Genomic DNA, 72,089 nt, shown 5'->3' on the forward strand with positions numbered 1-72,089 from the left:
CCTCTCAATAAAAAAACAAATGAGGATATTTATTGTGAATCCTCTAATCTCAACAAAAGCCAATGCATGAACCATGCACCTTTCCTTGCAACAAATAGATCAAAAGGTAGTTTAGTATGTCATACTTCCCTATCATGAGAAGTAAGTTAATGCTTTCGATAAATCAAATGACAAAAGATGTAGATGTTAAATTATGGGCATTGTTCTTGTAGCCTAATCTTGGTTCTTTGCCAGTGTAGTTCATACTAGAGGTTTGTAATGCTTGACCTTATATATAAAGATTTGCCTATTGAATTCGTTCCATGGATTGTGCACATTCGTTCTTGGAAAGTAAGGTATATACACTATTTTGCATATCCTTATAAATTTCTAAATAGCTTTCAAGAAGAGTGTACATTGAATAGGAGGAAAAGTACCCCCCACTCAAAAGGAAAGCTTTGTATATTTTTCAAGTTCCTTACCAGCTAGATAGTATTACCTAAGGATGGAGAGTAACAAAAAATTCTTGGAGATTTTTGAAAGAAAAATTTATGCCTACAAAGAAGAGCATGGCTATAAGTCGTTGTTCCTTGTACAACAAATTCTTTGAGATTTTTGAAAGAAGAATTTATGCCTATAGAGAAGAACAGGACTATAAGCAATTGTTCATTGTACATTAAACAAAAAAAGATTAATTGTTTTTAATAGCAACCCTTAATTGTGCAAAATTTATGCCTATATAGAACAGCATGACTATAAGTAATTGTTCCTTGTACATTAAACAAAAAAAGGTTATTTGTTTTTAATAGCAACCCTTAATTGCGCAATTCACATCATATTATAACAAAGATGACTATGTATGGTTTGTAGGAGCCAAAGCAACCAATATTCTTCTTGAGAGACATGTGGATATTGCTTCTAATAACTGATTGTGGTGCCTTTGTAAACACTATCGGATGCTGTGGAATAGCTGGAGCAGTTATTCCTGGGGCACTTTACCATGTGTCGACTTCCTTCACATGATCAGCATAATTCAGTGAGGATGATGACGACAACATGTGCAGAGAACTCGTCGGTATATTGTGAATCTATGATGAGATGACAAGGACGATTGAGGATTATGGGACCGCAGTGGCCTCAGAAGCAAGGCCTCATTTATTGCCTCTTTGTCAAATTTCTCTTCTTCAGCAGCTCCAGACTTCAATCACCCAATCATCAGGATCAGCAGCTCTGAGTTCACGCACCAATTCCTGTACACCACAAAAACAACATGTCTCCACCACCTAACCTTGAGAAGCAAAAGGGAACTTAAAGATAGGAAAGGTCCCAATGGACACCAAGCGAAAGAGGTCTAGAGGAGCTAAGAGATTGCAAAGGGCACAGAGAAGAAAAGGAAAAAGAAAAATCAAGAGAAAACATCCAATAGAGAAAAAGGGTCACAAAAAAGAAAAAGAAAAATGGAGAAGACATCCAGGGTGATGCAACTATAGAGCAAAAGGGTCGGGGAAGAATAGAAGTAAAAATTCATGAAAACCCTAGGAAAGACTTCAAGGAGACCTCAAATAAGACTCTCAAAAGGAGAGACAGAACCAAACATCTCTAAGAAGGAAACTCCATGAGGACACAAGGCAAGAAGGCATAGGGTGGGATATCCCCTAAAAGCTTGAGCAAAGGTTTTTTGAAAATTTTGTTGGAAAACTATGTTATATTTATATATAAATGATTTTTTGTATAGTTTAATACATTATCAATTGTGTTTTCAATGTTTTACGTTTGAACATCCTTACTCTATACAAAAAATCATTTATACTTTTACATATAAATGATTTTTTGTATAGTACAAACCCAAATCAATACATTATCAATTGATTTTTTCAACACTTTATGTGTGAGCATCCTTATGAGTATTGTGAAGTCATATTGTGCAATATTTCGACTTTCTATATGCATTGAATGAAGACCCATGGATACAACTACTGAAGTTGGTTTTCCTTTCACACTCATGATAGGTGTTTGATAATGAGTGGTGTTTGCTTATGGTCTATTCTCACATGAAGGGACCCCTTTTTTAGTGGCCGAAGGTAAGAAATCTATAATCATCACATGCTTTCTACAAAGCTAGTTCGTGATAGGCATCATGATGAAACTATTTCTACTCTCTGTGCTCAAGGATTGGTATGATTAGCATAGACATCATTGTCTTTTTTAGGTTTGTGTGTGGTGTCTTCATCACCCATTGCTTGGGTACCCATAGTCCTATCTAATTGTCATTGTTGTGTGTATGATGGCAGTGCATGTTTCTATCATATCATCGGTATGCTATGGGACATGATGATGGTTCCTAGGCTTGTTGTTTCCCCATCATTGTATATTTCATTATACATATTAGTCATGATCTAAGAGAGTGAGTTTGTTTGTACATTTCATGGGTTATCTAGGCTTGTATTGGGCATTTATTACGGTGTCTTTCAAAGGCAATTGACTAGATATTTCATCACCAATGAAATTTGGTTTTCTAATCGACTATTGGACATTCTTGGTTGCGTATAGCTAGTTGACCTATGATAGGGTGGCATGCCACATTTTTCTACATAAATGTGGACATCACCAATTGAGCATCACAATTACATGACTATATCTTGTGGGGAGATGATGAAATGAGGCACTCCAATCATAAGTCATTTATCCCAATTGTTTATAGTGATCTTCTCGTGCTTTGATATAAAGATTCCATGGCATATTTCTCCATTCATTGAGTTCATGTGTTCTTGCTTCTTTTCTTCATTGCATTTAGTTTTCATGAATTGTTTTCTATTACTTCCATTTTGTATCTCATTCTCACACTATGAGCACCCTTACATAAAGCTCCAATTCGAACCAATGCCCTTTTTTTAAGATTCTATCTAAGATTAAGAGGGTACATTTTTGCCTTGGAGCATTACATATTGCTACAAGCAGGGAAAGTGTGAGAGAGAAACAAAAGGTTAGAGGGGGATAAAGCAAGGAGAGAGAGAGAGAGAGAGAGAGAGAGAGAGAGAGAGAGAGAGAGAGAGAGAGAGAGAGAGAGAGAGAGAGAGAGGAGAACAAGAATCATAGCAATGTCTATCAGATGCCAAAATGACTTTGAGACCATAGTACAATGGCAATTGATTCATATGATGTCTCACCATAAATAAACAAAAGGAGAATAGGACCTAGTATAGAACCAATATGATGATGCAATCCAAGTGTTGTGGCTTTCCAACCATGAACAAATAAATCCATCATGGGTCAACATTGAAGGGATATCAACTCCTTTAGGGTAGAGTCTGATGAAGTGAAATTGCTCGAGAATGTCTAGTGGTGGTGAAATATGATAGAGTTAGATGAAATGAAACTGAGAACGAGGCCTTTTAACTCAACATAACTATGTGGGTCTATTTATAATAGCCCTAGAGAGTCCTCTATTTAATAACAACCCTAGAGTCCTCTATTTTATAACAACCCTAGAGAGTCCTCTTGGTAGATGAAGTCAATCATGGTAGGCCCACCTATACTTACGATGTGACCTTAAAGAAGTTTATAAGTACGCATTGTCACATATCATACATACCACTACCACTACTTGGTGCATCTTGGTGTTCATGAATTTCCAAAAGGAGAAGTCCTATACATCTCTAGCCACAAAATATCATAAATTCACATCATAGGCCAAATCGCTCCTAAAACAGGAAGTGGTAGCAACCTCAGACCTCATGATAAACAAGAAATTTGAATATAACACACTCCTTTGTCTCCACCTCTTGCAACTAGGATTGATGTCATGTTTTGTGTTCACGTGCCTCTAGAACATCTCATTGTCTCAACTTGGTTTAACCTATGGCACACCTCTTTCTAAAATAGGCATGCATACTCATGTACAATTTTTAAATATGAAGCCACATGCTAGAAGAAGTAACTTCTTATCAATGTATGTTGCCACTAGTTTCAACAAAAATACACCATACCTACAAAACTTACTATGAAGATTCACTAGTCACATCAGGGGTTTCCATGAATGCATTAGGACTCATGCTTTTGTTGAGAACTCTCTAACTTATTTTCGAAAGGGAAAAGTACAATTACTAGAGTTAACCTATAGGATGAGAGAGATGTACTTTTGCTGTTCATTTTTTAAAAAGTATTTTAGAGCTAATCCTTTATTATCCCTATGCATTAAGCTTAGGAATATGTTCATTTTTCAATATGATGGCACATTCTTTGAAAATTTTGCATTAAGATTAATGGTTCAAAGTGAGTTTGTGCATGTGCATACAATTGGGAGGCTTCAAACATAGAGAGAGAATTGATTGAATCACACTATTGAGCCAACTGAATTTTGTTGCTTAATCCAATATTTGGTTGAACAAGACGTGCACTTGATGCATAAAACATGGTTTCAACCATGTCTTTTGAGGATCATTAGTTGTGCAAATGAAAACAATGTAGTTTCCATTATTTTTAAATAAATTGGAAGGCAAAAGTTCTATGTGTTTATAAACTAAGTGATGGTAGAAAACTTTAACAACAATATAGAAGTTCCTTTGTTGATTTCTGACATGGTTTTTCATAAACACTACAAACCCCCCCCCCCCCCCAACACACAGACACACACATTCTCTCTCTCTCTCTCTCTCTCTCTCTCTCTCTCTCTCTCTCTCTAGATAGATAGACAAACCTACTAGTATTGGTATTTGACAACAATACATAGCAACAAGTTTTTGTTTTGTTCACTGTCAAAATACTCTATGTCATACTAATAGAATCTTTAAGAACTACTACACATATACAACATAAAAGGTATTAAAAGGTCAAAACATGAGGAAATTGTATTTAAATTGTCTTCTACAAGGACAATTATCAAGTTATACATTCTATGAAATAACACTATTGCTAAATTGCAAACATGTAATAGTCAAACAATGCCTTCTCTTAGAGGGAGGGATGTTTCATTGATTTTAAAAATCAACCCTTTTACCTAAGAAAATGAACCCTATTAGAAAACACCTTAGTGCTAATTACCACCAAGAAACTATGGATACAAGATTACTCTACTAACATTCATGTGAAAAGACGTAGAGAAATGCTACGACTTTGCTCTCTACTAAAGGGAACATATCAACAAGGCTACTCTAGCATATCTATCCTATTTACAATTACACAACATGGCAAATCCTTAGGTGAAAGAAGTTGCTAGTTATAAAGTAATTATAGCTGCCTCTAAATTACTCATGAGATTGAAATCACCTCTCATCTCTCTCTCCAAGAATGGATTATCTCCAATCTCTAAAGGAGCAACACATGGCCATTCTACACATTGTTGTCCAAATGTATCAAACTCTAGTATCTACAATGAACTCCCATATGGGTGACAATGATCACGATCCACTCTATCTAAGAGAAGTGCCATGTTAGGTAAGTTGAGGAGGGATCACCCTCTAGTTGGGGTGATCATGCCAATAGTGTACCAAGACCAAACACTCCACTACTCTCCTACTTCCAAGTTTATGCCCATTGTAACTCTTAACATGTTCATGGGCCAGCTAGTACAAGTTCCACACTTGCCACTCTCTCCTAAAGCACTTACTTTGACCCTCAAATCACTTCTTGCCTAGGGGGTTAGGTGTGTATGAAGCTACATGCGTCTTGGTCAACCAACCGTCCAAGTCTTCATCATCACCTTCTAAAGCTTCCACACACCTTAGACAACAAACAAGAATGTTAGAAGTCAAACAACAATGGCCAATCCTTGTTGCATATAAAGAGGATTAGTTACTTCAACTCAAGTATGAAACCCGCCCCAAGTGATAGACACTTTGCTCCTTAATTGACATAGCCACATCCAACAAGCCATGTAAAACTCATCCTTGTAGTTGACAAGGAAAAAGAATCCCTTAATATTGACACAATGCCGACTGGATGAGCTCATTGGCCAATGCTTGGGAAGTACAAAGAGCAATTGATGGCATCCTCAAGAATGGTGATATGATATACATAACATTGCAAGCACACTACAAGAGAGGGGATTGAAAAGCCTCAAGTGATTTAAGGTTGGTAATACTACCCAAGAAATTGGCACTATAAATGGATCTGCATTACCCACCATAATAAAGTTTTTATGGAGGCTTTGCATCCCATGAAAAGGCAGGCCTCAAGCCTCTTGGCTTATCATGAAGGGCTTGCACAAACCTGGCAAGAAGATCACTAGGAAGCTCTTACTAGAGAAATGAATTGCAACATTCAAATATGGCACACCTTTGGTTGATTGCAAGTAAAAGCCTCCAAATGAACACTATCCAAAAGTGTCTAAAGGTTTTTAAACAGTAAAATAAGTCACAAGATTGAAGATTTTTGCTTACTACTAACATAAAGAGTGACTCATCAATTGCCAAGAACTACTGCATTGATTTAAGAGAGAGCAACGAGGCTCAATTGAGGAGTTGCACAAAGATAGGCATGATGCTTTCAAGATGCTCTTCCCTATCTCAAACCATTGATATAGGCCCCAGAAAGAAAAGCACTTGGAGATTCAATAAATTAGAGAACGCCATAAGGCAATTGACTGTGTCATAGGATCTGACTTCACTCTTGATTCACAGCAGACTTTGCTCGGCTCAAATCATCAAGGAGTTATGGCAGTTACCAGAACTGTCAGAGACTATAACAACCCAAGTGTGCGACCTAGTGATTCTCTCATAAGGTAGATTAGAGGTAGTATGTGTCATCAATGAAGTCCCCATTGTAACAAACTGCACCAACTTTCCTCACAATCCAGTCACCTGTAGACACAGGGCCGCTAGGAAAGCAAGATCAAAGTGAGTACATTAGTTACCAGCATTGTCACTAGGCAAATGGAGTGTAAGAACATTCATTCTCTCGAAAGGGAAATAGGACCAGTAAACACAACCACCTTCACCACTGGATAGCATGGTTTCTTCTAACTTAGAGAGGAAACACCCCTCCTAAAGTAGGACTACGTCCTAGCCCATTCAGTGTATAAACGGAAAACTTTATCAATGGATCAGCATGTTTTCTTCTAGCTTAGAGAGGGAACTGTTGCTATACCTATCTTTGCCCACTATTTACAATTGGATCAATCTTTTCTTTGAAAATAGATAGTATTTGGTTGAGGTCTGATCTGCAAAGGTTCAGTAATGATCCCCATACATGAAAAGGACAATCGTATACTTAAGCACTGAAAATAAACATTAAGTGAAATTGCATGACCCCATGAAAGAGGCTGACAAGCTGTACAGAAGTCACTATTCAGTTGCCTGACCAGTAGCTGTGCCTTTAGCACTTGTAATTGCTGCAGCTACAGCTTTGGAGGTCCTAGAAATAATCTGTACAGTAGGGGATGAGATGAGGGAGTCAGAAGTTTTAAAGAGCATTTATGCCTTGCGGCATTTGACATTTGCAAGCACTTGACAGTCCCCAACACTATATTGGTGACAATTATAGGTAAAAGAGATCAGGGATCTGCATGTCCTGCTGTTTCCTCTTCACTTGACATGTACTCCTCTTCACTGACTTCATCATCCCCGCTGCTTTCTTCAGGTTTCTTTCCAAGGTGCTCTTCCTTGGCATACGTTTCACAATATTCTGATCAACAATCCATCATATAAACCTTTAAGGTCAGTGTTCCATCCACGTAACAATACATGTTCCATCACACACTTTATGTGTTGAGGTAGAAACAGTACCTTTGACCTTCTTTTCATATTGTTCATGATCTCTCATCATAAGAGCTGCTGCTTCCCCGTTCAATGGATCTGTTGGATTTGGGTACAACAGAAGCTGTGGGAGAAACACTTCAAACACATTTACAAGGTCTGGTGAAAAGAAACACTTCATCAGAATGTATTCAACTATTCAACTACAAAGATAAATGTAGAAATAGATTCAAACCAGAAAGGATAAAATGGATTGCAACCAGAACGGATAAAAACTGAAACAAATTTACTAATACCAACAGCAAATCTGCAAACATTAACTGCACGAGCCCACATCATGACAACATATAGATAGAGACAAGATGATAAATATAGAAATGGATTAAAACCAAAACTGATAGATACTGAAACAAATCCAGTAATATCAACAGAGCAAATCTGCAAACATGAACTGCATGAGCCCACCTCATACATTCCAGGTGTTGGGAGGATTAAGTTTTCTGCTTACATAAGTGGACACATAGCAAGTCCAGTTGACTGGTCATGCTTTATGGGCACCCATGGATTTTGCAGAAGAGGTAACCAAGTAAAAATCAAATTTGCTTGATAGGTTGCAAGAAGCAACGTCTGTTCCAAAGCTTCACACATGTCAGGTGTTGCAGAATCCCAGGATTATGATATTTATGTGAGTGCACAAAACGGGAGCAAGAACATGAACAAAGGGGATTTTATTTATTTTTTGTTGGGAATAAAGGCCTCATGCCTTTTAAATGTGCTCGGGTTTGAACACAACCTTAGCACTTGTACTTACACATATAAATCTATCTAAAAACCTAAAGGTACACCCTTGTCATTGTACCACAAAACGTGCTCGCCCTCTACTCTCCTCTCTCTCACTCTCTCTATCTCTCACTGCGCGTAGCGGCAGTCTGTCTAGATCTCCATGCCTAGCCGGTCCCTACAAACTGGTACCAGAGCTGCGGTTGAGGCGTTTGTGCCTCCCAGAGTTCGAATAGGACAGGCGAGCAAGTCGTGAGCTGCAGATCCAGCGTGGACCACGGCAACAGCAGGCGTGTGACAGGCTGGGCGAGTAGGCAACGGCCTGATACAGGCGACTCCAGCAGACGTGACGTGTGGGTAGCAGGAGCAGCAGTCACCAGGCCACGCAGCAGTTGACGGGCCACGCAGCAGACGTGACGGGCAGCAGTCGCAACCGGGCGCCAGAAGGCGCACGCAACTAGGAGACAACCACGCAATTGCAGGTGACCAGCAGGGCTCACAGCGCACAACTGGCGGGGCTCACGGCACCCGACTGGCAAGGCTCACAGTGCATGTCTGACGGGTCCATCCATTTTTTTTTTCTCCTCTTCTTCAAAATTTGTTGAAAATCCTCTTCCTCTAACCAAGGTTCGCACGCGCAAGCACAAAATCTCAGATCTGTGCAAAATTGAGCAAGAAATTTGGGGCTTTTCCCAAATTTTGGGATCTCAACACAATTGGACAATCTGACTTAGAAATTGCAAAGTCGTTGCACATTTGACCAGGAGTTTTGGGGCTTTTCACATTTTAGAGAAATTATTTCAATTTCAGTGAAATTAGTGCATGCAGGACTTGGAAATTTTGGGGATTTGTCTAGATTTGGTGCGAGCAAAATGCAACAGTGATATCTGTCTCGGAAATTGCAGGAATTTGTGACATTTTGTCCCCGACATTTGGGGCTTTTAATGTACATGCGCAAATTGGGCTGAAACTTACCCAATTTCTCGACATTGATGCACATTGGACCCCATGCAATTTGGGGCTTTTGCAGTTTGGGTAAAATTTGTGCAGCATTTAGTCATTTTATGTACATACACTTGAATTCCACGCAATTTGGACATCAACACTTGGTAAAATTTGGGAGTTTTGCTGAAATTGCTCTATTTTGGCAAAATTGGACTGTTCCATCAATGACAGAGAAAATGCAAATGTGTGTTTGATGCTTTGAGCACAAAATTTTGGGGCTTTTGACCATTCGTGTCAAATTTTATGCCCGTGGGTACATGTATAACAGAAATTGCAGCTGAAATTTTGAGATTTCTCATGTAATGTGATGCATATGCCCTTGGAACAGCTGTAATCAGTTGGATAATGTTGTAGCACATGGTTTGGTGCTTCTGAAAATTTAATTACAGATCTGAAATCTGTGCTTCTACATAGTCATTTATTGCTTATTGGTACTTGTTTGTACCTTGGTCACTTGGGTGACATTTTGGGCCTGCATTTGCTAGTTTTTTTATCACATTTGGGCTGAAAATCATGGCTGGCAGCAATGACAGCAGTAATTTGATGCACATAAAGAAGCTTGAATGCGCACATAATTTTGAAGTGTGGCAAAAGCAGTGCTACAATATCCTGTTACAGAAGAAGCAAGCAAAGCTGATCAAAACCAAAGGGGCAAAGCCCACAGACATGGATCAGGACGATCGGGATGAGTTAAATGAGCTTGCACGCTCAACCATAGAGCTATCGATTTCTGATGCCTTGCTCTTCAACATTGAAGGTTTGGATTCTACATATGCTATATGGACTAGACCGGAAGAACTGTGTGTACAAAAGAGTGCTGCAAGTAGAGTGTATTGGCTGAAAAAGCTTATGGATTTGCGTATGAAAGAGGGTACAGCAATGTCTACTCACTTGAATGAGTTTAACTCAATTTTCAGCCAGCTAGTTGCCTTGAAGTTCATGATTGATGAGGAATTTAAGGCTACTTTCTTGCTTTGCACTCTACCAAAGAGTTGGGATACATTCAAGACTGCTATGAACAACTTTAATGTGATCCTTTTGTATGCTGATGTAGAGAGTGCTCTACTTATGGAAGAGATGAATAGGCAGAACAATGCATCCATTAAGTCTTCCAGTGCTTTGCATACTAGGGGCAGATCACAGCAAAAGGGAAAATATGATGGCAAGGGACGTAGTAAATCACGTGGCAAAGATATTGAATGCCATCATTGTGGCAAAAAGGGTCACTTTAAACGTGATTGCTACAAATGGAACAAAGAGAGAAAAAAAAAAGCAAGAAGACAGATGATAGCAAGGAAGAGAAGAAGGATAGTCAGCCTAAAAAGAGCAGTGTATAAATTGAAAAGGTGAATGTAGTCACTCACGGCAGTGACAGTGGGAGTGACGTACTCTTCGTCTCTTCACACTTTGGTGCACATGCTTTACTTGCAAATACAGATGATGACATGCATACCTGGATTCTTGATTCAGGTGCTTCCTTTCATGTCACCCCTCATCGTGAGTGATTCTCCGCCTATACAGGGGGTCGACATGGCGTTGTTCATCTTGGGGACAACTATGCATGTGAGATTACAGGTATTGGCAGTGTGTAATTGCAGTTTCAACATGGCTTTATCTTTACAATTCAGCATGTACGGCATGTACCTCGACTCAAGAAGAGCTTGATCAGCACAGGGCAGCTAGATGATAATGGTTTTCATACCACCTTTGGTGATGGAAAATGGAAGATCTGTAAGGGATCAAGAGTAATTGCCAAAGGTTGCAAGAGTGATACTTTGTATCCACTTCATGTATCTAGTGTGCGTGACCATGTTGTCATGACCGAGCAGCCAAGTGTTTCTTTGTGGCATAGCCAGTTGAAATACATGAGTCATGTTGGAATGAAAGCGCTTTCTCGTTTGGGTTACTTACCTTATCTTCATTATGCTGATTTTGAGCATTGTGATCATTGTATTTATGGCAAACATGCACAAACGTCTCACAAAAAGTCTCTTTCTTTGAAATCTTCTCCTCTAGAGTTAGTACATTTGGATGTATGTCAAATACCAAGATTTTCTTTAGGGGGAAAGAAATATTTTTTCACCTTTGTCGATGATGCTACACGGAAAGTATGGGTTTACCCTATTCGTAGCAAGGATGAAGTGCTTGACAAGTTTCAAAATTCTTGGCATTAACTGAAAATCAGACAGATAAGACACTTAAGTGTCTTCGCTCTGACAATGGCGGGGAATATGTATCCAAGGCCTTTCAAGCATTTTGTGACAGCAAAGGGATATAAAGGGAGCTCACTGTCCCTCATAATCCGCCCCAAAATGGAGTTACAGAGCGTATGAATCAGACCATACAGGATAAGGTCCGTACAATGCTGTCTCATGCTGCATTACCCCATGGTTTTTGGATAGATGCTATTATGGCAGCCATTCACTTGATTAATCAGTCACCAAACAAGTCTTTGGGGAGGGGAGTTTCCCAAGAAGTATGGACGGGCAAGCCACCTTCATATGCTCATCTGAAAGTATTTGGCTGTGAGGCTTTTGTGCACATTCGTGAAGAAAAACGCGGCAAACTTGAGCCAAAGTCCTGTAAATGCATTTTCCTAGGATATGGTGATGAGGGTGAAATGGGTTGTAGATTGTGGGATCCCGAGAAAAGGAAAGTAGTACGTAGCAATGACGTTATCTTCCGGGAAGATCAGATGCACAAACAGCCCGAAAAGACTGAGGAGATCCGTAGGGTTGTATTCCGGGCAGAAATACCTTTTGGACAACAAAATGTGCCTGCTGTATAGCACCAATTACCTGCTGTAAATGAACCTGTAAATGCAAGAAATGATGCTGGAAATTATCAGGCAGCTATTGCCCATGAAAATGAGCCATCACATGTGTAGAAACAGCCAGGACCGCAAACTATTAATGCTGATTTGCAGGCTGAAATGCCAGAACATGCTGAAAATGGAAATTTGCAGGAACAGCCAGCAAACAATGACCATTGGGTTAGAAGATCATCTAGGGCTACTAGACAACCTGACATATTTGTTATTCGTGCAATTAATGTGGCTAATTCTGTCATGTTGAGAGATTGTGGTGAACCGTCTTGCTTCAAGAAAGCAATGGACAAACAGGACAGCAAGAAATTGTATAAAGCCATGATGTTAGAGATAGAATCTCTTGAAAAAAATGGCACTTGGGACTTGGCGTAGTTGCCTAAAGGATAGAAAACCCTTCCATGCAAATGGGTTTACAATATGGTCACTTCTGGTTCCTCACCAAAGTATAAAGCAATATTGGTTGCAAAGGGGTACAAGCAAAAGCATGGAATTGACTTTGATGAGATTTTCTCTCCTGTGCTCAAGATGACTACATTGAGAACCATTTTGGGCTTGGATGCAGTTGAGGATATGGAGCTCATACAGATGGATGTAAAGACTGTGTTTTTACATGGTGATCTATACGAAGACATATATATGCAACAGCTTGAAGGAAAGGGAAGGAAAAAATAATATGTAAACTCAAAAGGAGTTTGTATGGGCTGAAACAAGCACCAAGAGAATGGTATCATAAGTTTGATACATTCATGCAGTCCCAAGGTTTTCATAGAAGTTAAGTGGATCACTGCTTATACACCAAGAAGGCAATAGATGGCAGCCTGATTATCTCGGTTTTGTATGTTGATGACGTGCCGATTGCTGGTAGGGATACTCATGCCTTGGATTCATTGAAGCAAAGTCTTTATGGCAGCTTTGACATGAAGGATCTTGGTGACGCAAATCACATTCTTGGCATACGAATACTGAGAGATAGATCAAAAGGCTTACTCTATCTATCTCAATAGGAGTATATCTCCAAAGTTTTGCAGTGTTTCAATATGGAGGGGGGGAAACAATTGGGGCTCCATTGCCTTCATATGTGAAACTTAGTGCAGAGGACAGCCCTACATATGATGATGAGAAGGCTAAAATGGCCAAGATACCATATGCTTCAGTTGTTGGCAGTTTGATGTATGCTATGGTTGCTACACATCCTGACATTGCCCTTGCACTGGGAGTGGCTAGCAGATACATGGCAACCCCTGCCAAGAAGCATTGGGATGCAGTGAATGGTATTATGAGATACCTCAAAGCTACAGAGGAGTTGTGTATCTGCTTTGGAAAGCAGAAGGCATCTGTTGTTGGCTTTACGAATGCAGACTATGTTGGTCATGCGGACTGTAGGAAGTTCACTTCTGGGTATGTGTTTACTTTCACAGGAGGTGCAGTCTCTTGAATCTCCAAAGGGTACAAAAGTGTGTTGCATTGCGTACTACAAAGACAGATTATGTGGCTGCCACTGAGGCATGCAAGGAGGGTTTATGGCTTTCACGTCTAGTGGGAGAGCTTGACATCACAGAGTTACCTATTCTCCATTGTGATAGTCAGAGTGCTATCATGCTAGCACAGAATCCTGTCTTTCATGTAAAGACAAAGCACATATAGGTGAAGTACCACTTCATTAGAGATGTACTTGACAACAAGAGCATTGAGCTTATCAAAGTGCATATACATGATAACCCTACAGACCTTCTAACAAAGGGTCTTCCAACAGAGCGGTTTGCTCATTGCCGACAGATGATGGGAGTTGGATAGATATATGTATTTCAGCTTTGTACATACCTAGACATACCTAGACTAAGCTAATTCTTTTCTCCTCTTAAGGCACATTGCCTTTAGATGGAAGGTTGTTGGGAATAAAAGCCTCATGCCTTTTAAATGTGCTAGAGTGTGAACACACCCTTAGCACTTGTACTTACACATATATATCTATCTAAAAACCTAAAGGTACACTCTCGTCATTGTACCAAAAAACGTGCTCACTCTCTACTCTGCTCTCTCTCACTCTCTCTATCTCTCACTGCGCGTAGCAACAATCTGTCTCGACCTCCATGCCTAACCGGCCTCTACTTTTTCTTTTTCTTTTTTTTTTTGGGGGGGGTGGTGTGTGCACGCAAGTTGGAGAGTGTGTTGGAGACAACCCAGAGAAAATGAAGGAACAAACTGATCTGATCAATAAGGACCACATACAAGGAAAGCCCCTGCACATATGGACAGCAGCCATGTCAGTGAGAGCACCAGGCACAGCAGGAGAAAGAAGATGTCCAAACTGAGGAGAGAGAAGACTGCAACAGCAGCTCAATGAGATGATTACAAAGAGCAGAGAGGGAGGCTGAAAAGGCAATGGCCAGCAACCACCTGGCAGAAATACGGCCAATCTGCAGTGAAAGAGGTGCCACATGGGAGAAATGCTGCCAAAAATATATAAAGGTCTAACCTGCTGTCCACCCATTCAGTAAGTGGCCACAGGAAGCAGACCTGGAAAAGCAGTGGGCAGATCTGAGTCACCCTAACGTCTCCATCTGAAGTCCCTAGGGTGAAGACTGCTGACATATGCAAAGGACTGACCAACATAGACAGTAGCAGAGCTCCAAACATCCTCACCAAACACTCATGGAAGCTCACAATCAAGAGATGGACACAGAGAAAGATGCATACAGACATGTCTGCTGGCACCACCTCTGAGATGCTGGGTGTGGCTGAGGGCCAAAGGAACAAAGAAGATGGAACACCATAGGGGAACAGCTCGCAGAAGAGGGTCAAACACTGTGAACCAGCTTTGAAGAAAGCTCCAAGGGCCTGCAATGGATCCAAGGGTAGTAGAAGATCTGATGGAAGATTAGCAAATGATGATATCGATGTTTCTGCTCAGGATAAAATCCAGCCAATAAATATGATCCCCCCTCCCAAAGGAAAACCTGAAGAATCAGGTGGCCTGAACATGCCAATAGGAGTGGAAAGGCTTCAAATGGATCATGCACATGGTATCCAATCAAGAACAAATAAGCCAAATCGCTAACCTAATTGGAAGTCAGTAGTGAGGAGCTATCAAAGGCACCAAAGAACACTCCTTCCATGGAGGACATTAGGGACCAAAGGGCAACAAGGAAGGATTCATCAAGGAAGAGGGAAAGAAGCCATGCATGATTTAAAGGTCTTGAGAATATGTAAAACCCTGGGACAGCTCCTTATGATCTTGGGAATCCACCTCTAAAATTGAAAAATGGGCCAAGGAATCCATAGCCACATCATCAATGTCAATATCCCTCCTCTAGAGGGGATAGGGGGTCTAAAGGAACCACCAAATGAGATGATAGCAGATGGAAAAAAAAAGTATGGGATGGGAGGTAGCATGTACAGGACAAGGCACAGATCAGATACCAAAAGCCCTGCTCAAGAGGAGCAGAAACAAGGACATGGTGCTGATAAAGCCCACACTCTTGGGAACCTCCACAAACACCACCAACTTGATGGTATCAAGTCAAGCAAGACCAAAATCCAGAACATGTAATGGCATGGTGCACTCCACAAATATGCAAGTATGAAATGTCCCCTACAATGATGATACCCTCCTAATGGTAAAGATCCTAGAGTCAATCACACCTCAATGTCATATGGCTTACCCAATATCCACAAGCCAAGGCTTCTCGAAAGATAAACGAGCCACAAGAGAATCCTCCACCTAAGGAATGTGAAGGAAAATAGACTTGATTGTAACAGCAGGAGATATAAATGAGATGTACATTCCTTCACTCCATCCTTCGCACCTAGACAAAGGTGAGGATATTTTTTGCAACACTTGTCCTCAACATGTGTGGATTTCCCACCGAGGACTATCACGAGGACGTGAAATTCTATTGCTTTGCTAGAATTTGATTAAAAGTTAATCAAATGTGCTAATAAGACTTGCACATGTGAGGTGAAAGTTATTTATTTCACAATGTGGGACCTAGGACCTCAAGATATCAATCGGTGCCGAAAGCAAAAGTTATAATAAGTTATGTCTAACAAATACTAGGTGGTATCCAATATCAAATTTTGGCCTAAGCCAATTTATGGGCCACTAATGTCAATGGTGAAATTAGAGACTAGGTATTAATTAATTAATTAATGATTATCTAAGGGCTAATAATTGCTCACGAATACTTGGAAGCCAAATTGGCCTAGCCAATCTAATTATTGGCCAGTGGAATTATTTTTCTAGGCACTAGAATATTTATTAGATTAATTTTCAAAATTAATATTCTAAAACTTAATTTAATAAGCTCGATAACATTCGAAAATGGGAGTAGAAGGCTGCCACTTAGCAAAACTTACCCGTGCAAGCGGAAAAAACGTTTTCAAGGACAATGGAAGTCTACCATGGTAACCATGAAACGCATTTCAATAGGCATGAAACACGAAAGACGTTTCACTAATGGAACGTTTCAATATGCAACATTTCACATATCTATTTCATTCCAAAGGAAAAAGGCAATTGCTAAATATGTGTTATTTTGTCGTTTCATGTGGCATTTCACTTAGCAAATCTACCCAAGGGTGAAACGTTTCGTGCTGAAACGTTTCGCGGTTACCTTGAAGTCTACTCCAACAATTGTGAGAGAGGAGGAGGTTGTTAGAGAGCAAGGAGATATTGCTGATGTGATTTGCAGCCACCAGGGACTAGTCCTACAACAAGTAACAACAATTTGCAGCCCTCCATGTGTAGGTGACAACAACCCAAGTTCCTTTTGGTGCAAGTGACTATTAGTCTACCTGTGTTAGTCAAGTCAATCTGTCATCTCTTGGTTGTGAGCTCCTATCAGAGTTTAATAGAGGCATACGAGCTCTAGCAGTTTAGGTGCCTTTTATTTGTCAACATCCTATGAGCATTTCTAGGCTAGTTACTGCTTTCCATAGTCTGCCTACACTTGCCAAACATTGTCATTGCCCTCTGGGAGTTTTCTAGGGTGTCTCCTATTTTTTTTGGCATTTATTTCCATGTGACCAGCATTTATTGTTGGTCGACCAGCATTTATGGCCCCTTTTTTATCAGGTCCATCAATTTTTTTGTGCTCTTGCTATTTATACTTGCAACCCCCACTTCGCAGACGCACACACTCTTTAGTCTTCAATTGCAAGTGTACACTCTGACTCTCCGTACTTGGTGTTGCCAGCGTCATCAAACTAATCTAGTGCCCTCACTGACGCTTTGGGCTACGTGCAAGGACTAATCAATCCATCTCATTGTATCAACATTCTTCTTCAATTACTGTAGTATTCTTCCCTCGTCTTCTGCTCTCTCTCTCTCTCTCTCTCTCTCTCTCTCTCTCTCTCTCTCTCTCTATGTTCTTGTTTTCCTTCTGTTGCGCACTTTCATAATGACAACATACAAGAGGAGGCAATAGCCTTTCTAGTGGTCCCAAGCTGAAGGTAACAACTTCCATGGCTATTTGAGCAAGGTAGCAACAATTTTCCAACCTTTCTTGAGATGAAACTGTTGAGCTAAAATATGCATTACTTGCTGATTAGTCTCTTAAACAGCCCCAAAACACACTAAAAAATGCTCTTTTAAAAGAAAAATACTAAAACGGGGAGCGATTCGAGAGAGTTCAATGGGGACCCTAAACAGGGAGCGGTTCAAGAGAGTTTAGTGGAAACCCTAATTTTTGGGGCGCCCTTCCACATCTATAAATAGATAGGCTGCCCCCATTCAGCCTCGTTCCATCTGTGCAGATTTCACTCTCTCTAGTGCAAATTTCAGCCATCAGTCTACCTCCAAGTGGCTGTCCACCCCTCGCGACTGCTGCCACCTCTCCCTCCAGCCTCGCAGTACCCTGCTGCCTTCTTCTAGCTGTCACCCGCTGTCAGGCGCCATTTCCCAGGCTGCGTTTGGCCTCAAACTGCCATCGCCAGCATCTCCAACATCAAGCAACATCCTACAACCTGCATTTGCATCCTTTTGGAGCCACATGGTGTCATCTCCCCACTCTATAGCTTTCGCCTTTGTCTCTGGCAGCCCCTAGTGTCAGCCATTTGCTCTCTCTTCACACTCCGACTCATAGTCACAAACTTGGGATCCGTCTCTCGTGGACATCACAATCAGACATTGCTCTGCCCTTCAACACACTGTACACTCTTACATTCATTTACAGCATTCATTCACTTCAGAGTTGTGTTCTCTCTCTCCCTTCTTTTGTTTGTGTTTGAGTTTCTGTGTTTGAGTTTTGAGTTCTGCGTTTAGGGTTTGAGTTTTGCCCTCTGTGTTTGTGTCTGTCTCTTTGTGTTTTTGTCGTGGTCGTGCACTCTGCGTGTCCTCAGTGCAAACTGAAACCAGCCTTCCTTCCTTCTTGGAATGGGTGGTGATAACCTGATTTAAGGGTTAATTACAGCAATAAATAAATGCACATAAAATGAAATACACACTCTACCATAACATTCTTGGACAATAGACTCCCTGTTGGCCCCAAAACTAGCGCCCCTTGCGGTATTTCTTTAGCTTTCATTCAATTGGAAGGAGTACAACTTGAGATTCTTCAATCTCCTCCTGCTAGCCAATTGCTCTTGCTGTCATAAATGACCAGCAAGCCTTTTGGGTCATTTGCCCCTTGATTCACCCGGGACTTCTTCTCCAATTTGACCCTTGGCTAGCCAAATGCTGCCCCAAATCAATTCGGGATGAGCTGGCTTCTAAAATCCCTTAATAATCTTCAATTATCAGCTACTGATTTCAGTCCCTTGAGCCTTCAATCTCTGGCACGGATCCCAAGGTGGCTGCTAAACCCTAATTTCTGCTGTAAATTAGGGTTTACTGCAGAAATTACAGATCAGCCCACCAAAAATGGTTGAAATCTCCTCCGAATGGCTAAGAATTGCTGAGAATGGCTGAGCATAGGCTGAACGAGATGAGAGAATGCTGTAGAGAGAGAAAATTCTGAGATTTGTTGCAAAGAACTGATCAAAACCACTTGCTGCCCCGCTGTACCAGCCCCAAACGGATGCACCAACAACAATAGGAGCATCAGAGACTATGATCTTCAGGAGAAAGTGCATCAGCAGCAATTGCCATCTTCCCAAGGTCAAGAATATGCAATCTCCATCACCAAAATGGTCTCCAATGGCTGGGAAATGGCCCCAAAAGCTGGTAGCAAAAGTCCAACATCTCTTCCCAACAGCTCCAAAATGAAAAAACGAGATTTCCCTCTCCCTTAAGCCCTATTTAGCCTTTCCCCAACTTGCCTGGGAAAGTTTTGCCAAGTGGCAGCTTTCTTAATCCATTTTCAGCAATTTCCAGCCATTTAATTAATTTTCAGAATTAATTAATTTTGAAAATTAATTCAGCCCTTAATCCATGCCCAAAAATTTGACCTTGCCCATCCAAAAATTAATTGGCTAGGCCATTTGCAACCCAAAGTGGTCCCATGCATTAATTGACCCTTGGACAAGCATTAATCTATTAATTAATACCTAGTCCCTAGTGTCACCACTGACACTTAATGGCCAATTAATGGTCCTAGGGGCAAATTGACACCAAAATTCACGTAGAATCTAACAAGTGTAACTTGTTACAACTTTTGCCTTTGACACCCATCTTTTTCACAGAGTTCTTTGGCCTTCAACTATGAAAAAGTAGCTTGCACCTCACATGTGCAACACCTGCATCTTTTAATTGCACATTTGATTAGGCCTTTAATCAAATGTCAATTAAACATAAGCAAAGCATCAAATTTTCACAGCCTCATGACAGCAAACCCTAGCAGTTTTCTTCACATGGTATCAAAGCCGGTGCTCTTGTAAAGAGTATCCTACGGATATTGTGGAGAGCTAGACTTTGTGCAAGGCACACAAAACGACTCGTAACCGAATCACAATGTCCCAGACACCTTCTTCTCCAATTCCTATGATGTCTTATCAGGCTTCTCCCTCGTTGGAGGCCCTAAGATAGCACTATGAACTCGGTGAGGAGGACGACACTCCACCTTCACCAGATTTCACTAACATGATAGAGGAGTACTATCGCAACAAGTACGTTGATGTTTACACCCCTCCTATCAGTTTTGCTACCACATCCAGACCGGTTGGTGAGGCTAGTCACCTCTCAGATCATGGAGGACATGTGGCATTCAGAACGTCTGGCGATCCATCTTCATCGTCTCAGTCAGGTCCAATGTCAAGTTTGTACAATTCTTTTGTGTTGCATTGCTACCACATCCAGACCGGTTGGTGAGGCTAGTCACCTCTCAGATCATGGAGGACATGCGGCATTCAGAACGTCTGGCGATCCATCTTCATCGTCTCAGTCAGATCCAATGTCAAGTTTGTACAATTCTTTTGTGTTGCATGAATCAAAACCCCCACTTGTTTCTTCTTTTGAGGTACAGGATCCGGATGGCTTTGCGTATGTGAACTTCAATAGAGGGGGCTCACGAAGGAGACCAAATTCAAGAACATCTACCGCTTCTGTTTCATTTGCGCATATATCACACACTTCTCACTTCCCTCCCATCCCACCCTCTTCAATATCACACCTCTCATCATCTTTCCAAAACCTTGGATTACACTCCACATCTGCATCACACACCCTAGGAATTGGATCTTTCATCTCCGCTCCTAGCACATTTTCCTTCTCCACCCCTTTCTCTACCTCTTTGCACCATGGTACTTCTTTAGGGGGAATACCACCCTTGAACACAATGCCTCTCACCTTTCAGTAAATGAGCACACCCATAACTCCTGGGTCGACTGTGATGGGCATCCCCCTCACTATTCCTAGCTTCACATCTTACATGACCACTCATACGTTGGGGTCTCCATCCTCAGCTTATGGTGCATCTTCACACTCTCCTTGGGTTACACCTACGCAGGGATTCCCCTCTTCTGCTTCCCATGTTCCCATCCCACCTCCTTGGGTTCGTCATGTGGCTACCATGTCCATGCCTAGTCAACCCATCCCTATCTATGGATCCACCTTGCACACTACTCACATGCCTGGTGGGCACTTAGGGGCCCATTCCCAAGTATACTCCACTCCCCCATCCTACCCACACTACACTTTCTCACACTATCCATCTCCGATCACTACCACTCTTGTTGCAACCGCCAAGAACACCTTCACAAATAAGACCCGTTTTAACGGGTCAAATTTCACCACTTGGTCTAATATCACGCAACAAGTGCTTGAGTCTCAGGGTCTTTGGGACCTCGTCATTGGTCTAGAGCCTATACCAAATCCTCGACTAGCTCACCCTGATTACATTCGTCAATGGAGAGCCCGCAATGCCACAACCAATATTGAGCTGCTGCAGGGATTGCTTCCTGAGTTTTACTCCCAGTTGCAGCACTTCCCGCTCACGTTAGAGCGTTGAAGTCACCTTCTCGACCGCTATGCGGCTCGTGATCCTATTCGGTGCATCAATCTCGACTTTGAGTTTCAAGAGTTCTCTATTAGAAAAGGGGAAGTCAAGTTGGCTGAATATAGGCAGTTACTTGCTGAGTTCGCCACTACTGGCTCTCCAAAGTCACATGACGATCAGGTTACCTTAGGGTTGCAATGGGTATTATTGGAAGCGATAGGGACGCAGCTCCAGCAGGAATGAACGAGTGAGTGTGATGGCTTGAGAGAGTATGAGCAGAGTGAAAGTACGAGACGGTAAGAGTGTACCCACAATGTGTTGGTACACAAAGAATAAAATGTATTTATACTTAGGGCGTGTAAAGGATGCGTTCACATGTACAATATGCATGTACTATATACACGAAGGTTATCAGGCCTTTATATCCCAACAACCTTCCACTTAAAGGTCCGATATGAACCTCTAGCTAACCAACTCCCACTAATCAAATGCAGTGTCCGTGCTGAGCTCTGCTTAGACTTTTAGTAAGAACATCTGCAAGGTTATCTTATGTTTTAATCTTGGTCAATGTGATTTGACCATCTTCCAGAATCTATCTGATGAAGTGATATCGCACATCTATATGCTTTGTGCGTGAATGATACATGGCATTCTTAGCCAGATACACAGCTATCACATCCCAAAACTGCAATACCCATAGACATGCCGAGATCATCTGAGGACAACAAATCCAAGAAGGACAAAGAGAATGAATCGACATGCCATATTTGTGGTAAGACCGGTCATTGGATGAAGGATTGCCCCGATAAGGACAAGAAGGACACTAAGAAGGGCACGAAGGATTCTAGAGCAGTGGCTGCACCCTCATCAACTACTTTTCTACACTTAGCGATCATTGAAGACTCTACACCGAAGACTTCTGATGCTGCGATGACAACACCCCAAACTCGAGAGTGGATCGTGGACAATGGCGCCTCACGGGCCACGGCACATGACTCTTCCACAGTTGGTATTACCCATTTGCAACACTCGCATGGGCAGATTCTCATAAGAGATAGCTCTTCTATGTCTATTGTTGCACGGGGTGAGATGCAGCTGATTCCAAATGGACATGGTGGTACCTACACTTCCGAGGTGTTGCATGTACTAGGTTTAGGGTATCATTTGCTTTCGGTCCATAAGTATGTTATCTTGGCCTTTTTGTGGAGTTTTGATCGTGGATTAAGGAAGATTCTCTCTTCAAGGTATGAGAAGAACGACATTTACAAATTGAAGTCTTCTACAGCTCTTACCTCTCACACACAATCCGAGCTATGGCATGCTCGATTTGGCCACCTGAACTGTGAGTACCTTCGAAAGGCGTCACGAGGATCGCTTGTTCGAGGTTTGCCGAACATAGTGGTGAGCCAGCAACCATGTGTCTCCTACATTTGTGGGAAACAACATCAGGATGCGATTCCCAACAAAGCTTTGAGGCGGTCTACTTCACCTATGGAGCTTATATCTACGGATCTTTGTGGCCTGATGAGGACCGAGTCCCTCAAGGGGAGCTTGTACTTCATGTTGATCATAGATGACTACAGCAGGATGACATGGGCCTACTTCTTGACGTTAAAGTCGGAGGCTTTCTCCCACTTCAAGGATTGGCTTCCCTTCGAGGAGAACCAATCTGGCCGGAGACTGAAGACCTTACGATCAGACAAGGGTGGTGAATTTGTTTCTAATGAGTTTGCTCGTTTTTGTGCAGATAGGGACATTCACCAAGGGTTTGCTAATACCAACACTCCTCAAGAGAGTGGCATTTTGGAGCGGAAGAATCGAAGTATGATCGAGATGGTGCACACCATGATGGAGCACCAATGGACACTTCAGTTTCTATGGGCTGAGGCAATGGCTACAGCAGTTCACATCCTCAATCAATCTCCCACTTCGGCCGTTGACAGGATGACACCTTTTAAGGCTTACTTTGGGACTAAGCCTAATGTCTCTTATTTCAGGATCTTTGGGTGTAACACCTATGTGCACATCCCGAAGACGCAACGTGACAAGTTTGAGGCGGCTTCCTAACGACAAGTTTTTGTTGGTTACCACTTCCAGTACCAACGTTATCACTTGTTTGATCCCATCAAGCAAGATGTCTACACGAGCCAAGATGTGCAGTTCGTGGAAGTTCCAACCATAGAGGGGGGGGGCGAGGAGCACCCTGTACTTGGAGATCCAGGGGAGAGTCAGGTTCCCAAGCCAGTTCCTTTGGAGCCAGAGCCTCTTGATGGAGATTCTTCTTCAGATTTCGAGTCTTCCCTTCCACCGGCCACCCCAGTGGAGATCCCACCGCTGGATGTACCCAGGTCTTCAATGGATGGCAAACACCGAGGAGAGATCCGGCCCCTTGTTGGGCCCGTGACACACTCCGAGATTCAGGGATCGAGGGGGTCCCTGAGAAGTGGGAACCGCAGTATGGACCACGAAGGTCACGAAGGAACCAAGCACATTCTACAAAGCTAGTTTGCTCTAACTATTGTTTGATGACCCGTGTTATGCACGATCAAGAGCCCACTTCCATGAAGGAGGCTTTGCAGTCTAGCCATTGGCGAAAAGCTATGGAAGCGGAGTTGGAGGCTATTGAGAGGAATGGCACTTGGCACCTTGTGCCTCATCCCTCTCACAAGAAGGTGATTGGTGTCAAGTGGGTCTTCAAGACCCAAGTACCTTAGCAATGGTCCTTTGGACAAGTACAAGGTCTGCCTTGTTGCTAAAGGTTTTGCTCAACACCTAAGCATTGACTTCCATGATACTTTTGCCCCCATTGCTCATATGGCAACTATTCGAGTTATTCTTGACTTGGTTGGCCATAGGAGATGGCCTATCTATCAATTGGATGTGAAGTCCGCCTTCCTCAATGGTGATTTGAAGGAGGAAATCTATATAGAGCAACCTCCTGCCTTTGGATCCTAGGATGGGCAAGTATACCGGTTGAAGAAGGCCTTATATGGCCTAAAGCAAGTTCCACGTGCATGAAACGAGAAGATTAACTCGTTCCTTCAGTCAAAGTTGGAATATCGGCACTCCAAGGCCGATCCATAGCTGTATGTCCGCACTTCCAAGGTTGGTCATGTGTTGCTTGTGTTGTATGTTGATGATTTGAATCTTACAGGTGTCCATGCACAAAAGATCCAAGAGACAAAAACAACTTTACATCAAACGTTCGAGATGACGGTTTTGGGGCTTCTTCATTTCTTCTTGGTTCACGAGATTTATCAATCTCAGAGGGGGATTTTCCTTTCTCAGCAGAGATACATTCAGGAGCTCTTGGCGACTTTTGAGATGGAGACTTGTCGGACCATTTCTACTCCTATGGATCCGAATTGAAAGGCCACTTCACACTTAGCTTCTCCCTTGACAGATGCTTCCCGCTACTGTCAGCTGATTGGATCCTTGATTTGGCTACTTAACACTCGTGTTGATCTTTGTTTTGTTGTAGGTCTTTTGGCAGGGTTCATGAGTGAACCCCAACAGGTGCATTGGCAAACTACGGGATTTGTTATCCAACAGGTACAGATACTTCAGATCTTGTTCTTACAGGTTGGAGTGAATCGGATTGGGCCGGCAATGTGGACTATCGATAATCTACTACATGCTATTGTTTTACCTTAAAGTGGTTGTTATCTCATGGAGTAGCAAAAAGCAGCCCATGGTAGCTTTTTCTTCTACTGAGGCGGAGTATCGCGCCGCATCTTCCACCACATGTGAAGTTGTGTGGCTTCGGAGATTGTTGGAGAAGGTTGGCTGCCCCCAGACAAGTCCTACTCTTTTGTGGAGCGACAATTAGAGTTGCATTGCCTTGGTACGGAATCCTGTATTCCATGCCCAAACGAGCATATTGAGATCCAATACCACTTCATTCGAGAGAAGCTTCTGGATGGGACTATTGATGTGGAGTATTGCAAGACAGAGGATAATCTTGCAGATTTGTTCACGAAGGCGCTTCCCCAGACTCTTCTTCAGAGGCATGCCAGATCCATCAGTCTTCTGGCTTGTCCACAATCTAAGAGGGGATATTAGAGATTGCCATTCCCTGGACAACTAGGAGAGTTTCAACAGATCAGAGCAAGACAACACAGCAAGCAAGACACGTCAACAGCCAAAGCAGATGCCACATGACAAAGGACTGTGCAATTGGCCAAGCTAAGCAGTCTGACAGTTTTTTTTATGCAGTCGGTTGCATTAAATGCAACGACCTAATGCTGGTCATTATTTGGCCTTTTCTTCTGCTATTTACAGCATCCCTTCCAGCACTTGTCTTTCACTTGTATTTGACAAAGAGCCTGCTGGTGACAAATAGCACTTGGACTGATGGAGATTGAGGTCCTCAAGGCGGAGACATATGCAGATATTCTCTCTGCACCCGTGTATAATTTTGCATTCCTATACAACATTCTTCACTACAGATTTTCTACGTTTCACTCTCTTTCTCTCTCTCTCTCTCCTCTCTGTGTTCACTCTCTCTCAGTCTTGGTTCCACGCTTCTGCATCGTTGCACTCTGACAAGCTTGTGGCTAAGCCTATACACAAAAGGAGGACATTGATTTTCACAAAGTGTTTTCTCCTGTTGTCGAAATGACTACTCTTCAAGAATTATTTACCCTTTGTAGTATCTATGGATCTTAAACTTGATCAGATGGATGTTAGAACTACATTCCTACATGGTAATCTAGAAGAAGAGTATACATGAAACAGCCCAAAGGAAAGGACCACTTGGTATGTAAGCTTAAGAGAAGCTTGTATGGTTTGAAACAAGCTCCTAGACAATGGTATAAAAAGTTTGATACCTTCACACTCTCACATGGATTTAAAAGTAGTGCAGATCACTGCTTATATATTAAGAAGGCTGATGATGGAAGCCTTATTATACTTGTGCTTTATGCGGATGATATGCTTATTGCTAGTAAGCATAAAAGCCAAATTAATGCATTGAAAAGACAGTTGAATTCAATCTTTTTCATGAAGGATTTGGGTACAACTGAACATATTTTGGGCATGCATGTGACACGAGATAGAGAGCAACAACTCTTATTTCTCTCACAAGAAAAGTACATCAGCAAAGTACTTGATCGTTTTTCTATGGCTGATGCTAAGCCTCTTGGTGTACCTTTTCCACCTTATCTTAAGCTTCGCAAAGCAGATTGCCCAAAAGATGATAAGGCAACCAGCTCTATGAAGGGTGTTCCTTATGCTTCAGCTTGTGGTTCACTCATGTATGCTATGGTTGCCACTAGACCTGACATTGCTTATGCAATGGGAGTTGTAAGCAAGTTTATATCAAATCTTGGCAAAGCACATTGGGAAGCAGTGAAATGTATCTTATGGTACCTTAAGAGCACACAAAGAAAATGTATTTGCTATGGCAAGGGTGCATTAGATCTACAAGGGTATTGTGATGCAGACATGGCAGGTGACTTAGATACTCGCAAGTCTACTAGCGGGTACATCTTTACCTTAATTAGTGGGGCGGTTTCTTGGTGCTCTAGATTGCAAAAAATAGTAGCACTCTCTACCAACTGAGGCTGAATATATTTCAGCCACTGAAGCTTCAAAAGAAGCAATTTGGCTTGGTCTTTTGGTCAAGGATTTCGAATTACCCACCAAAACACCTGTACTTGGATGTGATAGCCAGAGCGTTGCATGCCTAGCTAAAAATACCATGTTTCATGCACATACCAAACATATTGATGTTCGGTATCATTTTATCAAACAGGTTCTGGATGATGGTCTAGTCACCCTGACTAAGATCAAATCACAGGATAACCTTGCAGATGTTCTCACTAAAAAAAGGCTCAACATGAGCATTGCATTAGACTTGTGGGAGTTGATTAAAGGTTCGTTGAGGACCTTTAAGTGGGTGGTTGTTGGATGTAAAGGCCCTTTACACTCTCTCGTGTATCTCCCATGTATATATTATTTCACACACGTGAACTCACCCTAGCGGGTGTAAGTGTACCGTACCATAAGTATAAATACATTCTTTTATTCATTGTGTGTACCACATTGGTACACGCCCATCCGTCGACGACTGACTCACTCACTATTCAGCACCTCGATTAATGTGTGTACCCTCTCTCTGCTTCCACTTCTACTCAACAACAAGGATTCTATGATTCAAACATAGCAAGAGATCTTGACATTAGAAAGTTTACCAGGGGGTATGTCTTATTTTGGCTAGTGGGGCTATTTCTTGGTGTTCAAGGTTGCAGAAAATTGTGGCACTGAGTACTATAAAGGCTGAATATCTCAGCCACAAAAGCTTCTAAGGAAGCTATTTGGCTTGGTTGTTTGTTCAAGGATTTTGGTCTCTCCACGTACTCCAGTGCTTGGTTGAGATAGCCAAAGTGTCGTATGTCTGGCTAAGAATGCCATGTTTCATGCATATACCAAACACATCAATGTTTGGTACCACTTCATTCAACAGGTCTTGGATGATGGTCTTGTCACACTAACCAAGGTCAAAACCCAAGATAACCCTTCAGATGTTCTCACTAAGAGTCTTGCAAAGGCTCAACATGAGCATTGCATCCAATTAGTGGGAGTTGGCTAACTTAAAGATACCACTTCGAGCCTTTAAGTGGGAGGTTGTTGGGTGTAAAGTCTCTTAATCTCCATGTGTATAAACATATATGGGTGTGAACACACCCTTATTTGGACCCTAACATAAATACATTTTATTCTTTGTGTACCATGACTTCTTGGTGCACTCATCTTGGGATTCTCTCACTCTCACTCTCACTCTCAACACTGCTCCTGCTCCGTTTCTGTTTCATATTCCATTGCACACTCATCCCAACAGCAACAATCACTTGGGCGACCTCATTCAATGCTGCCAATCTGTGTTTTCTGTGTTGTGCGCAGGGTGGCCAGTTTCTCAGCCAGAACAGCTGCATTTCGAGCTCAAGAACCCCTTCCGAGCTGTGTTTTATGTTGGGCAGCACATGTCACTGCTGTATGTGACTTTTTTGCTGCTGATGTCATCTATCAATGCTGGCAGGGCTGTATCCTCAGTTTTCAGCCTATGTACAATCTGTGTTTCTGCTCCAGTCCCCCTGTCTAACTTGTGTTTTGCAGGCCAGCACCTCTGATCAGCTGTGTTTTGACCTTGTCACCTCGGATACCCCCTGTTCTTCACTGCTGACATCATCAAGCCTGCTGTACACCAGACAGACCACCCCCAAGCAGACTGAAGTCATCATCTTCCAAGTTAGATGACAAACTACTACAATTGGGGGAATCAAATGGATCAGGACCACGAGGACTGTTGAAGTAACAACTGAGATTGAGAAGACTGGTTCACACAGCCGTCACTATGAGGATCATTGTGAAGACCACCAAGATTGATGTACTGATCATGACAAGGATCAAAGGACAGACCACGGGCTTCTTCCAAACCACCATCGTATCATTCTATCCCTATTCCATCTTCTGTAGCCACCAATCCACCATTGGCCATTATGGCCACCCCAATGCACATGTCTGTCTTACACACTCTTCCCGCATCCAAAAAGCTAGATGGGACAAACTACTAGCTATGGTTGTGCAAAGTCAAGTGCATCCTTGACACCTTTGACCTATGGGATTTTGTGGCAGTCCCTATTCCCTAACCTACCTTGGATCCCCATGTTTGAGTGACCGTGAACTCGATAGCTTTATGGGATTGGCTCAATGCCAAAGCCCACTCTAAAATCTTCTTGAGTTATACAAATTATGTGCTCGTACATGTAAGATGTATCCACATGGCACACCGCAACAAAAGTCTAAAACAAATTGGCATCTCGTTACTAGGTCCAAACATTTGGGCATCACATGTTGACCCTCAAGCTGAAGCTTTGACATTTCTCTACCCCAAAATCCCCTACAATGAAGGACCACATCAGCAAGATGGAGGAGATTCAAGATGAGCTTGCATCCTTGTGTAAGATTGTGACTTAGAAGACCTTGTTGTGATGCTCATCACATCTCCTTTCATCAAAGTATTATGTATTCTACATCAATCTTCTCACCTCTCATAGAAGGGATACTATCACTTGGGAGAAGCTAGTTGCAATGGTACTTGAGCAAGATGTATGTCACAAGAAGATAGATTCTAGTGGAAATGAAGCACAAAATTGTGCCTTTGCAACATTACCTTTGGGTAAAGGACAAGCCAAGTAGAGGAAAGGGAGGAAGAAGTCCAAGAAATCGAAGTCATCTCCCAACTTTGATAAAGATACAAAGGGAAGGTGCAAAGGATATCCCAAGTATCCACCCTATGGACAGACCTCACACTTGAGGAGAAGCCAAGAGCGATGGATGGAGCTACGTTAGAGCCTCCCTCTACCTCTATTACTACCCATTTGTGTTCCTTCATACCCATCAATTAGAGGAGCCTTCTTTGGCACACTCAACTTCTAAGACGCCTTAGCTCACCAATAACAATACATGTGTTGATACATTGAGTCATATGACTCCTCGAGGAGATTGGCTTCAAGATCTCCATCCTAATGAGGGAAAAACCTCTGTCAAGTACATTACATCACCGGCTATTTGTGGTTTTGACACCTTGCCTTTATTGCCCAACCATCCATCTTCAAGCTTTGTCCCGGAAGCCCTACATGTTCCAAACTTGGGTCTACATCTTCTCTCAATTCATGACCTTACAAGACTTGGCACTTGGGTTGTCTTCACCAAGCAAGCTATATTCTTCGAGGATTCATCATTCCACTTCAAGAGCCATTCTTGTGACAACTTGGAAAGAGAGGGGGCGATACAAGCTCCAGTCCCCTTCCAAAGTGAAGGTTCCTCTAAGACAATTTTCTATTGTTGCATCCATTTCCATTTGGGTACCATCCATCCCACAAGTTCTTCCATATCCCCCACCATCTCCTTTGGTGGTTCCCTCATAAACCCATCCCTTTCACAAAGGGACGATATTGGAGATGCGGCTGTATATTCCTTGGCCCTTTGTATTTTTCGAGAACTTCTACACAAAACATGCTTTCATCATGGCACTCCTGGTGAGATAATCACAACCTTTAAGCTTGTCATCAGTTGAACAATAGGAAGGTTCCATTGAAGAGGATAGGAAGTGAATGTGACGAAAATAAGAGATACAGAGAGAGAGAGAGTACGACCCAAGTACTACTCAGCAAGAGTTCACACGTAGTATCAACAATAGCTGATCACAAAATGCCTGTTGAAAAGAGATGAAACAGGTGAAAAACAGACCAAACACAGCCAAAGGATGAAGAATCACAGAATTGGCAACCAGCTTTGGGCGTGGAGTGGAGTGTGGTACATGGAGCCGGAGGATGCATGTATGCTGTCATAGGTGAAGAGGTGGACCCTTCTCTTGCGGAGGAAGTGGAGAGAGGATCCATCCATGCCGCTGTAAATAACCATGGTGCAGGACATCAAGTTTCTGTGGTCAAACACAGACTGTTCAAGGATGCAGAGTTTGCAAGGGTAAAACTAGATCGTACAGCAGTTCAAACAGCCACTCAGTGAAGGGAAAATGCAGGTTGAATTGAGAAAAATGCAGACTTACGAGGCAGAAAACAGGCCAATTTGGCTGCTGGAAGGGCTGCCCAGGCTGTAGAATCGGTTGAAACAGACAAGGAAGAGCAGATCAGCAGCAAAGAGGGATCAATGCAGACCTGCAGCAGCAGAAAACAGCACCAAGATCCCCAACATGGTTGTCTGATACCATGTCAAGGTAGGGTGCAACAATGGAAGCATGTGAATCTGCTGTAATAGACTGCACAAACACAAGCAAGAAGAGAATCATTGTGATGAAAGAAGAACACTGCAAAAGAACTCAGAAGATAGATGCTTGGGAAATGACTGTGTGAGCACTTGCACCAGCTTCCTCTCTCCAACAGGACCTGCATGTAGTGATGTATCTTGAATGAATGGAGGGAGCACTAGCTATGCATAGTCCTAAATCATAAGCCAGTCAGCCAGTAAAAAAGTGCCCAGAAATAAAGTTGGCCACAATGTAATAAGCAGTTGACCATCAAAAACTAGCACAAAATGAATGGCAGCCCACATCACGACTAGTAAATGGCACCCAGCCCACTGGACATGCACAGACTCCAATGTGAACTAACAAATCCACTAGCATCTTCTACTCTAGCATCCTTGTGAAGATGATCTTCATGCCCATACGAGTAATGTCATATAAGAAAACTGACATGATACCTTTTTGGGCATGGTAGTAAAGAAATAGCATTAACACAACAAGTTAGCATTGTAGACTTACCGCCCCTGATGATTGAAATTGGCCTTCAAACGAACTAAACAGCAATAGTGTGGCTGTGCATGCTGAAATGGAATGCAAATGAGAAAGAGAGTAGAAAAGAAGACAACAAAACCTGAATATGCTGCAGAAATTGAAGGACACATACAATGAGGAGCCTCTGCATGCATGTCTGAAGGATAGGGCAATGAGGGCACTGGACAGGACAGTAGGATGAAGAGGAATGACGATGATACTTGGGATAAGTATAAAGTATGTTAGCCATGATAATATTACTATAAGCATTAGAAATTCAGCACTTTTGCCCATCTATTTGAGGAAAACACAGAGAATTCATAATCATCCAGGATTATCAGATAAGTACCTCTAGAGTAAATTTGTGATCCTTGGATATTTGTCTCTTGCTATGGAGTTTGAAATTTTACAGGCTTGACATGTGCTTCAAATACATTTTTTCCTTCTGTAAATCACAGAGGAAATGCAGTGTACAAGGGAGTAGTTCAGAGTTAATAGATCCAAGCACTGCCTGCAATCCCATTGCACTAAGGTTACCTACTCTCAACATTTGACACATCTCTTGATGTGGCTTCCATCTTAATTTCGCGGACCAGTACACCCTTGGTCTCACTTCTTTAAGCAACCATCAATGCCAATCCCATTGCACCTTTAAAAAGTTGTCAATGGCTGCCCACATTTTGACTGCCCATGTCCTATGGCTGCATATCTCCCATCTACACTACAGTAGACCCACATGTACCAGCCCCACCTCCCTCCCTCCCTCACTGATACCACCGCCAGCCATTCCAGGACATTGGCTCCCATGGTGCCTTTGGAACAAGAGGACGAAAAAGACAAAGGGAGAAAGAGTGCAAGCAGGTAATGTTGGAGAAAATTCTGGGAAAAGATTTACTGACACCACAGTACTTTAATGAAGATCTATGATCTTACCAAACATGGGACTCCAAGTTTGATTAATGACATCCAAGCAAATAGATCCTGACCTGCATAATTAGCCATGGAACAAAGAAGTATAGGTAAGCAAAACCGAAAAGAAAAATGTTCCCTCAAATAATCAATTAACCCTGTAACTATCCCTCGCCAAATCCATGAGTCAGCAACTGGACATAGGTGGCCATGTGCATGCGTACATCTTAAATTCAGTAGATAAGGGATATGAGCATACATTTCATCCACGTTTGGGTGGTAGATCTTGTTCACGAAGCCAATTGAAGGAGACTTATAAGGATATGCATCTGGCAGCTCCACTCGTACTTTCCATACCCCATTTTGGTACGGGCCTGAAGCAAATACAACGAACCATCTTCAGAATGGCCACTACAAATTGGTATAAACATACTGACATCTTGAGCACTTCACTTATGTCCCAATTTTCAAACTTGGCCAAATAAAAGTCATCTTTAGTTGGCATACCAAATTGTAAATGGAATACAATTTTTCACTGCTCCAGCACAAAATGCTTGAGCACAAACATCATAGAAGATACTCACCAAACAAAGCCCTGACGGATCAACATGAATGCTTGCCCTGAGATGGTTCAAACTTCAGCTTTATAGCCCTCAAAGTAAGGTTGATACACGCTAACATTGCACAGAACTAGGGTGGAGAATACCAATGCTACACAATCATTTACAGCATCCAAAACTACACACTGAATGACAGATCTTTACGCAGCTACCATGGCCAAAATGCCTCACAAAGGGCGTTAATCATTTTTTTTCATCTACTGCCACAATATAGCTACAACTGCTTGTGCAGCGCCATCTGATGCATTCGCACAGGCACGTGCTGATGGCATTGCAGACCTGCTAGCTGTCTAATAAGCCTAAGATCGATGCTATGACAGAGCCGTAGAGAAGAGCATACTGTCTTTCGGCCCTCGAAACTCCACAAAAAACTCGTTGAAGGCATCGCTAGCCATTTCGACTTTGTAGTCACTCATCATCCTGTGGCAGAGAGCGGCCATAACAATGCAAGCGTAAGACCTCGATCCCGGCAAATGCACATACAGAACGCCTGAAACGAAACCAAAACCAGAAAAATCCTACAGGCGCACACTCACAGCTTCATGACATCCATCTCTCGTCTCTTGCTGGGGGAAGACATGGCGACGTTGTGGCTCAGCAGCGACAAGGATTGAATGTCTGGGATGTGCGATAAGACAGGGTGAGAACAAACAAGAATTTCGAGGAGAGGTGTTCTTTGGTGACAGGCGACGCAGAGAGACTCTGATGCAAAGTGGATGGGCCAGACCGCAACCTTTCCTCTCCCTTCTCTCTCTCCCCTCTCTCTCAAAAGAGACCTCGAAAGATGCCCCATACAGCGACGAACATTCGCCTTCCTTTGCCAGAAGTAACCCTGGTTAGAATTTTTTTACGATGACGATAGTCTCTAATCTCTTCTCCTGTCTTAGAATTTATCTCGTATATCTTATTGAGCAATCTACCGAACCTGAGCCCCAAAACAAGGGCAGGTAAGTTGTCATACCCAAGCCTATGTGGCAACATTATACAAGTACCCAAGCCTTTCAAAAAGCTCGCCCCTCCTCCCCTTTCTCTCTCTCCCCCCCTCATCCCTTTCTCTTAGTGTCTATATTTGGATGGGAAGCTATAAGTGGGAGTCCATGCTCTCTTTTTTCTTCCTCGGGTCAGCAATATGAAATGTGCGAGGTCCTTTAATGCACCTCCATTCTCTCTTGGGTCAATTAGATCTCTTATTGAGCAATCTCCCAAACCTAAGCCCCAAAGCAAGGAGAGGTAAGTTATCAAACCCAAGCCTATGTGGCAACGTTATAAGAGTACCCAAACCTTTCAAAAAGCTCTCCTCTCGCTCCCTTTTCTCTCTCTCCCCTCATCCCTTTCTCGTAGTATTTATATTTGGATGGGAAGCTATAAGTGGGAGTCGATACTCTCTTTTTTCTTCCTCGAGTTGGTAATGTGGAATGTGGGAGGTCCTTTAATGTACCTCCATTCTCTCTCGAGTGGATCAGATGCAAAGTGGGAGGTCCTTTAATATTCCTCTCTCTCTCTCTCTCTCTCTCTCTCTCTCTCTCTCTCTCTCTCTCTCTCTCTCTCTCTCTCTCTCTCTCTCTCTCTCTCTCTCTCTCTTTGTGCATCAAAGTGGGGTGGGAATTTTGGGTCATCACGTTTTTCAAACAGAGGTATAGATTCAAAATAACGATGGCTACTATGAGACGGGCTTCAAGGGGGAAGGCCAAGTTCACATGCTGCTTTAATGGCCATGACTGGCTATTTTGAGAGATTGCCTCTCCAACAACTACAAAAAGGAACACTACCTATTCAGAGGCAAAAGGTGTTGGCCTCTTAGTATCAAACGAGGCTAGACCTGCCTAATATCATAGAAAGCCTTCGAGCTCAACAACGCCATAGCTACCTTCACGATGAACAATGGCATAGTCACCCTATCATGCACATAGAAAGCATGGCCCCACTACAAGCCAAAGCATCATGGCATTGGTAGCATCATGGGATGGGATTGAGGACGAGGCTTGAAATTTATACCTCATGTAAAAACTCAAGGAAGTGCAAAATAACGAGTTGTGGAAGGCATTCTACGAGAGGTTGGCACAAGTGGCGAAGGAGGCTCCATACTATCTACAAGCTACCATTACAGGAGCTCCACAACATGCTCACCTGACACAACCAAGTCCATCGTCACATTAGTGACAATTACCCTTGCTAATAGCAATCTTGCTATCCGGTCCTCTCAATGTATTAGTTTCACTTGCATGCCTTGTAGCAACTTGCGAAGGATATGTAACACCTTTGCTCTTCTGTGTCCTTTTCTTCACCATCTTCATCGTCACTTCCTTCTTTGGCTTTCACCGTATTCATGATCTCTTACTTCTTTGACTCTCACCTCTACTATGTGCAGCTACAGCAGCCTTTGATGCCATTATGACTTGTTTGCTTTATATATATATCCCTCTCCTACATCAAGGAGTAGACCAATCACATTTAGAATGATATAGGCTTACTCATGTTCACGAATCTATGTGGAGTAGCTTACATTAGTAAGAGAGTGGGACAAAGTGCTATCATACTCTACTTTCCCTAGGCTAAAATGAGTCTACCAATCATGATTATGAAGTAAGAAATTCATAGTGTTCCTTTGTTTGGATTTGTCTTAAACTTGTACTCTCATGGATGCAATACCTATATTACTATCTCCATTGGTCCTCATAAACTCTATCCTCGCTAATTTATTTGCCCTCTACTACCTCGACCGATCTTCAAGAGCTACTCTCTATCCTCCACCTTTACTATACCACCAACATCCTCTTGCATTATGTTGTTTACATAGAAAGTTCATGAAATTTGTAATATTATTTTATGTGTATGCAATGAGGACCACAAAAATGCTTTATATAGAGAATGATGTTGTCAATATAATTGAAATTTCAATTAATTATACTTGGATATAATCTTTGGAGAGAGAGAGAGGACCCTAAAGATCATAATGATTATATATACACATATATAAGTTACTACCATATGTATAAATGAATATATTACAAGTATTCAAGAATTAGCTAAAAAGTGTTTAGAGATGTGAGGGGAGAGAAAGGGAAGAGGGATTGCATACCATTGTTGTACATGCACTTAATGTCCCACCCTTGTGTGGGTCCTAGCAAAGAGTGCTAATAATAATGATAGTGCTACAGGGAGAGCTTAGTGGGCACTTAACTCACACAAACCATAGCACTTGACTCACACTAGCAAACATTTGCATTGGATAGACTCACATATTTGTGTGGGTCTATGTATCGGATTGCATGGGAGCTCGAACATAAAAACTCTCACAAATGAAGGAGGGATGAAGAAGTGAATGGTGGAGGCATTGAGCAAGTTTTAAAGTCATCTCATGAAAACTATGCTCGTGAAAGCCCCATCAACTCTAAGGAAACCATTAGGCTTGGGATTGAAGAAATCAATAGACGCTCTATGAGATATTGGTTGGGTTCTTGGAAAAGAATATGGAGGAAAAGTTTGAAGAGGTGGCCAAAAACAATCACAACCAATGCCAACAAGGTATGCATAAACATCCTTAAGTTCAACATGAAAGTTGTCCTGGTCTTCTTTATAGAAAAACCTCCTTGCATATATTTGGAACATGTTCTCAAACATTGCAAAGGGCTTGTGAAAGCTTTTATACATTGCACAACGACTATTGAGAGGTAGCAAGGTAGAAGTTATACAAGACTAAGTATACCCTAGAGTAAATAAGCATGCATACAAGGCTGAGAGAAAAATTCTTCATATTGAAGAAAAAAGTGCTTTGGTGATCCTAGGTGTGTTCGCACACATTACTTTAAAAGATGGAGCAAGAGTGGAAGCACAAGCAGAGCAAGAGCTATGGAGGTTCAAGCAAGAGAGGGCAAGATTGTACGTGGGAACTCCAATAGTCATAAGGTGTGACATGCCTTCCCTCATTCTATTGTCATGTAAATAATAAAGAATAAAGAATAAAGTGATAGTGGCATGTGACCACCACTTATAGTGTATATGTGTGTGAGCAATAAGTATAAGTAAATGTATGTGGCTAGTCACACATGGCCTTTAGCCCCCAACAACTGAGCAGATCTATAGGGTTCTTGTCAAATCTTAACAAGCTCTATCTGATTGTCCTCAATCACCTCTCCGATGAAGTGATAATGGACCTTGGTCTTCACATGAAAGACCGGATTATGTGCCAACTAAATGGCACTCAGAATCCAAATGCAATGTATGAGTTATAGTCATACCAAGGTTTGCGCCTAACCATAGGGCTTCCTTGCAGGCCTCAATGGCTAGAATGTACTCGTTCTTAGTAGTAGACAAGGCTGTGCATTTGTGCACCATGGACATCCAAGAAACAACACCTCTAGCAAAGGTGAAGTCATAGCTAGAGACGGAATTCCTACTATACGGATGTCTTGCATAATTAAAGTTTGTGTAGCCCACGACACCCGATATCATGGCCACCATAACAAATGTACATATATGTGTATCCCTAATATACCTAATGATACGCTTCACGGCGTCCCAATGTCACCATATAATGAGCCATAACTCCCACTACAAATGCAATGTCAGCTCTAATAGCTATCCTGGCATACATCAAGGTGCCCACCATGCATGTATATGGGACTTTGGCCAACTTGGCCCTCTCATTATCTAATTGGGAACAATCTACTTGACTAACCTTCACATGAGAAGGTAAGGGGAAGCCAATAGGCTTACTGCCCTATATATGGAACTACTCAAGGACTTTATGAATGTACTTCTCCTATGATAAATACAGGAGTCCTTTTGAGTGATTGTATGTAATGCACATACCAAGTATGTGATAAGCATATCCCATGTCCTTCATCTCAAAGCTCTTTTTGAGCTAAGTCTTTAAAGCATCTTGCTCATCATGAGCACTCCGAGCAATCAACATATCTCAACATATAGCACCAAAATGATAAGGCTGCCATGATGGGCCTTCTTCATGTAGAGACATAGATCCATATCACTACAAAAGTAACCCTATGGATGCATAAAGCTATCAAACTTATGATATCATTCCCTAGGTGCTTGCTTAAGTCCACAAAGACTCTTCCTCAACTTACACACAAGTGTTTTTTGCCCTTTTCTTCAAAGCCCTTAGATTGTTGCATATAAATGTCCTCATACAAGTTCCCATAAAGAAAAGTTGTTTTCACATCCATTTGGTACAAGTCCAAATACATGTGCACAACCAAGGCCAATACTAAGTATAGGGTAGTCATCTTGATCACAATAGAAAATATCTCATCAAAATCAACTCCCTTCTCTTGTTTAAGATCCTTAGAAACCAAATTGGCCTTGTATGCTAGCTTAGGTCAACCAAGGGTGCTCTTCAACTTGTACACCCACTTGCATGGCAATGCATGTTTTCTATTAGGAGAAGGAACTAAATTCCATATCTGATTTTTCTATACTGAATCATACTCAAACTGCATGGCTCTCTCCCAAGAGTGACTATCACCTCTGTGCATATGCTCCTCATAAGTGAGAGGCTTGCTAGTACTTGTCACCATGACATAATGCATAGAGGCCTTAAAACAATTAGGAGATCATGAGGCTCTAGTGGAGCATCTCAAGATTCATTGTGGGGCCTATATGGTATGTCTTCTTTGTCAAACATCATGATCTTGTTCAATAGGCAAATATTGGGCCACTACATTATTAGCAGCTACTATTTTATATACATCTTTTCCTCATGGAATACGGCACTTTGACTGCTGATAATCTTCAGAGGCTACGAATCCCAAAAGTGATAGCACATCTCTCATGTATCACCATATCGAAGAAAAATGGATTTAATAGACTTTGGATCTAGCTAATTGCACTTTTCTTTGGGATATATGGCAAAAAGCCTCAAATCCAAAGACACATAATTGTGCGACAAAGGAGGTTTACCAAACCATATCTCATTAGTAACTTTACCACTAAGAGCAATGCATGGGGATCTATTAATCAAATGAACTATAGTAGTAATTGCCTCAACCCAAAAGTGTTGTGGTAAGCCTACTTGACTAATGAATAGTCCTATTCATGCACTCTACAACACCATTCCAAGGTAGAGTGCACGGGGTAGTCAATTGAAGCTTAATACCCCTCTTATTACAAAATTGCTCAAATGCCATAGAGACATATTCACCCCCATTGTCAGATCATAAGCATTTCACCTTTATGCCTAGATTTGTTTTCAACCATAGCAAGAAAGTACCAAAAAGTAGCTAATACCTCAAACTTCTACTTAATAGGATAGGCCCAAACTTTATGTGGATAATGATCATGACAAAATACTTAACAACACCTAATGATTGACAAGGCATGGGACCACAAATATTTGAATGAACAAGAGCAAAAAGGCTCACCCCTACGCATAGAACTAGACTTTTTATGCAAGTTACAAGCCATGCAAACAATGATTACAAGAGTCAAAACATGAGTAGTCAAGAGACGGAAAATATTGCAAACGAGTGGGTACTGTCGTTCCTCTAAGGGATATATACCCAAGATGGAGATGCCTAAGAGATATATGAGAAATATCAATCATGGAAAAAACATAATCAATGGAGCTAGATATAAGTAAAAGGTTTAGGTTGCCAATCTTGGCACCTTTAGCAAAAACAAGACTACAACAAGTAATCTTCCATATAGAGTCACCAAAAGAAACATGGTAGCTGGGATATGACATATATCACAAAGCACAAATGGAGCACTGGTACCAAAGTATAATCTCACATCACGTATGCCAATAATATCCAATGTGTTGTTATCTTCCAGTCTTACTGAACCTATATCTATATGGTAGGTATAAAAGTAATGACGATACGAGGTAACATGGAATGAGGCTCCTAAACCGAGAAGCCAACAATGAGAGTAAGAAAACAGAGCATTATCAATTGAATACCATCAAGTATGTAAACATTTGAGCTATACTCCAAGGCATTTATCTCTTTTATCTTAACATTGGACTTAGGAACAATGCTATGATCATTAGAAGATTTAGCATTATCCTATGCTTTCCCTTTGCCTACTACAATGCTTTAGTGGAACACTTTTTTAGTATATAAATTGAGCACATAATAGACTCAAGTTGGAAATTGTGGCAAAGCTTGACTTTTAATCATAAATCATCCCATCTCCATGAGAATTTTATCCTTTCTCTCATCTACAACATTTTGTTATGGCATTATATGTTGGTGTTTTAGACCATATTCAACTAGAAATGCATCAAACTCTTTAGACATATAGTCCCCCCAATCGAAACAAAGAGTATCCACTTTAGATCCTAACTAATTTTCAACCATATATACAAATTGTTTGAAGCATAAAATGCTTCAGAGTTAGCTTTCAAGGGATATACCCATGCATACCTAGAATAATCATTAATAAAAATCACAAAGTATAGATAAATACCAAAAAATGTTAGCACCTCTATGTACAAGCTATACTTTGTGACCCTCTCTCATTAGACCATCTTTTGGGAAGGAAGCATGTTGCATTTTACAAATATGTAGCCCTCACAAATGTGTTTTGCAAGTGCCTCAAGAATAGAAGATTTTTGCAAGACCAAAATGTCCATGCCAAAGTTTTGCATCTAAAATAGCCCACAAATCTACAACTTCACGTGCCATATCTTCCATACATTTACCATAATTATCAAGCTTGTATAGTCCACAACATAGTGAACTCTATAGATGTAATGAGTGCATGCAAGAAGCAAGCTATTGGAACAAGTATTTGTTGGGTATTCAAATTTGTATCAATAAGGGATATCAATTGGCAAAAATAATGGTGAATTTTATTCTCAATGCATTTGAAAAAGAGAGATAGACAAAGACTACTCATGAGAGACAAAGAAGGAGAGAAAAGAAGAATAAGCATATATGTGTGCTCCCAATAACTTGGTCTGGCATGAATGGATGAGAAAGCCATGCAAAACCACATATTGTCATCTCTTTGGGTCGTAACTCGTTAAATGCTCTATTGATGTGCCTCATTAAATTCCTCACTAACTCACTCACTCTTGGCACCTTATGTGTATGTGAATGCTAAAATACAAGTTGCATGAGGGTGACACTTAACACTCAAAAAAAATCTTACATTGACTGTTTGGGGGGTTCTAACATTAATCCCTACATAGTCCTTGAGTGCATGACATCTTCTAGTTGTTTTTGGAATTTTCTAATTTGATGTGCTTTTTTCACTTTGAGCTTTAGACCATGTTCTTCTTGAAGTCATTGGTCTTTGTTAGACCTTTGCTTTTTAATTTTCTAGGCCACACATCTACTGCTTTTTCTACCTCCTCTCTCTTGGAACATTTGTTGACCTTAAATAGGTTACTGCCCTTACTCTTGAGTGTATATCCCATGGTATTGTGAATATAATGCATGGGACGTAAATGAAATGGTGGGTGAGGGTAAGAGGTTACATTGATGATGAGAAGTAGGGGTGGATTTTGATGGCTCTTCAGAATCGTACTGTTGAGTACTTGCAAGAAACGAGTTGTGTGATTGGGAGTTGGGTCTAATGTGAGGGTGGGTGGGGGTTGCTTGATTGGAAGTTGAGTCTAATGCTAGGCAAGTTGAGATGGCCTAAGCAATTCCCATACTTCAAGACCCAATCCATGTTAGATTATTAATGTGGTCTATGCAATGGCACTCAAGGAGATAGGTCTACCAATTTCTTGGACTGTCTTGGTCTTGAGGGCTTTGAGTTATCTTGAGGAAAAGGGGCTAGGGGGTTAGCTCACTAGAACCACTAACGCATCCAACTTAAGGACCCCTAGGTGTAGTCTTTGTGTGTGCTCTTAGACCTATGGGCGGAGCTTTTGCTCTCTTTTATTGTTCTTCTTTCCTTTTTTTTCTCTATTAAATACAGAACTCATAGTCTTCTTCCTTGTTGTGTATTGTTAGTCGGATAGTGTGTAGGAAGGGTGATGGCAATGATGAACCTATTTTTGTTAATGTCCTCCAACAAGTTGAGATAATAAGTTGGTAGCATGGTGGCACAGAGAATCAACGTGGTCATTGCATGCTTGCCAATGCATGCATTTACATTTAAAAATAGTAGCTAAAGGCCTTCTTCTTCTACTACTACTCTTCGTCGATTTGACAATGTGATGAGAAACCTTACATAGTTTCATGTGGTGATGAGAGCTAGGTCTAGGTAGTCTGAAATTTTGGACACATAGTTCTTAAAGGAAGGAACTAGGTCCTATTCTCGAAATTTGAGGTTGTCTTCCTTCCTTGGGGATTTGACATTGGAGAGAGAAAGTAGTCCAAGCCTGATTGTTTGCGTCCAACATGTTTTTTCTCCATTCAAGCTATGTGTCATACCCATACAATGTCCTTGGTACTTCAAAAAACTTAATTTCCTAGTAGCCTTCTTGTTCATGCTACCATGACCACATATTCTATGTTTTTTGGTCAAGCTATAATTTTTCTCAATGTTGCTCCTATTTCTATAACTTGCTATGCTACCTTGTGGAAAGCATTATTCTCACTTTTCTTGGAATGTTAAAAGTGAAGGTTATGGTATTTCCTATGATTCCCATATCCTTAGGGTGCATGGTTTGAGGATGCCTCTTCCATGATCATTGGCCCTTTGATCATTAAAGTGACCTATTGCACATATGAGGAAGTTGCTCTTTCTTCTCCTTCTAGAATTGGTTCTCTTAGTGCTTAGAGGTTGTTAATGGCTTCCTTTAGGATGGTTGTCAAAATGTCCCTAAACCCCACCATGATAGCCTCCCCAGTCCCTCTTTTCTTTATTGATCTCTTGCTTATATCCTCCAAATCATCAATTGCTCAAGGCTCCAAGATCAAAGTCTTTACTACTACAGGATTAGTATCCTATGTATAGACATTAAAGTCTTGCCTCCCAATGCCGCATGTCACCAAATCCTCCAACATTGTAGAGTTTTAGCTGTTGCTATAGAACAAGGCGTGAATTAGTTTGTCTTGCATCTTACAGAGGGGCCAGGAATGGCTTCAATCTTCATCCCATCATTGGTGTTCACTTCTTGTTTCAATAGGCCCAACTTAGCAAAGACATCCACCTTGCATTAGGTCACCTTTTCATGCCTTTTTGGTGAGTTCAACACCACATCTACTCTTAGAGGTACGTCTACTTGGTGTAGTCCTTTCTCCATCTTCACCATTACTTTTGCTATTTGCTTGGTGTGGTGATAGCTCATTAAGAACTTAGTGCACTTGGAGTGATCCACTCCCCCTTCAGATCTATCCATGTACTTTTGTAAGGGACATTGCTCCACTAGTTCCTTTGCCTTTGGTTCCGCAGTTGCAATCATGTTGAGCCGCTTGATTTACCAATAGTATAGGTTGAGAGGCTTTCACATTTCCATATTGAGGCTATACCTTCCTTACTCCTCATTGTGCTAGAGGGAAGCTAGGGTTTTGTTAAGTCTTTTGCATATGACCTTGTTGCTAGCTTCTACCATTTCTTTTAGATTACATGTGCATGGATATGCTAGAGGTATCAACCTTTCATATTTGGGGTCAATTTTTATGGTTTCAATCTTTTGAATGTTAGGTTGTGTAGACCTGGTTAAGGTGTTACTAGATGCCTAGAATGTTGTACAATCACGATGTATGTTTTTAAGTTTGAATTTTGTGTTTTTTTTCTAGTCTAACAAATCCAAGCTTTCCAATCTCAATCCATGGAATCGATTCCTTTGATTTCGCCTTTCTAAACTAATCGTGTGTGTTTCAAAGTATGAAAAGTCACAAGTGCAGACAATCAATATCCCATCCATACAAGCTGACAAGCCTCCTATTCTACCACATAGTAGGAGTGTTAGAAACTCGGTGGTTGCATCGTCCTTGGTCCTAGCATAATGGAATCAAAAGGTTGGGTTAAATGCATAACATTCAAAACATTGGATGGACTTCTATTGGTTTAGAAGCTACAACTCACTTTGGTAGACAATCTCTCACCTTGTCTTTTCAACACTCCGCACTAACTAACCATGCATCCTTCTCTCCTTCTCAAGAAAGTGAGAATGCAAGACTAGCTTTGAGATTTAGTGAACTCACCTATCTTACCTTCTCATGTCATAGTCCAAAATCTTAAAGACTCGAAGGTGATTCCACAACCTGAACAACACAATCCAATGCTATCACTCATTTCCATTCATCACCAAGATAACAGAGAAGAAGAAGACAAGCAAAAAGATAATCTAGAGCTTCATTTTCCCTTAGACCCTTGCTCAAATTCATCTCTTACTCACACACGCACCCTCTTTCTCTCAACAATATAAGCAAGATTATAGAATAGAAGAAGAGAATAGAAAGCTTCAATAGTTGCATTAACAGAGCTTCCATAGCACAGATGCACCAAAATAATAAATATAATTAAGACCTCCCACCCTTATATAGACCAAGATTAGGGTTAGGGTTAGGTTATCTCTTTAGGGTGACACCCCATTTGTGTATAAGTGTTTATACCTCTTTTGCATTTTAGGATTTCCACAACTATAATTTAGGGTTTGTACCCTCTCTTAGGCATCATATCCACTTTGTGAAATCTAAACCAGTCAATCATTGAAGCATACTTATAGCTTAACTTGATTAGGCCTAGCCTACACTATTCTAATCACATTTAATGTGTGCAACCCATGTAACAATTGCAAATGTGACAAATATAAATGCTGGTGATAAATACAATGTGCACAGGAGTAGTGTGCCTGGCTCTCACAAAATAATGCAACCATGATAATCTAATGTCCATGAAGTACAAAATTAATACAAGTTTCCAAAAATAATATATTGAAGCTCTAAAAATAATAACATTCTAAAAACAATTCTAACACTTCTACTTTGGTTGTCTTTGTTTTCCCTTAACTTTGCCATCGACTTTAGCCTTTCATATTTATTGTTAACACTACCCCATTCTAGAGGGCAACAAGAGGGCTTGGGAAGTATTCATCTACCTCTAGAAGAAAGATATGACAGATTCACTCTTTTGCCCCTACCCAAGGAGATATGACAAGGAGTATCAGGAAAAGCACATGGTAGGTACAACTTTTCAAAGATCCCTAATATTAGAGCGACCCACACCTACAAGACTTTCTTATTTTGGCCCATTGGCGTGATCTCTTCCTTTGCTCATTTTGCAAGAGAATTTGCTCATTGTCTAGATCCTTCCTTTATCATCACTTGTAACTATCTCCAACTCCTCATCAAGCTCCTCCAACAACTAGTAAAATAACTTACAAAGATGGGTTGCCCCCATTTTTTAAAAATGTCAATATTAGAATTGATCGAATAGCAATGGTTTGCCTTCACCTTTGAGCTCTACTATTGTTGACCTTTTGTACACTGTTATTAGAGGACATGGTGGATAGTAGGTTTGCCATGTGCACACACCCTTTTTATCTAGAGGCATCACTGCAGCTACTATTGGAGCACATTGAGGAATATCTTTGTAGTGAAGGTTGTCTTCAGTGCCACATGCTTAGGCCATTTCTTGCGTGAAATGTTTCCTCTCTTGTACCTTATCATGTATTTTATTTATAGCTTTTTAAAGAAAAAAATAAAGTAAAATTAAAAGCATTAAAACACACATGCATATTCACTATACCTAGGTCAATGCCCTAGCCCTTCCCCCATATCACAATCTTAGGGCATATTAGGCTTACTTGGATGACCTATCACCATGAGAATAGCATTACATCATATTCTCTTAGCAATTGGGTCCTCAAGTGTGGGTAATATTTCAAGTTTACTTGGAATTCAACCTAGCTATGAGTTGCACATGCACCATCATGCAACCACTACACAAGGTAGACACACCTCATAGGAAGAGCATGAGTGACTTAAACAAATACAATGGAGCTCCTCAAGATCCATCAACATTAGTGGCCCACTATCATGATCCCTTAAGCATCAGTTATCATATCTTCCTTCCTCTTTGAGCTCACCTAGTATACCCTAGGTTTCTTAGTTCCATAACCTTGCTTAAGCAACACCTCTTTTGTCACACCACACCATCCACCCCTGCCAACTCTCTCATTAGACATCTTAGAGCCTTTCATCAGTAGAAATGCCACATATTTGGTGAAAGTGCCATAAGACTAACAATCATCTGGTGGGGGAGGGGGGGGGGGGGTAACGTTAGCTATGAGAAGGAGATCAAGAAAAAGACATGCAATTTTTTGGACAAATAGTAATTTTTGTAACATTTTATGCTATTGTTTTTATAAGAGTCGGGGTCCCTTTCATGCAAATTATATTTATTTAGCTCAGTGTCATGATCATAACTTATGGTGGCAGGTCTATTTTTCATCAAGACTAAGATGTAGTTGCATGTAAAAAGAGCCATAATAGACTAGAATGACCACAAAAGGGGTAAGATGCCCAAGGGGAGTGGGAAAATCCTAACCCTAAATTTCATATGTTTAAAGGATGAGAAAGAAAAGAACAAGCTATTCATGTGTGTGCAAACTTTGTGTACTTGCCTTCTTACTTTTCATTGTGAGAGAGGAAGAGAGTAAGAGTGAGAGTGAGAGTTTGAGAGAGTTGAGAGAGTGTGTGTGAGTGAGGGTTTGAGAGAGTTGAGCAAGTGTGTGTGAGTGAGTGTAAGGGACCATGTAGGTGAAGCTTCCTTCTTCCTATTGAGTACTCTATCATGCCTATGCTCATGCTTCTCCCTTTCATGCTAAGGTTGTAAAGGGCTAAGAATGAAAGGAGCGCATTCATGGATCGTGGAGCTTTGTAAGAGCATCCTTCATGCTCGAGGGAAGGCCATGCAAGCTCATTACAAACAAATCTTGCTATTCATAATGCATGTAAGAGGCTAGGTGAGAGATAGTTATTGTGCTTCATGGTTGAACTTCTTGAATGAATAAGAGGATGTCTAAATTCTCATTATTAAGCATTTGTCAATTATAGAAAGGTTATTATTGTAATGAAGAGGGACAATTATCCACTACCATATGCTAAGCACATGCTTGAACAAGTGTCGAAGAAGGAGGCTTACAACTTAATTGACACATTCTCTAGGTATAAGTAAGTACAAGTTCATTTGAACAATAGGGAAAAAATGGCATTTACCACAGAGTGTAATGTGTTTGCTTATATAGTCATACCATTCAGCTTGACTAATGTCTTAGCTACCTTCAAAAAATTCATGTGTGCAATTTTCAAAGGCATGTTACAAAAGTGGCTTGAGGTGTTTGTACAATATACAATTAAAAAGAACACCTAAAAAGACTTTTTATAGTCTTCTAAATACGATCTCTATATGAACCTCTTGAAGTGCCAATGTTGGAGCTATAGTTTAGGGCACATGGTGTCAAAATATGATATTGTGACATTTTAAATAAATACAACTATATATTAGGGCACATAGTGTCAAAAAACAACATTCAACGGAATTCTTGAAATTTAAGGCAATAGTTGAAGTTCCATGACCCACCCACTAACTATAAGCGTGTTCAACATTTCTTGGGCTATGCATGATACTATAGGCAGTTTGTGTTGAACTATGTGTTGATTGCTAGATCTCGCTACAAATTTATTGTCGTCTTTGAGGGGCTAAGGAATGTCAACATACATATGAGACTTTGTGAAAGGCTCTTGCCATAGCACTGATCTTGCGATCCCTCGATTGGACAATAACCTTTCATGTGCAAATCGATGCTTCTAAGCTTGTTATACGAGAGGTATTATGCCAACTTGGAGAGCACAACATGGAATTCCTAATAAGCTTCATAAGTAAATGTCTCACAAATACTGAAATGAACTAACCATCGATATGAAAGGTCTAGGACTAGGATTTGTGATTAAAATGTTTCAAAATCCCTTCTTGATCATCAAGCTTTGTTGTATCTCATCAATCAACCTTGTGCAATGTGTTGCCAAATGGTTATTGCTCTTATTAGAATTCAATTTGTCCATCATTGCTTACACAGGAAAATGGCATTAGATGGTAGACCATATGTCATGAGTAACAAATGGAGAACTTGCAAGGAAAGGGATCATGAACAAACTTCTAGATGCCCATTTTTACTATTACTAGGGAAGACAAGTTGTATATAGCAGACCTTACTCCATATTGGATTGATGACCCATCATAGTTCTTGAATGGGGAATCTCAAATCACCCAATTGAGAAGGCAAGTCTTCGACTCCTTTTTGTTAAGATTCAACCCTATCAACTAATTGCATGTGAACTTTATTAGCAGGGACACAATGGTCTTATAAGAAGATATATATGTGAAAATGAGATGGATATTGTGCTCACTAAAGCATACAAGGAAATTGTAGAAGAACACTTCATTTGGGACACCATCTCAATAAAGGTTTTTCAATCTCAATTGTGGTTGCCTGCTCTTTTCCATGGCATGGCTGGCTTTGTGAAGCATTGCGATGAGTGTTAGCACAAGAAAGTGCCAATTCAAATTAGAAACTTGATTCTTGGCTACACATGCTCTATTATGTGAGAAAGTGCATAGGACGGCTTGATTTGATAAGCATGTCAAACATATAAACTTTGAGAAGAGTGATCTCATATTGCTCTACTCCATCAAAGGCCATTAAGAAAATATGAAATTCAAAGGTCTTGGTTTGTTCCACATGTGTCAATTTACTAGAACAAGCAATGTAGAGCTAGCTATTCTAGATGATGAGAGGATCAGCTTTGTCAATGGAGGTTGTATTAAGAAATACCACCCACTTGCACATCCATTGCATGAACCACCAATGTTACTACTAGTTATCACTATACATGCTATAAACATCACAAAGGTTGACCCCAAAGATGAAGAAACAATACCACTAACTTTTCTTAGGGTCAAGATCACCATAAAGGTAGATCATATAGTTGATGCTCTGCTAGATACATGAGAGGATCATAAAATTATGACACATGAGGATTGGACAATGATGAAGAAACCCTACCACGTCCAAAATCAACCCAAATGGGACACACACCTTATACCCTATTAGAAAAGTGCAAGGCAATGTTAACCATTGAGACTAAAAGCCTTCCCACAAATTTTTACATAGTACCAAATGCAAAGGAAGTTGGAAAATAAACTCTATTAGGTCTAACATTTAAGCAACAAGCTAAGTGTAAGATTGATCATAACACACAACATATACACTTGGCCCTGCCCAAACATGGAAATCATCACAACTGTCTTCAACTAAACCCAATGACACTTCTAGTGAGAGGGTAAAACCTTGCTCAAGGTATTACTCAAAGTGCAAAAGAACCACCAACAACTTGTGAGTAAGGTGTCTAAACCAAAAATGATCCAAAAGAAGTGGATTCCCAAGACTAAATGCAAAAGAAATGAGGCTACACCTCTTACAAATTAGCCACTAGATTCTATCTCTCTAGCATGCTGAAGTTATAGGAGAGGAATAGATGGATCTACCTATGCAAGGAATAGATGGATCTAGATATCAAAGTTTTAAGGAACATCTGTTTCTTTTAGAACTACATTGACTTTCTTTGTACGACTCAACCATCTCTGCCACAACTAGAACTACATTGACTTTCTTTGTATGATTCAACCATCTCTGCCACAACTAGAACTAACACAGTAAGCCAATAAATCACAAGCTAAAAACCCAAAAGATACCAAGAAGAAACTAACCACAATCCACGGTGATAATGAATAATTTAGAACCCAAATAGTCCCAGTTGTGTTGATGAGGTCTCAACTATGCAAGAATAAAAACTAACAAAGCCATTGGTTGTCAAAATCAACAGTTCCAACCACAAGGAGAAGTGCTAGAGAAACCATAAACAACTACCACTTCCTCTTTTTCTTCTCAATCTTCAATGCCTACATCTTCTCGAACCTAAAGTCCACCAAAGTCGCAACCATCAAAGGCTACTCCTTCCACCAGTAGTGTTGACAATAAATAACAACAATCAAAGGAGACAATGGCCATATCTTATGTTGAAAAACAGATTGTGTTTCTATAATAGATTCTTCCAAAGGTATTAGGTATTTGTAACCATCAAGTATGCATTACTAAATCCAAGTCTTCTCTAAGGTTGTGCCCATAATATAAAAGACCCTTGATCTTAGAGCTAGCTAGTGACATGGCTACCAACACTAGTGAAACTATGCATTACTAAATCCAAGTCTTCTCTAAGGTTGTGCCCATAATATAAAAGACCCTTGATCTTAGAGCTAGCTAGTGACATGGCTACCAACACTAGTGAAACTATGTGTAAGAGAGGGGGATTTAATAATGGGGAAATACTAGCTACACTGGTTGATATATAAGGTGTTAGGGACTTGATTTTTCATAAGTCTCCTTTCATCTTCATCTCCTTCTCCAAGCTCTCATGGCTTATTTCTCTCTCTTTCTGTCTTTCTCTCTTTTTCTAGTATTTCTCTCTCCTCGTCACTCTCTTTTTCTCTCTTCCTATAGTCTTTCTCTCTCTTCTGCACCCTCTCTCTCTCTCCTCTCCTTCTCTCTCTCCTGCCTCCTTCATTACAAGTGGTATCAAAGCTCTAGTTCTGATCCATTTAGTTACTTTACATGCTCAGTTACCATCATTTTCACTTTTAAAATCCAAGAAGCTTCAGGTACACAGTGATAGGCACAAAAATGGAGGAGCACTGAAGAGCCATAGGTCAAGGACCAAGAGGACAACAGTCAGGAGCATTAATGGAGTCCTTGGACCAAGATTGGAGGTCGGAACACCACATTTAGCAAGTCGTGGGTCATTCAGGGCCAAATTTGAAGGTAAAATTTTAGAAACAGTGGTCACAAGAAGTAGGGAAGAGTTAGTCTTGGTTACTTTTCATGTGCAGTTTTCTCTCTCCTCATTCTCAAGCTCCTGCCAAGCTCCCATGGAGAAGAAACACCATGGATCTTCTCAACCTCAGCCCAGTGATCTTCATCACTCTTCCTGAGCCTCACGGGGATCAAAGTCATCAGTTCAAGCTGTCCAGGGACTGGTTGGACCCTCCCTTTCCCTCTATGAAGCAGCCTGTAATTTTCGGCACAAATTTCAGGCTGCATCCTGGGCAAAATCGGCACAGCAGACGAGGCCTCTTCTTCATCCTGGCCTTCTTCCCCATCATCTGACAGTTCATTCCAGCAAGATTGAAGCCTCCTTTTCATCCTCTTCAACATCATTCAGCCTCTGAAACCCTAACAGGTGCAGGCCATGGACAGCCATGGATTCTCCTTCAGCATTCATCGATTCTTGAGGGCTTTTGCCTTTCTTGGTCCCAGGGACTTGTACCTACACGAATCCTTGAAGAAGCAAGCATCAAGAGGCTTGTACTTGAAGATGGAGGCAAGATTGCAAGCTGGACATTTGGGGCAACCATAGCCATAGATCATGACCTTCAAATTCTTCAAGTTCCCTTCAAGATTGGGTCTCGGGGCTTCAAGATTGGACTCTTTATCATCAATGGAGCTTGCTTACTCAATGGGAAGAGCTATGGAGCACGGGAAGGCATTATGGGGTGAGATTTTTGGGCATTCTTCTTCTATGATCTTCAAGGCATGCTGAGAACTACTGGAGTTCAACCTTTCATTTCCCCATTATAGAATCAAGCTTGAAGACTCAAATTTTGGCTGAAGTTGTCATCATGGAGCTAATGGGAGCATTGGAGACCAATCATGGGGACATTGGCCACCCACTGATTCTTAGCCGGCTTCACCAATTTAAGAGGTAATTGACTCTTGAGCTCTCTTCTAATTTCATCCTCTTGCTGAGCCTAAGAAGCCTATTGTTGGAAGAGATTCAAGTAGTCAACCATGCATTTTCTTCCAGATTTCAATGCTTACATGCTGCCAATTTAATTTCAGTTCTCTCTTAGGCTTCCTTGCATTTAGGATGATCCATTCCATGCTGTAAATTCTTACTATTATTTACTAATTGCCTCACCCTAACCTCTTGACTTGTGATGATTGCTTGAGCAAATATTAATCCCTGAAATCCATTGTAAACGAGGTGAGTTAGCAGTGAGTCATTGCTTGGTAAGCCCTCTCCTTATTCCCAATTCAATTCCATACACCTCATGAAAAGAATTACTTCCAAGCCACCCTGCATAGCATGCTGATTGCTTAAATAATAAATGTCTGCCATGTATACTCTGGGTGAAAAGAATTACTTCCAAGCCACCCTGCATAGCATGTTGATTACTTAAATAATAAATGTCTGCCATGTATACTCCGGGTGAGGAAAAATCCTGATGCCAGGCGAGGTGGCAAGATAAAAGAGGGGCGACCCGCCCTCGCTATCAAAGACCCTGAAGGGATGCACAACCTGGCTCGGAGGGAACTTTGCCCACCTCCCGATGATCTGAAGCACAAACTGCTTGCAGGTGCAGGTACCCACTTGAAGAATTGAGAAATGGAATTGGCACTGATGTATGGATGTATTATTGGCTGAAAATGTATGGAAATTTTATTGAGGATGTATTTGCAGACATGGGAATACATATGCAGTCAATGGCAGTGAATGCAATGCTTGGGATGCATGAGAGATGCCTATGCATGGGGAAATTGTGCTAAGAGATGCTTATGATATGCTCAGTTCTGGAATGAGGCTACAAATAGTGAAATTGGATGACTGGGCAGTGCATTATGCCACGTGGGATGACCCTTTAGTCATGCATTGACAAGATAATCCATTGTAACCCCCTTCTTAACCCTCACAGGGTGCTGTAAGCAGTTTGTTTGCATTTACAGAGGTAAACCTACTCCTAGGAACTGAGGTCCAGGTCTTACAGAGTGCCCATAGGTCCTACTAAGGGGTTGGATTAGTTTTGGAACTCTATTTGGACTCCACAAGATACTTACAGGTCAAAACAGGTCTCCTACAGGTGTAGACAGGTTGCTGGACTGCACAATACAACAGTACTTTTCCTATTACAGAATTATCTATATAAAATCTGGGAGCGCATGCTTATGCTCAGTTCGAAGAGGGCATCCTTGGCAGTTTGAACAAAAAATTAGGTCAATCGGAGCTTCCTAGCTCAAGTTACGGGCAAAACAGTGACAGGTGGTCTAACGGGACTACACCTAACCATGGCAGGGAATAAGGGAAAAACTAAGGAAAATGATGACCTTCACAACAAATAAGGGATACACATGCCCCGAGGGATGAAACTAACCCTGAGGTGGAAGATGAAGATTATTCTCATGGCATGGATAGCCTCAGTGCACTCATTAATACCCTCAGTTCGCATGAGACAAGGCATGCTGAGAGGCATAGAGAATTGATGGAAGGCATTGGTCAAATGAAGACCACTATGGACACCCTTGCTGCCCAACTTACTAAGTGGATGGAATTCTAAATGAAAGGGAAGTAACATGAGGATAGATTGGGTATGCATGCTGAACGAGTGACAGCCCCACCAGTGAATGCAACAAATATGAGCTCTCAAGGCATTTTGGGGAGAATGGGCATCCCTAACAGCACTTTTGAACAGGGAGAGCCTTCACATAGACAGGAGGAGCCCATGAACAATGCAATGAGGGGAAATTGTCAGTCATCACAAGGGCCCATGCCATCTATGCGAGCTCAGCCATCTTTTGGTAGAAATTTCTCTAACAATGGTTCATTTTTGGGTAGCCACATGGATCAGCCTCAGTTTGGATATGTGGGACAACCACCTAATCATGAAAGAGAGCTGAGAGACAAGATTGTCTTCTCAAAATTCAATGGTCAATCGTCATCCCCAGTTGAACTTGAAGAGTGACTCTCCAAGCTTGAGGATTATTTTGATATCCTACCCCGTAATGATGACCAAAAGATCCATTTTGCAACAATCCACTTGGAAGGATTTGCACATACATGGTGGAGGTACATTAAAAGAGGAAATCGGCAAGTGAACTCATGGGAAGCATTCAAGGCACTCATGGTGCAAGTATTTGTCTCACCGGTGGAGAAAGAAAAGCTTGCCCGCCGATGGTATGGCCTTGAACAGCGTGGTCTTGCTGTTAGAGAATACACAAATCAGTTCCTCAACCTTACCATGTATGTTGAATTGATTAGTGATGAGGCCAAGTTACACAAGTATGTGTATGGGCTGGATCCCCAACTCTCGGCTAATGTTTTAGCTCAAAACCCATCGGATTTGTTCAAAGTATTGAATTGGCTGAGAGGTACTCTCGCAAGTATCACCGGGATGCTTCATTTCAGTAGGGACAGCAAAGAGGGGCATCTCAGCCAGTGTTTGGGTAGCAAAGAGGACACATGCAGTCATATTCTGGACAACAAAGAGGTGCTGTAAGGCCAGGCAGTTTGGGGCTAGTTATGGTGGTGGTAACATGTCCTTCAGCACTCCAAAAATCCCCACATACCCCACTTTTAATGCCTCAAGGCCACAAGGCAATTTAAGGACAGCAAACAGCCCAAGAATGGATAATAGGCAAGGGGACAACAGAAATAAAAATGCTTTAGCCTTTGGTAGTTCAAGGTCCATTCCCATGGATTTGCATAAAGAAAGAAAGGAAAAGGGGCTTTGTTTCAAGTGTGGTGAGAAGTATACGGCTGATCATGCCTCAAAATGTGCTTTTAGAAATGCTAAGGCATGGGTTCACAGCATGTTGGTATTTGAGGACTCAGAGAAGGACCCTGAGGATACACATGCTTTTATGATGACTGCTGAAACGGATGATGCTGATGAAGAGTTTGCTCAAGAAGAGTTCTTTGACCCTGCTAACTCTTTTCCTTTTGACCTCGGTGGCCATTTATCACGGGGTATGGGTAGAAAGATGGAACCACATGCTGAAACACATGCTGCCACTGCTTATACCATATCAATGGATGCTTGGACAGGATCCAGAAGCCCTAATACATTGTGTATTAAGGACCAAATTCATGGGAAGGATGTGTTTATACTCATGGACAATGGTAGCACTCATAGTTTCATTAACAGAGCAGTCATGGCTAAAGTGTTTTCCCACTGATTTACAGCAGCCATTGAAGGTGCAGGTTGCCAATGGGGATGAAGAAATTAACACACAAGTATGCCTTGCTGTTCATATTCAGCTTACTGAAAATTTTGGAAAGCAATTGGATTTAATTGCATTAGAAATGGGGCCTATAGATGTTGTCTTGGGTTGTGATTGGATGAAAACTTTGGGCACTATAACCATGGAATTTTCCTTGCTGTATATGGAGTTTGTCAGTGCGGGACAGCTCATTCACTTGCAGGGAATTCAAAATGATAGTGAATTTCAGCTCATTACTAGCAAACAACTCAAGAAAGAGTTCAAGAAATGGTCCCAAATCTTTGTATTGCAGTTAAATAAAGAAAATTCAGATCAGTCCAATAAAACAATAAAGAATTCAGCATTGAAAACTCTTTTAGAAGAGTACAAGGACCTCTTCCATGTACCTACAACACTACCCCCTAATAGGGCGGTTGATCATCCCATAGATCTGGAGCCTCAGTCAAAGCCTGTGAACAAGCCACCTTATAGATTGTCTAGGTGCAAAAGGGAAGAAGTTGCCAGACAAGTCAAAGAATTACTGGACATGGGGTTCATTGAGCCTAGTTCTTCACCGTATACTTCTCCTATGTTATTGGTAAAAAAGAAGGATGGATCTTTCAGGATGTGCATAGACTACATGGATCTTAATAAGATCACCGTGAAGAACATGTAACCTATTCCATGCATAGATGACTTGCTGGATGAGCTCAAGGGGGCTAAGTACTTTACGAAGATAGATTTGAGGTCAGGCTATTACCAGATCCGCATGAGGGTAGGGGATGATGCCAAAATAGCATTTCGGACTGATCGGGGGCTTTATCATTTCTTGGTCATGCCTTTTGGGTTAACTAATGCACCAGCCACCTTTTAGAGCTTAATGAACAAAATACTTCACCCCTTTCTTTTCAGATTTGTGTTGGTCTTCTTTGATGACATCCTTATCTATAGTAAATCACTGGAAGGATCGCCTTTGGCACATGAGGCAGGTGTCTGATGTATTGAGGCAACATAGGCTCTTTGCCAAGGAAACAAAATGTTCTTTCATGCAGACAGAGGTGGAATACTTGGGGCACATTGTTAGTGAAGATGGAATTAGGGCTGATCCTAAGAAAGTGCAGTGTATAAAAGACTGGCCCACACCTGCAAATATCACTTCACTTAGAGGATTTCTTGGTCTCTCATCATTCTATTGCAGACTCATTAGGCATTATGCCACTATTACAGCTCCCTTGATGGATAGGTTTAAAAAAGAGGCCTTTTTCTGGGATGCCATAGCTGATAAGAGCTTTAATCAGCTCAAAGAATTGCTTACCTCGACGCCCATCTTGGTTTGCCCAAATTTTTCGAAAGAATTCACCATTCAGTGTGATGCCATTGGCAAAGGCATAGGGGCTGTATTGTTATAAGAGCATGGGGTTATAGAATTTGAGAGCCGCAAACTTGCTGAAAATGAGATGACCATGAATCTATATGACCAAGAAATGTTGGCCATCCTTCATGCCATTAAGAAATGGCACCACTACTTGTATGGCAGCAGATTTAGGGTCAAGAGCGACCATAGGGTCCTCAAATACTTCCTCTCTCAGTCTAATCTTACCCCCAAACAACGCAGATGGGTAGCTACATTGCAGAACTATGACTTTGACATTACACATACACGGGGAAAAGACAATGTAGTTGCTAATTCATTATCAAGAATGTGGGCTTGTAAAGTTTCAACCATTATGGAACTTCATAGTGATTGGATAGAAGAGCTTCAGGAGGCCTATTTGTTAGATGTTGATTTTAGCCACATTTTTCAAAAGTTACAGCAAGGGCATGTAGAAGAGAACTCTCCATATTAGCTTAAGAATGGTCTCTTATGGTTTCAGGGCAGGATTTCTATCCCATACACTTCCCCATTCAAGCAAAATATCATGCAAGAGATGCATTCTTCACCTACAGCTGGTCACTTGGGCATTTTTAAAACTTATGACAAAATTGCTAAAAGCTTTCATTGGAAGGGCCTATGGAAGGATGTAAATTTTTTTGTCTTGAGCTGCGTGCCATGTCAACAAAACAAAGACAGCACCTTAAAACCATCTGGTTTACTACATCCATTGCCTATGCCTGAAGGCAAATGGATACACATCACTATGGACTTCATAACCGTTCTACTGGTGACCAAGAAGGGGTGGAATAGCATCTATCTAGTTGTGGACAGACTCACCAAGGCAGCCCATTTCATTCCTACAAAGGTTGAATATAATGCTTCTCAAGTAGCTAGCCAATTCATGGAACATGTTTTCAAACTACATGGCTTACCACAGGTCATTGTGCATGATCGGGATGCTAAATTCATGAGCAATTTTTGGCAGGTAGTTTTCAGCTCTATGGGCACTTAGTTAGCCCCTTCCACTGCTTACCATCCATAGACTGATGGCCAAACGGAGAGGGTTAACAAGTGGCTGGAAACTTGAGGCATTTCTGTTATGATGTGTAGAATACTTGGGACTCGTGGTTGCATCTAGCTGAGTTTGCTTATAACAACTCTATACACTCTAGCATTGGAGTTTCACCATTCGAGGCATTGTATGGCTATAAGCGCCCCTTCCCACGGTTATCTTCAATGATAAAATAAACCCACAAAGCGAGGAATTGGATAAAATGTAGGCCTTACTTCAGCAGTGCAAAGTCAACTTGAAGAAAGCTCAGGATCAAAAGAAGGGATGTTGAATTCCAAGAAGGGGATTTGGTGCTTTTGAAGGTGCCCAAGTCTAGATATGCCACCCTTAAGGATGGGTCCAGCAATAAGTTGTCACATAGGTTCTATGGGCCATATCAGATTATCAAAAGAGTGGGAGACTTGGCATATCAGTTAGCACTACCGCCATCCACGAAAATTCATAATGTCTTCAATGTGAGCCAATTGAAGCCCTTCATAATGTCTTCAATGTGAGCCAATTGAAGCCCTTCATTGGATCATCACTAGATTATGTTGAGGAGTTACCACCGATAGATGAAGAAGGCATGATTTAATACATACCCGAGCAAATCATAGGACAAAGGGAAAAGAAGCTTTGCTCTCACTCCATCATGGAATACTTGATTAAGTGGCAAGGTTTACCACTTGAGGAAGCTTCTTGGAGGCCAACTTCAATTTTGGAAGAGTTCCCATACTTATTAGAAGCAGATTTGGTTGAAATCTAGCTAACTATGGCCCTATTTTCTCTCAGAATGATTATAGACAGCTCTTTGTTTTAAAGCAGATTTTACCCTGCACTATGGACAGCAATGGACACCATACATGGGCTGAAAGTACTCCTCGAGTGCTCGTTTTGATATATGGCCCACCCCGATCGAAGTCTCCTACATAAAGTTATGACATATTTACTATAGCAGGGCCATGTAGTAAACAGCTTGCTGTCCATTGTCTGCAATTCACTCAAGATACTTGGGTCAAAATTTATTTTTTATAATTCCCCAATAAGACCCATGTAATGTACATACCCCAATGACCCGACATACGCAATAATACCTCTTCATTCATTTATATACCCCTGTAATAATGCAGCAGAGTAGTACTCTGATCTACTCCTACCCAGTTAGCATAAGTGCCCAAATTGTTTTTAAGGGCAAAAACCTTCGGGTGGGGATGGAATGTAAGAGAGGGGGACTTAATAATGGGGAAATACTAGCTATATTGGCTGGTATATAAGGTGTTAGGGACTTGATTTTTCATTATCAGATTTTAATACAAGTCTCCTTTCATCTTCATCTCCTTCTCCAAGATCTCATGGCTTCTTTCTCTCTCTTTTTCTAATATTTCTCTCTCCTCATCACTCTCTTTCTCTCTCTTCTTGTAGTCTTTCTCTCTCTTCTGCACCCTCTATCTCTCCTCTCATTCTCTCTCTCCTGCCTCCTTCATTACACTATGGTCACAATAAGCATTATACTTCTTGATAACACTTTCACATTATTCACTTGTATTGCAGAGTGCATGAACATGACCATTCAAGAGAGGGTCCATCAATCATACATGCTTACCTCATATATTTTGGGTTGAGGCAATTATATCATAGTTAATTTTATTAATAGGTTCCCATGCAGTACTCTTGATGGTAGAGTTGCAAAGGAGGTATAGTTTGGTAAACCAACCCTCATACACACATTTAAGAGTATTTGGATGTTAAGCATTTTGACACATGCTCTCATGCCTATACACTATAGGTGGTACTCTTGCTTTTGCTTGTTGTCTTCTCTCTCTCTCTCTTACTCAATCTTTTAGTGCTCAGAGTTTCAACTTTTGCTTATGGTCTTTGATCAAGTAAAGAAATATGAGTTTCCCCTTGTCGAACAATCATGGCTTGATATGCTTGTCAAACATGCCTTATATTATCATAGGAGTCCATTTACTCTTTGCTTTGTATTTATTATGGCATTTGCTACTACAAATAGTGCCCTATTTAACATAGACACCTTGGATGGCACCAACTTCAATTATTGGTAGACTTAGATTTAGCAGGGTACAAGTGTAAAAGAAGAAAAATTGAACATTGAAATGCAAAGGCATAAATCCCAATGAGTTTGATGTAAAGGCATGCACTAATTTGGATGAGGCATGAAATCCCACCATTATCTTATCATTGTCAAAGCATGTGTATTTCAATGTTATTGAGATAGAATGTGGTGCATATGGTTTCAGCAAGTATGAATGTGTGGCTAGTAGATAAGTTTCAATCCAATGCTCAAGCTCTCCTAGGTGATGGTGCCATCCTTTAGTACCTTCCCATCATTCTTGGGCAGCAATGCACAGACTAGGGATTAAGGTCTCAATTGGCTTCTATGCCATAGGTGGGCCAGAATGGGATTTGTCTCATGGTAGTCTTATAACTTGTCCGATAGCCCCATAGTGTTGCCATGAGCTTGTGATCTCAGATTGAATGCAATGCCAAGATAGTATTTGCCAAGACACTGATAATAACTTTGTTTGTGGCTTCTACTTAGTTGTTTGCTTGGGGGAAATAAGGATTAGACTTCCTTTGGATGACCAATATAGATAAAAATTCTCAATCACTTCATTAAGACAGTGTGTCCCTTAGTCATTCATGATTTCGATAGAATAACCAAAACACGAGATGCCTTGCTCTTAGAGAAACTGTGGTTCATGCTTCATTCTTATGAGTTGCCTTGTTCTCGATCCATTCAGTCATGTAATCTGTGGAATGAGATTATGAGGATTATGTAGCTGGGCCAATGGATCCCATGAAGTCTATACCCCACTTTTCACAAGGTGGTAGGCAATCACTAGTGTGAGTTTCATCTTATCCTTTTAGATGGGTAACTTTGTTTGTTAGCACTCATCATAGTGCTTGACAAATTTGGCTGCATCCTTAAAGAGAATGGGCTACCATAATTGGGATTAAAATAATTTCGTTGTTGTGGTATTTAGGTCGAAGTGTCATCGAGCAATACCACCATGTGCCTCTTATAACACATCCTCAATTTCATGCTCACAAACATGCTGCCAAAGGAGACTATCTTGCCCTATGTGATACAATTGATGAATGATAAATTATGAATGTTGAGTCTTCATTAGGAGGCATGTTAGTCATATAACAAGTTAATATCTTTTACAAGCACTTTCTCTCTCACAAAATGGTAATGTGTTTTGTCCTAGCATGGAACGCTGGGTTCCTAGCTAACTATTGCTACTCATATTGTCACAATGAATGAATACTGGACCATCTCCTTGCACATCCAAATTACCCAATAACTTATTCGACCATACCACCTCACATACTACCATAATAATATCTTTGTACTCAGCCTTTGTACTCAATAAAGCAATTGTAGGTTGCTTTTTGATACTCCATGTAATTGCTGTGCTACCAAGAAAAAACATGAATCAGATGGTAGATCTTTTATCAAACATGCTACCAACCCAATCTACATATGTATATCCAAATATCTGTATATTCTTACTTGCCTCATAAAAAAGTATATAATGCAAGTGGACTTCACATACCTCAATATGCATCTAACTGCATCCAAATGAGGCTTTCTAGGCATCTACATAAACTGACTAATAAGGCTGACATCATAACTCAAGTATGGCCTTGTGATAGTCAAGTAAATTAAACTTTCTACTATACTCTTGAACATAGTAGGGTCGTCTATATTACACCCAATATCTCAAGCCCAACATCAATACTCAACTTCACATTTTACTCCAATGGCATTGAAAGAGGCTTACATGTTGTTATACTATACCTGGACAATATATCCAAGCGATACTGCCTTTAGGATAGCCATATACCATCATCACATTTGATCACCTCAATACTAAGAAAGTACCTTAGCTCACCCAACCACTCCATCTCAAACTTCTTATTTGAAAGGTCTTTAGCAATCTCACTCTCACTGTCACTTGTAATAATAAAGTCATCCATATAGATGACTATGATAACCAAACCTACATCTCCCTTTCTCAGATAGAGCGAGTGATCAACATCAGAAGCATAAAAGCCATTGTTGATAAGATACTCTCCGATCTTGCCAAACAATGCTCTAGGTACTTGCTTCAACCCATACGGTGCCTTCTTTAACTTGCACACATATATGGGATGTTCTAAATCCTCATAACCTAATGGTTGCTCCATATACACCTCTTCTTATAATTCACTATGCAAGAAGGTATTTTTTACATTCATTTGCTAAAACCTCTGGTCTTTGGTTGCTACTGCCAAAGCAATCACACATATAATAATTTCCATCTTAGCAATTGGACTGAATGTCTCTTCATAATCTATGCCATATGTTTGAGCATAGCCTTTTGCAACTAGCCTAGCCTTATACTTTTTAATCGAACCATTTGCATTATGCTTAACTTTGTAGATCCACTTATAACCAATAAATTTATTGCCCTTAGGCAATGGTACTAGATTTCAAGTCTTACAAGTCCCTAGTGCATCCATCTCCTCATCCATTGCTGTATCCCAATGAGCATGGCCAACAATATCCTCAAAACAAGTGGGCTTGATATCCACAACCACAATTACAAAATAAGTATAATGGTGAGTTGTATAACCTTCAAAATCAAATCTTTTACAATGCTATCTAACCCTACTAAACTTACGTACCACTAGATTACTTAGTGGAGCCTTTACATTACCATGTGCTCTTTGAACACCTGGTGTCCTGATTGAAGGAGTACCAAGCTCATTATCCAAACTCTATGAACCACTAGAATCTCCATCAAATCCCAAATGACTAGCAAATACATCATTATCATTTGACACTTTCTTCTTCCCTTTGTCTTTACGTGTAATACTAGTAAATACACTTGAAGATGTGGGACTGCTCCTTAGTCTCCCAAACCAAGGGCTAATTGTAGATGTAGTACCAGATGATGTTTCTCATCCACTAAGGCTTCGTGATTCTTGCTTTTGTTTCTGCACATAACTATCATGATCATCATCATTATCCAATGTATCACTAGTAGATGCATATCAATGCTCATCTCATAAAAAATAATATCCATGTTCACTTTAAACTCACTTGTGGTAGGGTTATAACAACAATACTCTTTTGCCTCTAAAGAGTATCCGATGAAAATATATTTTTAAGCCTTTGGATCAAGTTTCTTTTGCAACTTATCTAGCGCATGAATACATGTAATACATCCAAATACTTTCAACTGTGACGTATCGGGCTTCTTGCTTGTAAAGTATTCTTTGGGATCGTTCCATGAAATGCAGCTATGAATTTGTTCTTCATAATATAGATAATAATATGAACAAATTTAGACCAAAAAAGTTTTGGTAAATTCTTTTTGCCATCAATGTCCCTGCAACTTTTGCAATACGCCTATTTTTCCTTTCTACAATCCTATTTTGCTGTGGAGTATACCTACAAGTAAACTGTCTCTTTATCCCATGAGACCTTAAGAAGTTATTAAACTCATTCGAGAGATACTCTCCCTCTCCATTTGACCTCAAGCACTTGACTTTCAAGCATGTTCATGTTTCAATAGTAGCCTTGAAAGTTTTGAAGTACTTAAATAGGTCATTCTTTTCCTTTATGAAATACAACCATAGCTTTCTTGAACAATCATCTATAAATGTGACAAAATATTTGCTAACCATCAAGAGATATGTTTTGTGTAGACCTCCAAACATCTATATGTATAACATCAAGTATATTCTTGCCTACATCTCTATCATGTAAAAAAAGGTTGACTTACCTACTTACTAAACTGCCATGCTTTTCACACTCTATAAAATTCTACAACTTTAAAAGCATGCAACCTTGTAACCAACCTTTGAGCTACATTAATTTTAGCCTTTGCACATTTGCATATCTAATATGTTTGTGCCATATTTCAATGTCCGTAACCACTACTTTGGTTGACTTGGCATCACAATTTGTTGGTTGTTAAGTACATGGTCAGGGCTGGGAACATAGGCTTTCAATAGATTGACATGAAATACATTATGCACTTTCAAGTTGTTAGGGAGTTGTAGCTTGTAAGCATTTGGTCCTAGACACTTTAGCACCTACAAAAGATAAGATAGGTTACAACAACTAACCAAACGTAGACTAGCATTATTATAGCACACATATTCGATGACAACTAGCTACAGTTGTACAACTAGGTTGGCCATAAGTATTTAGCTTGGATCTCAACAAAGGAAACACTTCATGGCCCCATTCTCAAAGGATAAGATTGTGGAATCCTGCTAGCATTACCATTAGGGAAGTGCGTTGGGGCTGATGTATTGAATAGGGCTTTTCTTGTGAGCTATGGGGATATGATCAACCTCTCAAGGTCATTTTGGCCTCTATTAGACATTGCTATGATTCTTGTTTCCTCTCTCTCTCTCTCTCTCTCTCTCTCTCTCTCTCTCTCTCTCTCTCTCTCTCTCTCTCTCTATCCCCCTCTAACTTTTTGTTTCTCTCTCACACTTTCCCTACTTGTAGCGATATGTAATGATCCAAGGCAAAAATGTACCCTCTTAATCCTAGATAGAATCTTTAAAAAAGGGCATTGGTTTGAATTGGAGCTTTATGTAAGGGTGCTCATAGTGTGAGAATGAGATACAAAATGGAAGGAATAGAAAACAATTCATGAAAACTAAATGCAATGAAGAAAAGAAGCAAGAACACATGGCCTCAATGAATGGAGAAATATGCCATGGAATCTTTATGTCAAAGCATGAGAAGATCACTACGAACAATAGGGATAAATGACTTATGATTGGAGTGCCTCATTTCGTCATCTCCCCACAAGATTTAGTCATGCAATTGTGATGCTCAATTGGTGATGTCCACATTTATGTAGAAACATATGGCATGCCACCCTATCATAGGTCAACTAGCTATACGCAACCAAGAATGTCCAATAGTAGATTAGAAAAAAATATTTCATTGGTGATGAAATATCCGGTCAATTGCCTTTGAAAGACACCCTAATAAATGCCCAATACAAGCCTAGATAACCCATGAAATGTACAAACAAACTCACTCTCTTAGATCACGATTGATATGTATAATGAATAATACAATGATGGGGAAACAACAAGCCTAAGAACCATCATCATGTCCCATAGCATACCAATGATATGATAGAAACATGTATTGCAATCATACACACAACAACAATGATGTCTATGCTAATCATACCAATCCCTGAGCACAGAGAGTAGAAATAGTTTCATCACGATGCCTATCACGAACTAGCTTTGTAGAAAGCATGTGATGATGATAGATTCCTTGCCTTCAGCCACTAAAAAAGGGGTCCCTTCATGTGAGAATATACAATAAGCAAACACCACTCATTATCAAACACCTATCATGAATGTGAAAGGAAAACCAACTTCAGTACTTGTATCCATGGGACTTCATTCAATGCATATAGAAAGCCGAAAGATTGCACAATATTACTTCACAATACACATAAGGATGCTCACACATAAAATGTTGAAAAAATTAATTGATAATGTATTGATTTGGGTTCATACTATACAAAAAATCATTTATATGCAAAAGTATAAATGATTGTTTGTATAGAGTAAGGATGCTCAAACATAAAACATTGAAAACACAATTGATAATGTATTGATTTGGGTTCAAACTATACAAAAAATCATTTATATATAAATATAACATAGTTTTCCAACAAAATTTTCAAAAAACCTTTGCTCAAGTTTTTAGGGGATATCCCACCCTATGCCTTCTTGCCTTGTGTCCTCGTGGAGTTTCCTTCTTGGGGATGTTTGGTTGTGTCTCTCCTTTTGAGAGTCTTATTTGAGGTCTCCCTTGAAGTCTTTTCTAGGGTTTTCATGACTTTTTGCTTCTATTCTTCCTCGACCCTTTTGCTCTATAATTGCATCACCCTGGATGTCTTCTCCATTTTTCTTTTTCTTCTTTGTGACCCTTTTTCTCTATTGGATGTTTTCTCTTCATTTTTCTTTTTCCTTTTCTTCTTTGTACCCTTTGCAATCTCTTGGCTCCTCTAGACCTCTTTCGCTTGGTGTCCTTAGGGACCTTTCCTATCTTTAAGTTCCCTTTTCCTTCTCAAGGTTAGGTGGTGGAGAATTTGGATTTTGAGCAATATCCACATGTCTCTCAAGAAGAATATTGGTTGGATTTTGGATGAATTCTGAAATCTATGAATAAGAAAGAAGATAGATTTTCCTCTTCAACACAAAGGAGGTTATGGCAAGCAGATTGGTGAAGGAGCATCACTTAGCACAATGTATGCCAGAAGGGAACGTGTTTTCCATAGGAGTATTGACCAAAGCAAGAGCAAGGCAATTGCAGGACTTAGAGGAATAGTTACATAGGAAGGATGGAGATGCCCCTTCAGATAACATGAGCAACAAATAAGTTTAGGATGTGGATGAATATTAGAGTGTTGATTCGAAGGAATCAGAAGTAGAGAATGTACGAAATGAGCACATTGAGATACCTATCTACATCCCTATGTTGTTCACAAGTACCCCTTGCCTGACAAAGGAGGTTGCAAGTTTGATTGTTGGAATATCAACATTGTTGTCTTAAGTTAGAGTTTCTCATTGAAGGCTAACCTTTGAACCATTAACACCTAGCAAGCAATATCAAAATCTAATAAGATGGCACAACCACCCCAAAATCCAAATACCCAAGTAGCAAGGTTTTTAGAGAAAAAGAAGCAAGACCTTGATTGTCATATTGCATAATTTGAGACAAGATAGATGGCAAGTCAATATGGAGCCCTTTATGATGATGATGATGTCAAGAATCAACAATTTGGAGCAACATTTGATGGGAAGGCAATGGATTGGTTCACTAGTTATGGATTGGAAAATTTTGAAGACTATGATGATCTCATGCAAAGGTTTGTGGAAAGGTTTCGACTAGATAAGACCGCAGATGACATTATGGGTAAAATTAAAAATTTTAAGTAGAAATGTATGTTGTTGCAACTTTGAAGTATTTCAACTACTTATAGAAGCTGTTAGACTTAGCTGAACCTTGTTTGGAAATTACCATTACTTATTTAATCAAGGCCTTGAATCAAAGAATCAGGAGTGATGTTGCTAATATGGAAATTGATCCATAGAATTATGATTTTGATGATTTAGTTCAAGTTGGAGCACAAGGGTGAAAAAAGACTTGGGATCGAGGAACAAACATAAGGAAGATAGCTCATAATTTGAGGAGGAATCAAATTTAGGAATGGAAGAAGAAGACAGGGACTTGAGCTTTGAATTGGAATAGGAGGAGGGGTCAAATGATTTAGAAGATGAGGATAATAAGAAGAAAAAGTGGAGTAAGAAGAATAAAACCAAGAAGGATACAAGATAATCTAAAAACAAAAAGAAAAGCAAAGCTTTGCCTAAGAAATTGAAACCAAACTGAAAAAGAAGATTAAAGAGAAACTAATAGATTTGGGAATTATTGCACAATGAAGAAGGAGAAGTTTTGTCATATATGCCAGAAGAATGGGTAGGAGACTACAATACATTGGTATAATCCAAATGTAAGAAGTAGTAAGCTAGCACTTATGATGTATCCAAGAGTGAGGCCAAGGGAGCCCATGCAAGTAAATTAAGTTACTCCTAATGGTAGGCAACAAGGGGGATTTTGATGACCAAGGAGGTTTTTGCCTCGACAACACTTGAATAGAGCACATGAACAATAGGATATGCAAGGAGGACCATGCCATTACTATGGGTCTCAAGGCCATTACATTGGATCAAGTTGTGAATTATGGGTAAAGCATAAAGTAGAGAGAGAAATATCGAAAGTACAAAGTTTAAATGATACAAGGACCAATATATCACACCAACAACCAAATTAACTAGCCCTAGTTGTAGTAATGCTAGTGGAATTATATTTAGAAGTGAGCAATGAAGAAGTTCAAATGATAGTAGATAGTATAGAACTATGGACTGTAGTCTCGATAAGGTGTTAGGAAATGCATGAGATTCGCAATTCAAGGATGCGATGCATGACAGATGTGATAGTTCAAATTGCATGGTGGTGGAAGACTATAAGGAAGATGTGGGTACCATGGCAGCTGTATGATCCAAAGAAAAAGCCAAAATAAATTAGGAAAAGGAAGAGCGAGTAAGAAATGAAGCTCTACCAAGTCCCTACTATACAAATTGATTATGAGGGGAAATTTTAAAATAATGTCAAGCAATGGTTGCAACTCAACATGAGGTGGTGGATTACCAAGTCACTACTATACAAAGTTGACTATGGGGGGAAGTTTTAAATGATACTAAATTGGACGGGGGATCAAGAGTCAATATTCTCTTGGAAAAATAAATATTGGCTAAGTTAATAGTTGAATTGTTAGCAACCCCTTTTTAGGTAAAAATGGCAAACCAAAGGAGACTACAAAGATTGGGAATTATGAAAAACCAAAAAATTAAGGTAGGAAGTGTCATTTTTAAAGTAAGCTTCGTGGTTTTGAAGATAGATGACATGGAAGGGTCCTACCAAGTATTTTTAGGAAGACCCTAGTGCAAATTAGCAAAGCTGAAGCAATGTTGGGGAGTTAATGTAGCCACCTTTTCTTGTGGATCAAAGGATATTCGATTGTGTATTGGGAATAAAATCCTTTTAGACTAGAAATGCAGACTTGTGATTCCCCAAACTATTAACTTGGTAGATGAAGTATAAGATGAGGAGGAGGAGGAGGAGTTACTGAAGGCTAGACCTACATCTATTCCCATCTTTGAGATTGATGTGGAAGGTATAATTCAAGGATATGGCATTTGATCATTATGAGAAACAAATTTACAAGAGTTAGCAATTCAAGAATGTAGGTTTGGGAAATGGAAATATGAAGTGCATAATTTGCTCAACAACAAAAGAATTCAGGATTTTAGGTCCTATAAAGATCTCAAGAACGTAGGAAATCAAGACATGTTGGAAAAGGTAGAGCAATTAGGAATTCAAGAGAGCAGTACAACAATAAAGGATCAGATCCTTAGTAACCAATTAGGAATTCCTGGCCATTAGGAAACAGTGTTGTAGCAGTAGATAGTTTGTCACTTAACCCCTTGTTTCTCTCTGAATACGGCACCAATCCCAATGCTTAATAGCTCTATGGAAAGCTTATTATATGGGGATATACCAGATTTAATAATATCTTAACTTTCTAGAGAGACTGTAGGAGGAGGTAGGCCAACAAGCTATTATTCAAGCTCAACAGAGTATGAACACACATGTGATGCATTCATCAAGAATATTTGAAGATGAAATTCGGGAGGTTAATTTAAATACATAGGATAACCCAAAGCCTATAAAGCTTAGTCTATATGTGAATGAGACATTTAAGCATAAGTTGGTGGAGTCACATAAGGAATTTTAGGACATTTTTACCTAGGAATACACAAACATGAAGGGAATTGACTTAACCATGTGTCAATACTGGATAAACCTTAAGAAGGATGCTAAGCCAATCATTTAGAGGAAGTACCGAATGAATCCCAACTATGCCAAATTGGTAAAGGAGGAAATTGACAAGCTACTAAGAATTGGTTTTATCAAACTAGTTAATGAGGTTACATGGCTATCATCAATTGTTGTGGTTTCCAAAAAGGATGGAAAAGTCTGGGTATATGTAGATTACATGACATTAAATCTACAAACCATTACAGATCCATTTCCTATTCCCTTCATAGATTCATTATTGGATGATGTGGTTGATCATCAAATGTATATTTTTTAAGATGGATTTTCAGGTTAGATAAGGATGGCTATGGAGGACCTTGATAAGATAATATTCATAACTAAGTTGGGAGCATTTGTTAGTATAGTTATAAGCTTTGGATAGAAGAATGGATCATGAGAATTTCAGGGAGTAGCACAAAGACATTTGATATGTACTTGACAATATTTATGCGAGTCTTCTCAAATGATTTTTGTGTCTTTGGCAAAATGGAGGATTATTTAAGATGTATAAAGTTGTGTTTTGAAAGATCTAGGAAGTTTGATATGCCTTTGAATGTCTTCAATACTTTAGGAAGTGCATGTAGGAATTACAAGAAGCCACTTTTTAGAGAGATAACACAAGTAGAAAAATACTACAAGTAGGATTATGGTGGCCAACAATGCTAACGGATGAACACAAATATGCCAAATAGTGTGTTATATGTCTTAAGGAAGGACAACCACAAGCACGGGATTGAATGCAAGATCATCTAGTATTACCTTTAGAACTATTCCAAACGTGGGGGATAAATTTTGTAGGGCCAATTAAACTAGCAAAAAAGTACACTTAGAATAGATATATTTTGGTTTGCATGGGCTATTATACAAAGTAGGTTAAATCTAAAGCATTTTCAGTGTTGGGGGTAAAGGCCGCTCCGCCTTGCCGCCCGTGTATTACTACATTGATAGTACATGCCATTGCACACTGAGGTAGCAGGCACGTGTCACCGTCACTTTATTCTTTATTCTTTTAGTGATAGTTTGAATAAAGGAATGCCCGATCACACATTGTGACTGTTAGAGTTTCCATTTTGTGTCTCTCTCTTTCTTGGTCTTGCTCTCTTGCCATAACTCTTCCAAGCAAGCTTCGATCCTTCTCACCTTTTCAACTGGTATCAGAGCATGGTTGCTTGAGCATTCCAACTTGGTTTGTGGTGTCTTTAGTTTCCTAAATGTCCAAAACTAAGCAAACAGTGGCTCAATCCAAGCTCAAACCCATAGGCATACTTTCCCATATGTATAGGCACCAACTGGGCATAATCGGACATCAAATGACCATGTACCATAAGCATAAAATATAATTAGAGGGGGCTGCCCTATTTTGGGCTGCCTGTGGACTGTGCAAAATAGTCAATGGTAGAGAAAATTCAGCCTTAAAAGCATCTCACATCATGGGCATACATTCCCCTAGCATTTGGGGAGCATTCGTGCCAACCGAGCAACCAATGTCAATGCAAAAGTGGTCGAGACATAAAATGGTAATGTAGCACTATTGTGGGCTACCTGTAAACTATATATAATATTCCCAAACTTGAAGTAAATCACATCAATGCACAATGCCAAGGCTCAGGATCAAATGCCAAGCATAAACCAAGTGTATAGTGCCCAAATGAGGCTGCCAAAGGACTGGGATGAGCTGTCCTGCCATAAATTGGCACAAATTCAAGCTGGCTATATGGGGTTTCTGCTCACATTTTTGTGCTGGTCAGGGTGATAGGAAGCTCAAGGGGGTGCCAAAGAAGGCACGCAACAAGCCTAAGGTGCCCCACAAGGTCTATGTCAAGATATGGAGCCAGCAAGATACAATGGTGTTGCCCCCTTCTTCTTCTCAGACCTATAGACCTATAACCATCATGAAACCTTGAAGAAGATGAATGCATACCTTTGTTGGAATGACCTAAGAGTGCCCAAAGGAGCCGAAAAGGTACTCCCAAAGCCAAGGAGTAACGGGAGCTCGAGAGAGTCAGCTACTATGGATGTCGAGAAGGAGACCCAATGAGTGTAGGCTAGAATATTCAGGGTTGAAGCTCATTTGCTCATGTTTGGATATGCCTATTGAATTATGGCTTTGTCTTGGATGTATACATCGATGTAGAGACTCTCGGGTATTGACCTAGAGCTTGGATTTGCTCTCGGATCATTGGTTGAGCTTGAGCTCGCCTTGCATATCTTTTGGATCTCCATCTTTGATATACTTATGGCATGTACTTTGCTTATGTCTGACCGGTCTTGACATGCTTGGCTTATGCCACTTACATGCTAGCTACATTGTCTTGGAGTTGATTACTACTATGGCATTTGATCATCTGGAGCTTACTTTGGCTATTTCTTGGCTTGCAAGAGTTATAGTTTGGATGTACTTGATGTCTATGGATGTTATGTACGAATGCTACACAGCCTATATGCTCATGAGTCTTATTGATTCTTGATCTTGGATCTTTTGGCACTAGTGGTATCATATACTCTTGTTGAGCTTCTTTGCTTGATATTTATAGCTTTTCTGCTAGTGGGAGTGTCTTTGTATGCTTGATAGACATTGACTAGGCGGTTTATGCTACTTGAGCATTCGAACACCGAGAATGGGATATTCACTTGGATGTTGCATGGTTGAAATGTTGTAGTCCTCATAAATGTACTTGGAATGATTTGGGCTTTGCACTCCCTAAGCATACACCTAT

The 72,089-nt window shown here is 40.6% G+C and overlaps 1 protein-coding gene across 1 annotated transcript; it reads right to left on the reverse strand.

Moving 5' to 3' along the window:
• Nucleotides 1–7,182: 7,182 nt before the first annotated feature.
• LOC148033350 (ubiquitin-conjugating enzyme E2-23 kDa-like) lies at nucleotides 7,183–34,281 on the reverse strand. Its single transcript, XM_087681262.1, has 6 exons — nucleotides 34,016–34,281; nucleotides 33,820–33,899; nucleotides 33,119–33,233; nucleotides 32,884–32,936; nucleotides 7,701–7,829; nucleotides 7,183–7,599 (listed from the first exon to the last, which is right to left on the reverse strand). Exons 1-6 carry the CDS (start codon nucleotides 34,270–34,272, stop codon nucleotides 7,469–7,471), a joined length of 765 nt encoding a protein of 254 aa, XP_087537388.1. The 5' UTR covers nucleotides 34,273–34,281; the 3' UTR covers nucleotides 7,183–7,468.
• Nucleotides 34,282–72,089: the final 37,808 nt, after the last annotated feature.

Source organism: Lygodium microphyllum, chromosome 7, assembly GCF_053477565.2.
Source record: "Lygodium microphyllum isolate KBCC chromosome 7, Lygodium_microphyllum_v1.1.10, whole genome shotgun sequence".
NCBI classification, from domain to species: domain Eukaryota; kingdom Viridiplantae; phylum Streptophyta; class Polypodiopsida; order Schizaeales; family Lygodiaceae; genus Lygodium; species Lygodium microphyllum.

Coding starts and splice junctions, on each gene's coding strand:
- LOC148033350 (XM_087681262.1), bottom strand. CDS start 34,272: ATGGGGCATCTTTCGAGGTCTCTTTTGAGAGAGAGGGGAGAGAGAGAA. Junction 33,900..34,015: donor GAGATGGATGTCATGAAGCT/GTGAGTGTGCGC, acceptor TCTCTGCCACAG/GATGATGAGTGACTACAAAG. Junction 7,830..32,883: donor AACTTGGAGTCCCATGTTTG/GTAAGATCATAG, acceptor TCTTTTCACCAG/ACCTTGTAAATGTGTTTGAA.